The sequence below is a fragment of the Physella acuta genome, unplaced genomic scaffold (assembly GCF_028476545.2).
Source record: "Physella acuta isolate Inbredline_101_S28 unplaced genomic scaffold, ASM2847654v3 ptg000091l, whole genome shotgun sequence".
Lineage (NCBI taxonomy): Eukaryota > Metazoa > Mollusca > Gastropoda > Physidae > Physella > Physella acuta.
The window spans coordinates 454118-526206 of record NW_026731611.1 but is presented as its reverse complement, the minus strand read 5'-3'; the positions used below and the strand labels follow the sequence as shown (position 1 = coordinate 526206).

Genomic DNA, 72089 nt, shown 5'->3' with positions numbered 1-72089 from the left:
TGGACCCCGGGTGACCATGTTGATCCCTGACTTTACGGCATCAAATTGTGACTTTTTCGTGTGAATGTTGAGATATCCACGTCATAAAATTGTAAATTATAAATGTGAAGTTTCAGAGATCCACTCCATAAACCTGTGACTTATAAATGTGAAGTTTCAGAGATCCACGTCATAAAACTGTGAATTGTTGTTGTGAAGTTTGAGAGATCCACTGCATAAAAACTGTGAATTGTAAATGTGAAGTTTGAGCGACCCATGTCACATATGTTGGACTGTTAAAGAATGTTTATGCAATACAGGATGAGGCATCTGTTGGTTTGCACACTGCATATCAAGGGGGGGGGGGGGGGGGGGGAATTAGCATTAGAAAAATGTAGGCGGGTAATCTTCGTGCATGTGAGGGAGTAATCTTTTTAATAGTTCAGCTTAATCTTTGTACGGTATGTGACGGACTAGTCTAGTTTAATCTTTGCCCAGTATGAGAATAGTTTAGTTTAATCTTTGCCCAGTATGAGAATAGTTTAATCTGTGTGGTCTTTGTCCAGTATATGGATAGTTCAGTTTAATCTTTGTCCATAAAATCTTACAATGTCAAAAATTGATTAGAAAGACAAAACAAAACAAAAAACGTAGCTCACATGGGTAAAGTATACAGTACCCATAAGACCCAAAGTATTTGAGCTTAGTTATTAAAAATTTATAGTTTAACAGCAAAAATATAATGAGCGCAACATTTAAAACAGCACTAAATAACTTCTAAATTGTATATTTAAAAATATAATATTTTCAAAGTTTCCTGAATCTCCACCTCACCCCCCCCCACCACCACCCCGGGGCAGAAATCCTCCCGAAAGACATCTAGGAAAAAAACTTACCTGACATATTGCAACCAAACTCTAACTAGCCCTAACAGCAACCTCCCTGCAACCTGTTGTTCAATCCATTTATCGTACAGCCGGCTCGAGTTTTTTATACCCTCTTGTAAGTCCGCGAGTTTAGTACTAGTACAGGTACACTTGCGAGTGACGCGATGTTTATGACTTTGTTTACTAGCGAAGTACTTTAGTAGAGTTAGAGGATATTAACCAGTGACGTCAGAGAGGGGGTGGGGTAGAGGCGTGTCGGTTAGATAATAGACAATTTAGTTCTTATCCCCCCACGCCCCCCCCCCCCTCCCCACGCATATTGAATGAATTTTAACAATATTCTGCAAGATAGATTTTTTAAACCTGGGAAGTTACCTAAAAGTGTTTAATCATACTACAGAAAAAAAAACCTTTCATATATTATGTTTCATTCTCCTTCTCTCTTCTTTTGTTGACTTCCTGAAGAGCAAAGGACATTGACCCCACTCTATCATCGAGCCTGGCTGGGTACCTGGGCCATACCACAAAATGTGATACGTCGATGTGACAAAGTGTAATAGTGCAATGTGACGCAGTGTGATAGGACGATGTGACACAATGTGATAGATGTGACACAGTGTGATAGGACGATGTGACAAGTGTGATAAGGCAGTGTGACGCAGAGCTGTCAAAACTTCGGAGATGAGCACAGCGACAAGATGTTTAACAAGATGTGCTGCAGAACGTACGGCAAGATGTACCACATGACGTACGGCATAACTAGAGCAACAAGTCACAGCTGGGTATTCTGGGAGGTGAGGGGGTGGTAAGGCGATTGAGCGCTTCGAGGTTCAGTCGACACCCACCGACAATAGATCCATCATCAGATATCTCAAGAGAAACTTGAGACACACCCACAGCTTAAGTTTCTCTGATTAACGGCTGTTAGACATCGATACTGATGGGTCAATGGTCATAACAATAACAAATTTTACAAACATAAAAAAGCAAGCACTCATTTTATATATATATATATATATATATATATATATATATATATATATATATATATATATATATATATATATATATATATATATATATATAAGGATTCAGCTCACACGATAAGATCATAAAAGGAATATTGAATTGTCAATTTTCCTGGAAAATGACCATTCAATATTTGTATTATAAAAATAACATACGGAAAAGAATTACATTTGATTTAGCTCAGTGTGTACTTGAATACAACGAAACACGTGTTACCTGATCTATATATAGGCTTGGTGTGTAACAAAGTGATGACAACCATACCTAATGTTTACAACTGAATGTTTTCTGTTCTATAAATAAACTGGAAGACCTGATTGAATTGGAGGCGGAGTTGGAAACAATCGGTCTACACCTGGGTAGTTTTATCTCGAGTCAAACGGAATGATTTATTTCTTGAGACAATGTAAGCCATGCATTTGAATTGTAACGGATCAGAGGCGTAGCGACCCCTCCCGGTGCCCGGGGACAAACTTTCGATTTGCACCACCCTCAAACTTTTGATTTGCATTTGCACCCCCCCCCCCTTCAAACTTTTGATTTGCACCCCCTCCCTCAAACTTTCGATTACTTTTTCCAACCCATTTTGGCGCCCCCTAAGGTCCCCCCTGCCCCCCCCCCCCCATCGCTACGCCTCTGTAACGGATGTTTTATTAAAAGCTAATTAAGCACTATCTGTTTTAGGACAATATAGTTTTCGTAACATACGAGTTGTCTAGCAGATCTTTAGCTGAATCTGTAACAGATAGATCTTGCATGTCCTACGAAAGTAGTTAAATTTTTAGGCTCCAGTTCTAGGGTATAACTCTAAAATTATTATTAAGTGTAATCTCTACAAATTATAAAAAAAAATTTCAAAAAGCTTGACAACAGACTAAAAAGGTTTGGTTTAATATCGCCAAATTTAAAACTTCTATCTAAACTATATTGTAAATACGATCTGGCCTTTAGGTCAAAACATTTTGTGTCATGTAACTCATATCACAAGGTTTACATCGCTGATAATCCAAGTCCAACTGACGGTGATATTGACATTGTGATATTTATTACTTTGTGGAATCAGCCACTACAAGCATGAAACATATATGTTGGAATAGGAATAGGCTTGAAGAGATTGTTAATTTTTCTACAGCTAGGTTATATGGTTTAAAATCAACGCATGCGAACACAGCAACACTTTGTATAATCTCGAGGTAGGGCTAACTTGACATGTCAAGTTGACGTATGCCACTTTTTTCCCCAAGGGAAAATCTCACTATTCTTGCATTTGAAATAAAATTAAGCTTTTATTATCTCAGGGTTTAAACATTCATTTACATTGTAAAAATAAAATAAAAATCGGTAAAAAGTCACATTTATTATAATTAAAAAAATTTGGGGTCCCTAAAATTCAATAATGCGGGATTTATCCTTCATGGTCATATCAGTTTTAAGATCAAGTACCGTAATAATTACGATATTTAAAATTTAAGCTTTCATGTGTGTGATTTGATTTGTATGAGTTTTTAAATAGACGATCAAACCACTTGTAAGTCAAACAATTAATAAATCATTTAAGTTTATGGCAGGGATTTCCGTTTTAAGTGAAAATGTCAGAGCGGTGACACCTGATGTCACTACTGGGGGCTGGGTGCTTTAGTGAAAATATTTAATGAGGAGATTTTTTTGTTTGGTAATTTGTTTGGTAATCGTGTTATTTGGTTATCCGACGACCATTTGACTAGCAAAAATAAAATCCAATATAAAATACAATTTTAGTCACTATCGTTTGTAAAAGATAATTTAGGAATGGGCTTTGAAATTGGGGGCCTTGTGTTATTGCTCTGGCAGCCCTCACCTTAATCCGCCACTGAGTTTAAATACTAGATTTGCACCGAGTTGTATCGTGGTAGTGTGTAAGTGTACGACACTGTATAGTGACTAGAGTCCTAACAACGGAGTCAAAAAGACAAGTCATAGAACATTGGTGGCCGGGTAAATGTGCAAATTTTCTCTCTTTTCTAGCCATTATCTGTGATCGATTCTTTCCCAGACATCTACGTCATTAGCATCCAGCCAAAAGCTGGACGTTCTTAGACTTTTTCTTCTGACATTGTTTTCTCATATATATTTTTTTTGAGGAGGGGGGAAGGGGTGGATGTTAAGAGAAAACCGAGTGGCGAGCCATTCTTGATCTTCGAGGATGGAGTGGAGGGAGGGGGGTCGTTCTTTGACACTCGATTCGTCTCTCTGGTTATCACTTAATTGGTCATTTCTAGACGTCCTCCCTGGCAGCCACATGCCTCCTGGTCAGCTTCAGTCCTCTCTATCCCCTGTCCTCCCTATCCCGTTCAGTCCTCCCTATCCCCTGTCCTCCCTATCCCGTTCAGTCCTCCCTATCCCCTGTCCTCCCTATCCCGTTCAGTCCTCCCTATCCCCTGTCCTCCCTATCCCGTTCAGTCCTCCCTATTCCCTGTCCTCCCTATCCCGTTCAGTCCTCCCTATCCCCTGTCCTCCCTATCCCGTTCAGTCCTCCCTATCCCCTGTCCTCCCTATCCCGTTCAGTCCTCCCTATCCCCTGTCCTCCCTATCCCGTTCAGTCCTCCCTATCCCCTGTCCTCCCTATCCCGTTCAGTCCTCCCTATTCCCTGTCCTCCCTATCCCGTTCAGTCCTCCCTATCCCCTGTCCTCCCTATCCCGTTCAGTCCTCCCTATCCCCTGTCCTCCCTATCCCGTTCAGTCCTCCCTATCCCCTGTCCTCCCTATCCCGTTCAGTCCTCCCTATTCCCTGTCCTCCCTATCCCGTTCAGTCCTCCCTATCCCTTCATCCCCTCAGTCCTCCCTATCCCCTCAGTCCTCCCTATCCCCTCACTCCTCCCTATCCCCTCAGTCCTCCCTATCCCCTCAGTCCTCCCTATCCCCTCACTCCTCCCTATCCCCTCAGTCCTCCCTATCCCCTCACTCCTCCCTATCCCCTCAGTCCTATCCCGTTCAGTCCTCCATAAACCAGCACTCCACCCTATCCCCCCCCCCCCCCCCCCCCATCCACTGGTGTTCTTATGTTTATGTGACCTATGGGTCTACTTAAATTGAGTTCTACAGGCGACCTGTCTAACCATTCAGCTAAAATATTTCTACAACGTGAAGTTCTTCTTCCAGACTTTTTTCTCCGGGGGGTGGGGGAGGGGGGGGGGCTTTTGAAATTTTCGGGGGGGGGGGGGGGGGCGGACACTAGTAAAAGTGTATGTTTACTATATAAAATCCATCTCGTTCGGGGGGGGCGGTAGACTTTCTTAATTATATTGTAAACACGGTCTGGCCTTTAGGTCAAAACATTTTGTGTTATGTAAGTCATATCACAAGGTTAAAATCGCTGCTTATCCGAGTCCAATTGACGAGATGCCTGGAAGAAACTCTGACAACGTGGCTGCTACAGGCTCAGAATGTGAAGGGAAAACACATTATAACCTAGCTAGCCAGATGTTAAAGTATTTTCAACACGAAAAGTAAGTTGTATTGTAAAGTAAATGATCTAATGTAATGGAGGTGATCTACGATGGTAAAAGTATCATTTCCCTTACATCAACTCATTACATTAGTTAGATCATCTCCCTTAGATCATCTTTATTGCATTAGAATTAGATCATCTCACATTAGATCACCTCCATTACATTTGATCATCCCCCTTACATCACCTCCATTACATTACTTCACCCCCTTACACTACAACCTACTTTTGCGCCGTAAATGAATGGAGAAGTATGGGTGTCGTGAGAAACCGACATGAACAGATAACTTGCTGTCAGCCTTACTAAGTGACAAATGGTGATCTCCCCTGCATGCTGACATTGACGTGTTTGCTTCAGGCCACGCCCAGTGGTGAGTTCTGTTCCAGCAAAACTTCCCGGGTCTTACAGCAAGCATGCAGATAATATGAGTGGGTTGTTTTTTGTTCGTTTGTTGTTTTTTTTTTTTTTTTGGGGTTTTTTTTTTTTTTTTTTTGGTCCAGTCTCTTTTTCTAAAATTAGAACTTCATAAGTATAAGCCTTTAATTAGTTCACAATGGATTTTTTGGTTTGTTTGTGAGTTTGTGACATCTTGTAATTCAGTTTTCACTGCATGTCAAATCATATTCTTTTACAGGAATTTTTACAAATATTTTTTGTAAGTTTACAAGCTCACTTTAAATTATCCATTTTTGTTGTCCATCATTTTGTGTGGGTTTATTGTTAAATTATTTTATTCATTGTCGACCTGTTGGCAGTTTCTTATTAAGCGATTTCTTTCTTTTAAATTTTGCCTAAAAGCGCATTTTAATCAAATTTATATTCCATTAGCCATTAATACACGAATATCTATTTTTAATCTAAATTTATGAAAAATATTTTGTAAATACCCAGTAAAGTACAACAACAAAAGGGAAATAACTAGGTTGTATCGACCTAGGTGAGTTGGTGTTCACTAACTTTGTTTACAAAATGTCGAGATGGACACTAGTATGTGGCACATGTTCAGAGTTCAATACATCGCTAGCTACTGACCGAGTTTACAGCAAATATTTTAGGATGGCGTTGACTTAATTCGGTCGTCGTATTGACTTACTATTACATGATTATAATTACTGCATACTAAAAAGTAGAAAACACAACAAGTAATTAAATAACTTAAGAATGACCTTTATAAGTTCTTTTGATTACAATGGTTTTAAAGAAATTGTAAAGACTTCTGGGGAAAAGCTTTTACTTTTATTGCTAAGTTAACTAAGCTAAAAATGTTTATTTTCAAATAATTTAAGTTAAGTGCATTTTAAAGCTTGCTATTATAAGGGTTTCTGTTTATTCCTTGTGGATTTTTTGAACGATTAGAAGAATAGAAGACAGGACTGTCCATTATTTTTATATCTTTTATCTTTATGTGATCTATCTGCGTTACCGTGTGATGAAAATAGATAGCATGCCATATAGGCCTATTTAATATCGTAAATTTATGGCACACAGTGAACTATTTAAACTGACAACGCTGTTTTAACTATTAAAAAATAAAACAAACGTCTTTGTCAACTACTGGTAACGTTTAATGTTAATAATATTGTATACAACAAATAACACAGAGGTGCAATTTAGTCGGTGGTAAGTAATTTAAAGGTGGTGTCAAGTGAAATTAACGCTAATAAGATTCACCGCGGGTGTCCAGTTAATTTTGTGATGTCAAAAAAATTAGGGGTGTCATGGTAGCTGTTGTTAATTTCTTTTTTACTTATAAAATTGATGGAGTTTGTTTCATAACTAAAAGCTTTCAAGTACCCATCATATTTGTAGAGCTAAAGGCAGAAACATCATAAACAGGATGTCACATAAAACAGCGTCACAAAACTTGACGAAACAAGACGAAACCAAACAATTCTACAGCACAGCACAGCACGTCACCAGAAGCTGTCCCAAATATTGGACGGCCTTCGGGTGGGGGACGGGACAGAAGAGGGTGGGATATTTTAGGAAACACGTCTAAAAGTGCCTGGATGAGAGCCAAAAAAGTGTCAAGCAATATGCTAGCGGGAATAGCAGCAAGACGGATCCCATCGGCCAGTTAATTTGCTCATTGTCGTGGCTTCATTATCCGACAAGGATTTTTATTACATTCTTGCCTGAGTTTCCTGCCTGGTCTATTGTCAATGGCGGGCCACATAGAGATGGCCTTGACATTGTTCCATTCCTGGTCTATTGTCAATGGCGGGCCACATAGAGATGGCCTTGACATTGGTCCATTCAACAGTAACTGAGTAAGTTGAGTTACACGGTTTTATAGAAAGACTCCCAGAGTTACAAACTAGAAGAACAGTGAAGGTGTCCGTACACATATTTTTAAAAATCTCAAGTGCAAGGTGCGCTGTGTAGTGCGCTGTGTAGCTTACTGTGGTTACATTAATAGGACATTTGTCCAAAAATATGATACATTAATAGGACATTTGTCCAGGAATATGATTCTATGAATAAAAAGATGTCCTAAGCTGTGGTGACTACAATTCTTGTGATGATCTGAGATCCCCTAATCTCCCTTGGTGACCTCAGAGATCCCTGAATCTCCCCTGGTGACCAGAGATCCCTGAATCTCCCCTGGTGACCAGAGATCCCTGAATCTCCCCTGGTGACCAGAGATCCCTGAATCTCCCCTGGTGACCAGAGATCCCCTAATCTCCCTTGGTGACCTCAGAGATCCCTGAATCTCCCCTGGTGACCTCAGAGATCCCTGAATCTCCCCTGGTGACCAGAGATCCCTGAATCTCCCCTGGTGACCAGAGATCCCTGAATCTCCACTGGTGACCTCAGAGATCCCCTAATCTCCCCTGGTGACCTCAGAGATCCCTGAATCTCCCCTGGTGACCAGAGATCCCTGAATCTCCCCTGGTGACCAGAGATCCCTGAATCTCCACTGGTGACCTCAGAGATCCCCTAATCTCCCTTGGTGACCTCAGAGATCCCTGAATCTCCCCTGGTGACCAGAGATCCCTGAATCTCCCCTGGTGACCAGAGATCCCTGAATCTCCCCTGGTGACCTCAGAGATCCCTGAATCTCCCCTGGTGACCTCAGAGACCCCTGAATCTCCCCTGGTGATCAGAGATCCCTAAGCCTCCTCTCAGTAGTGCGAGTGGTGACCGCTATAGGACGGAACGTATACGGGTAGAGCCTGCGCTGGTAGAGCCGTCTGGCCAGGTGCCGTATGGGCGGCTCGTAGTCCAGAGGCGTGGCCACGTAGTCTAGGTAATCCGACTCCTCGGTCAAAGACTCGTCGTCAGCAGTCAGCTCATCCTCCTCGGTCTCCTCGCCGCGGTTGTTGCCGGCGTTGTTGTCGTCCTCGTTGGTCTTCGCGGCGTCGTCGGCAGCCTGAGCTTTCTTGCTCTTGGAGCGAGTGATGTAGCGCTCCAGGATCCGCTCCGCCTTGTCGGCCGCCTCCAGCCGGGCGGCCTCCATCTCGGCAAGTCGTCTGTTGTACATCAGGCGGGTTTCTACGCTGGGGAGAGCGCGACGTGACGCGATGTAGTCGTTACGTCCACCAGTCGTCAGGTAGTAGCCCCTGGGGGGTAGCAGTGGTAGATCTAGATCAGGGTCAAGGATATCAAGCGAATCCTGATAAGAAATGGACGCTCTTCTGGCGAGAGAGTTCAGGTAAAGTCTCCTCGCGAGAATCCGGGTTCTGGCCAAGTCGGCCAGGCCCAACTTTTTGGAGATTTCGCCGGCCGTTTCCTTCTTATCGGGTGCCATGATCAAAGACACAAAATCAGCAAGCGGGTGTATGCACAGTGAAACGGAGCGGAAACTTAATATTTTCAGTCAGCCAATGAAAGAGAAATCTCGAGGTTGGTAGAAAGTCCTAAACTAAACCAACACACAAAAACCACCAAAGAAATCGGAAGACTCCAGCAGCCGATGCAGCGTAGAATGGCGTGCAGGAACTAACCTGTGGCTTATAAAGCTATGTCTGCCTAATTCATTACCGGCCGCTACTTTTAGCCGACTCTAAAACTAATTTAGAAGATGTCTGTTAGGGCTTTCAGCTAATCATCTACAAAGCAGCGGGAAAGTTATTTTGCACGCGGCATTGGTCAGGTGGGGCAACAGAACAATGAATATTTATTCGGGTCACTGGTCTCGTCACACTACTGCGTGCAACAGGGACTTGGGTAGTTTTAATTACAGCAAGAGCTGAGGTAAAAATATACGGCCCGGAGAGTAGTTTTATGGCACAAGTTTTCATCAAGAAATGGAACCCCTTAATTCAAAGGACATTGTTCGGTCTTGTTATCTGAAGGTGGTTGGTGGGTGTTTGAAGTTTAAGGTACACGAAATAACACTGTTGATACGGATCACATAAAAAATAAATAAAACAATATGTGTGCTAGATTCCAAGTGGCTTGTTCCACATGGAGCAGTTTTAGGTCGTGGTTTGTTCCACATGGGGCAGTTTTAGGTCGTGGTTTGTTCCACATGGGGCAGTTTTAGTTCGTGGTTTGTTCCACATGGGGCAGTTTTAGGTCGCGCTTTGTTCCACATGGGGCAGTTTTAGTTCGTGGTTTGTTCCACATGGGGCAGTTTTAGGTCGTGGTTTGTTCCACATGGGGCAGTTTTAGGTCGCGCTTTGTTCCACATGGGGCAGTTTTAGGTCGTGGTTTGTTCCACATGGGGCAGTTTTAGGTCGTGGTTTGTTCCACAGGGGGCAGTTTTAGGTCGCGCTTTGTTCCACATGGGGCAGTTTTAGGTCGTGGTTTGTTCCACATGGGGCAGTTTTAGGTCGTGGTTTGTTCCACATGGGGTAGTTTTAGGTCGTGGTTTGTTCCACATGGGGCAGTTTTAGGTCGTGGTTTGTTCCACATGGGGCAGTTTTAGGTCGTGGTTTGTTCCACATGGGGCAGTTTTAGGTCGTGGTTTTCCCCACACAAAAGCTTTTATACATTGTTTTATGAACAGATTGCACGCCGCTATGAAATCCACCCATTGTGGCAGCGTAGGCTCTAGAAAACGTCAAGACCATTTTTTCCAGACTTTTGAGAATCTCGGAGCTAAGGTCAATAGCGTTTTTTCCTTCAAAGTGAAAAATAAAAAAACTTCTTTTTCTTCAGTTTTACCGCTGTACATTCTAAAATATCTGACAGACATGTGGTGGATGGAGATGTAACCCACAACCAGTATATTATCAACTGAAAAATACCTAACTTATTAGTAATGGTTAAATAATTAGAGTTCGTTATTGCCAATTAGGTGTTTCGCTTCTTCAACTCATATCAAATCACATTTCCTTAACATGAATTGTTGTTGAATTTAGTTTTTTACTAACTTAAATAAGCATCGTAAAAAATAATTAGTTCGTCTTAGTGTGTGTGTGCCCCCCCCTCCCCAATGTTGTCAATATACGCCTCATCACGTATTACGCTTTGATCAGGCTGTTATGCCTACTCAAATAAGCATTGCTGTCTCTGTAAAATTAACTTTTTGTCTCTTGGTGTCACCCCCCCCCCTTTCGAATATCGATTTAATAGTTTAACGATTGATTTTCTTCAGCATTTTTTCGTCTTTGTCTCACCCCCCCCCCCCCCCCCCCCTCTTGCGCCGCCCCTAATTACGACTGCTAGATCGAAAGTCTCGAGTTTGGATCCACGGCTCGAATCTGTCCACTCAGCTCTGATAAGTACCTGACTTACGTTAGTGAAACTTAGGCGGCTGGGCATAGTGCTGACCACACTATCCCCGGTATGCTGAGGTCACTGAGATAGATATAACTCTACTTCATCTGTCCCGTGTGTCTTGGACAGCAACTTTATTTTCCACATCTTTTACTTTGGGAATCAATGGGGGATGGTGCAATTGATCGCCCCCCCCCCCCAACACAGCCGACGTCACTGTGAAGTGTTGTTCTGATTGAGGCTGTAGCTTTAAGTTAACTCGCGCACGTTGACATACATACAAGCAGAGTTCACAGCTCGTTCCCAGACTAACGGGAAAGATAACTCGTTCCGTTACGCTGCCTCTAATTAGTGCTCGTCTCTGGTACAACGTCTGGTGCCTGTGTTACTTCTCCCAGTGTTTAGGTGCCAGAGTTTTGGGGCTTCCAGCTTTAGGGGAGCTAACTATTGCCGGAATCTTTTCAAAGTTAAGGGGAATAGCAAGCACGGAACAAGCCTGGGAACCACACAGTTACGGGCGCCAAGCTCTACTCTGGTTCTATGCCCTACCCTATAATCAATATGACAAAAAATATTGGCAACACACCCACAGCAAGACGAATAAAATAAAAACACAAGGCGGACGAGCTTGAACACGCAGTTTTAATGAATAATTACATCAGTTTCAAGCCCAGCACAATACCAGGGGGAAAGACGACAAGACTCAGCTAGTTCTATGGAACAATAACACAAAGTTCTGGGGGGGCCGACATGAGGGAATATTACATGCGCCATTTCATTATGCCGTTAGTTTGATGAGCTCGCGTTCTTAGTGGGCTCTCACTGACAGTGGGAGATCAGTGACCACCAATGTCAAGGTCACAAGGTGTCAGTGACCACCAATGCCAAGGTCACAAAATGTCAGTTGTTACCAATGTCAAGGTCACAAGGTTCAGTGACCACCAATGCCAAGGTCACAAGGTGTCAGTGAAATGTCAAGGTTCCCTAAAGAGCAACAGCGCTCACTGTCAGTAGTAAGACCTAGACCTCCGAAGTAACTTGGTGTCAGTGACCTCTACTGTCAGAGTCCCGGATTACCCACTGTTAATGTTACTGTCATACACCCCCCAATATCAATGTTACTGTCATACACCCCCCACTATCAATGTTACTGTCATACACCCCCCAATATCAATGTTACTGTCATACACCACCCACTATCAATGTCATACACCCCCCACTATCAATGTTACTGTCATACACCCCCCAATATCAATGTTACTGTCATACACCCCCCAATATCAATGTTACTGTCATACACCCCCCACTATTAATGTTACTGTCATACACCACCCACTATCAATGTTACTGTCATACACCACCCACTATCAATGTCATACACCCCCCACTATCAATGTCATACACCCCCCACTATCAATGTCATACACCCCCCACTATCAATGTCATACACCCCCCACTATCAATGTCATACACCACCCACTATCAATGTTACTGTCATACACCACCCACTATCAATGTTACTGTCATACACCCCCCACTATTAATGTTACTGTCATACACCCCCCACTATCAATGTTACTGTCATACACCACCCACTATCAATGTCATACACCCCCCACTATCAATGTCATACACCCCCCACTATCAATGTCATACACCCCCCACTATCAATGTCATACACCACCCACTATCAATGTTACTGTCATACACCACCCACTATCAATGTTACTGTCATACACCCCCCACTATTAATGTTACTGTCATACACCCCCCACTATCAATGTTACTGTCATACACCACCCACTATCAATGTCATACACCACCCACTATCAATGTTACTGTCATACACCCCCCACTATCAATGTTACTGTCATACACCCCCCACTATCAATGTCATACACCACCCACTATCAATGTTACTGTCATACACCCCCCACTATCAATGTTATTGTCATACACCACCCACTATCAATGTCATACACCACCCACTATCAATGTTACTGTCATACACCACCCACTATCAATGTTAATGTCATACACCACCCACTATCAATGTTACTGTCATACACCACCCACTATCAATGTCATACACCACCCACTATCAATGTTACTGTCATACACCCCCCACTATCAATGTTAATGTCATACACCACCCACTATCAATGTCATACACCACCCACTATCAATGTTACTGTCATACACCCCCCACTATCAATGTCATACACCCCCCACTATCAATGTTAATGTCATACACCACCCACTATCAATGTCATACACCACCCACTATCAATGTCATACACCCCCCACTATCAATGTCATACACCACCCACTATCAATGTTACTGTCATACACCACCCACTATCAATGTTACTGTCATACACCACCCACTATCAATGTCATACACCACCCACTATCAATGTTACTGTCATACACCCCCCACTATCAATGTTACTGTCATACACCACCCACTATCAATGTCATACACCACCCACTATCAATGTTACTGTCATACACCCCCCACTATCAATGTTATTGTCATACACCACCCACTATCAATGTCATACACCACCCACTATCAATGTTACTGTCATACACCACCCACTATCAATGTTAATGTCATACACCACCCACTATCAATGTTACTGTCATACAGTACACCACCCACTATCAATGTCATACACCACCCACTATCAATGTTACTGTCATACACCACCCACTATCAATGTTAATGTCATACACCACCCACTATCAATGTTACTGTCATACACCACCCACTATCAATGTCATACACCACCCACTATCAATGTTACTGTCATACACCCCCCACTATCAATGTTACTGTCATACACCCCCCAATATCAATGTTACTGTCATACACCCCCCAATATCAATGTTACTGTCATACACCCCCCACTATTAATGTTACTGTCATACACCCCCCACTATCAATGTTACTGTCATAGTCATACACCCCCCCCCAATATCAATGTTACTGTCATACACCACCCACTATCAATGTTACTGTCATACACCCCCCACTATTAATGTTACTGTCATACACCCCCCACTATCAATGTTACTGTCATACACCCCCCACTATCAATGTTACTGTCATACACCCCCCACTATCAATGTCATACACCACCCACTATCAATGTTACTGTCATACACCCCCCACTATCAATGTTAATGTCATACACCACCCACTATCAATGTTACTGTCATACACCACCCACTATCAATGTTACTGTCATACACCCCCCACTATCAATGTTATTGTCATACACCACCCACTATCAATGTTACTGTCATACACCCCCCACTATCAATGTCATACACCACCCACTATCAATGTTACTGTCATACACCACCCACTATCAATGTCATACACCACCCACTATCAATGTCATACACCACCCACTATCAATGTCATACACCACCCACTATCAATGTCATACACCACCCACTATCAATGTCATACACCACCCACTATCAATGTTACTGTCATACACCACCCACTATCAATGTCATACACCCCCCACTATCAATGTCATACACCCCCCACTATCAATGTCATACACCCCCCACTATCAATGTCATACACCCCCCACTATCAATGTCATACACCACCCACTATCAATGTTACTGTCATACACCCCCCACTATCAATGTTACTGTCATACACCCCCCACTATCAATGTTATTGTCATACACCACCCACTATCAATGTTACTGTCATACACCCCCCACTATCAATGTCATACACCACCCACTATCAATGTTACTGTCATACACCCCCCACTATCAATGTTAATGTCATACACCACCCACTATCAATGTTACTGTCATACACCACCCACTATCAATGTTACTGTCATACACCACCCACTATCAATGTTATTGTCATACACCACCCACTATCAATGTTACTGTCATACACCCCCCACTATCAATGTCATACACCACCCACTATCAATGTTACTGTCATACACCCCCCACTATCAATGTTAATGTCATACACCACCCACTATCAATGTTACTGTCATACACCACCCACTATCAATGTTATTGTCATACACCACCCACTATCAATGTTACTGTCATACACCCCCCACTATCAATGTCATACACCACCCACTATCAATGTTACTGTCATACACCCCCCACTATCAATGTTAATGTCATACACCACCCACTATCAATGTTACTGTCATACACCACCCACTATCAATGTCATACACCACCCACTATCAATGTTACTGTCATACACCCCCCACTATCAATGTTAATGTCATACACCACCCACTATCAATGTTACTGTCATACACCACCCACTATCAATGTTACTGTCATACACCACCCACTATCAATGTTACTGTCATACACCCCCCACTATCAATGTTAATGTCATACACCACCCACTATCAATGTTACTGTCATACACCACCCACTATCAATGTCATACACCACCCACTATCAATGTTACTGTCATACACCCCCCACTATCAATGTTAATGTCATACACCACCCACTATCAATGTTACTGTCATACACCCCCTACTATCAAAGTTACTGTCACACACCCCCACTGATACTGTCATACACCACCCACTATCAATGTCACCGTGTCAGTGACCACCCACTGCCAGTAAGCGCCAATGTATTGACTAAATGATGGGCACTAAACAATGATTTACTGATATGATGCACTGTATTAATGATGGGACATTCAGCACACGAGCTATATCTATCCCCCCTTCCTATAAAGTATGCTTATTTTTCTTACTTTTAGTACCCTCTAGTCAATGGCCAATAATTCTTTGTTAAACATAATTTTTGTACAGCTAATAGTAATATGTACATTGTATATAGCCTCTAAACTATCGACTGAGAAACCACAGAAAAATAAACAGCAGCCCAAAAGAAAAGGTAACTCACATTTACAAAACTTGTCTACCTTAATTTAAGATAAACACAAGTCACAATTATTTCCCTTAGTATTGTGCAGAAATTTTTCACTTGTTAAATAATAAAGTTACTAAAAACAAAACTTTATGGATACATTTTTTACAAACAAAATACATGTGATACAAGCTTGTCCAATAACACAATAAAAAGAATGGCTCTCCACACTATTTCAACACAGTGATGAATCATTTATTTTTGTTAAAATGTTAAAAGCTAATAAAAACGTGTTAAAGCTAACTAAAATGATTTTTTGCTGAGAACAGATGGAACATTGTTACTAATCTAAGCATTGCTCTTTATTTATAACTAAACTGGTGAAGCACTATCCAAGCAATGACCACACCAAAAAATCATAAAATGTTTTTGTAACTCTCAGCTGCACTACACTGATCTACCTCATGTCACTAGCACCCAACAAACAGATGACATTTACTGTGGCATTCAGTACCTGTCACTTGACATGTCATTCACACATTCATGTCACCAGCATTGACCACACAGCTGTAATGTCATTTGACATTCACACAGTATTCTTAACGCCCCTGCATACAACAGCTATCATGTCATCAGATGCCCAAGTTGGAAACTGACTAAAACAAAAAAATAACAAACATAATGATTTAAGTCTATTGTGACACATAACCCAGTTTCCATCTACTATGTCACTGTGACCCAGCCACACCAAGCCAGAAAGGATATAAAATACATTGTCTAAATATCACACAACAACTAGAGTCCTCTTAAGAAGCAAAAAAAAAATCCCTTCACCACAAAAACAAATTGTCTAAATAGATTCCATGAACAAAGTGTATCAACATGGGGCTGCTTGTGAGAGAAACCCACCTGATTGGTGGGACAGGACCTGACTCATATCAACAGGGGGGAATACAAACTATCAAATTACATGGACAAAAATTATTGAGAGCAGGCAGGAACAATGTGTAAGCTGATACTGGTACTTAAGTTAAACCTAGGCTAACTTAGGATGACATGTTAAAAAAAACTAGGCTAACTTAGGCCAAAATGTTAAAACTAGGCTAACTTAGGCCAACAGGTTAAAACTAGGCTAACTTAGGCCAAAATGTTAAAACTAGGCTAACGTAGGCCAACATCTTATATATATACATATATATATATTATATATATATATATGTATATATATATATATGTATATATATATATATGTATATATATATATATGTATATATATATATATATATATATATATGTATATATATATATATATGTATATATATATATATATGTATATATATATATATATATATATATATATATATATATATATATATATATATATATATATATATATATATATATATATATATATATATATATATATATATATGTGTGTGTGTGTGTATATATATATACAGATACCTTACATATATGTGTGTGTGAGTTTGTGTAAGACATTGTACAGTGTTGATGAAGTTTGTAGGTGTAAGACAATTCAACAAATCACAGTTCCACACAATCTATGACTCTTTTCTCTCCACTTGAGAAATTTTATTCTGGAAAGCTGATCACAATTGTCTCAGATTTTTTAAAATTCAAGGGTGTGGGTAAATACCTCTTATGCCAGGAAAGGAGAGGGGGTGTTAGTTACGAAGCATTCAATAAATAATGAACTAGCCAACATGATGGTTTGTAAACAGTTAATTACTGTAAAGCCTATCACCTTTTAACTGACAATAGATCAATAAAGTGTTAGATTGTATAAATTGTTGGGACAAAATAAAAAAAGCAAACTGCAGAGACAATCTTCACACAGAAGAATAGCTGCTGACAACACTTCACTAACAAACAAAACTAGCCATTAAACACCACAATCTTCACACAGAAGACTAGCTGCTGACAACACTTCACTAACAAACAAAACTAGCCATTAAACACCACCAACAGGCAACAACAGTTGTAAAAAAAAAATTAGAATCATACATTAGCTTTGAAGAAAACCACATCAGCCACAAATAAAACAACAGCATAATTCACAAAGCAAACATCCACAAACCAGCACATTTAAACCAACATAGAAAGATCCAACAGGTAGTGATTAATTTGAAAATAATGTTGCATTAATTATGTAGCAAAACACTGCAATCAAATATCTTCCCATTTAATGTCTAATTTGGTTCTGTACTTAATTCACAATGAGTAATCCACAGGGACTAGCATTGATTTCTATAGGCCAATATCCACTGTGTATGGCCTACACCCACTCAATTTGGCCAACACCCACTTGATCTGGCCAACATCCACTAGATTTGGCTGACATCAACTGTATCTGGCCAACACTTATTTATCTGGCAAATACAAACTGCCTCTTGCAGCTTTGCTATTAACTACTATGGAACGTAGCCAACATTTATAACCACAGACAAATTATTGAGAGCAGTAGCAGAAAAGTTTCAATGATGTTTATGATGAACAAACAAAGAATTTGAAAATGAAGAATAAAGAAATACTGTAGCCACTTTTAGTGATAGAAATGGATTGTAGGATGCATTATAAAAATGTCACACTAGTGAATATAGTCATGTGGTGTAACATGTTATATGTAGTGAGCTACAGCTCAAAGTGAATACAAAAGCTCATAAGTGATATGTACAAGGCAGGTTACTGAACACAAACATTCCACAGGATCATTCACACCTCCACCAACACAAACATTCAACAGGATCATTCACACATCCACAAACACAAACATTCCACAGGATCATTCACACATCCACAAACACAAACATTCCACAGGATCATTCACACATCCACAAACACAAACATTCAACAGGATCATTCACACATCCACAAACACAAACATTCCACAGGATCATTCACACATCTACAAACACAAACATTCAACAGGATCATTCACACATCCACAAACACAAACATTCCACAGGATCATTCACACATCCACAAACACAAACATTCCACAGGATCATTCACACATCCACAAACACAAACACTCAACAGGATCATTCACACATCCACAAACACAAACATTCAACAGGATCATTCACACATCCACAAACACAAACATTCAACAGGATCATTCACATGTCCACCAACGCCAGCATTGGGGAAATTATACACAAGTTAAGTTGTTCATATTAGAAGAAAAAAAATTCAAGAAATTATTTGAAGTTCATATTATAATGAAAAAACTCAACAAACTATGACTTTCATGTTATATGAAAAACAACTCACTGAGTTTCGAATCAAAATACACAAAGGACACCAGTGAACAAGTTTAATGTTGTGTGTGTTTGTGTGTTTGAATAAATTATGTATTACATCAACAAAAGTCGTCAACATTGTCATAGCTCTTTGTGGTCCAGTTAGTCAGATGAATATTACTATTAGAGATCACCTCAACATCTTTATGCAACAGAGACCACTTGAAAGACTTCCTAATATATCTACTTTTTCTGACAGGACCCTTCCAAACATATCCACCTTTTTACAAAACCCTTTGAATAATATAATATATATCTGACAAAACCCTTTGAAAAAGAACTATTTTTCTTTAAAAGACCTTTCCAAAAATACCTACTTTCTGGCAAGAACCTTCAACCAAATGTATAACATGCACAAATTCACAGAAATAAAATCAATAAATGTTGTGTAATATAGAGCACACTATAAGCCTGATGACTTGTTTCTCCTTGCCAAGATATTGTTGTCACTCAATGAGAGCTTAAAAATGTGTACTTGTATCAAGTGTCAGTTTTTAATATAATATAAAAGTGATTGATATATAGCCTGTATACCAGTCTAGTCTATTTGGTTTTCATGTAAATTAAATGTGTTAAATTAAATTATCTACAATATGATTTTAAATTAGGAAAACATCTTAGGCTATTAACAAATAACTAGAGGTAGTTACTAGAATTGATAGTTTAACATGTTTAAGTCAGATGAGACAAGGGTGGTTGAATGTTTGGATCAGCTAACAATATCATGGAGTCTAAGTTTAATCTAAGCTTGTGACTTTTACTTCTCTTAAGAAGAAAAATATTTGTTTAAACTTTTAGAAAATTGTAGAATACAATATTTAAAAGATTACACTAAATCATTGGGCTCAGCTATAGCCATATCACAAAGTTCATTTTAAAACTATAACAAAATAAATAAGATACCAGTCTCAGATATGCAATTTATGGAAGACGTAAAATTACTCCAATGTTTCTACTTTTTGTTATGTTAATAAATACATTTTTTTAAAATATCTGATATAGCACAGGTAGGGGTTTCAAACACATTGGTCTAGCTTTCATTTATTACATGTCTAATCAAAATTGTACAGGTCTTAAAACTTTTGCTTGTCTCCTAAGGCAAAAGCAACAGGTTTTTTGTTCTACCTTCAAACAGACAGAAATAATTCAATGCAAGTGGTCAGGTGTGCAACATAATGGAGAACTATTGGACACAAGCAACTATTGATCAGCAATATTTATTCTCTAAACCAATCAACCAATATGACATGTATAACAAGAGATAGAGAGGTCAGATGATGTACCACACCACAACTGATTAAAAACATGACACACTCATTAATCACAGCTATGCCTATAGATTAATCAACAAGGTTTACAAGTTTTTTGTTTTCTTTACAGATTCAAAGGCCAGGGGACTGGGGTGAGGGGGTTGGTAATAGAATGTTTTATAGTTTGGACAAAGGGATGTGGACAAAATAATACACCATACTCAATACAAGAATATTTACAATGGATAGAAAGTTTATAATACAACATACTCCACAGTGACATTAGAATCATAACATTTAAAATGTATGCAGGAAACTTGCTCTGAATAAATATGAATTGAAAATGTCCAAATTTTAAAATTTGATCTCAGCTATTTGATCACCATTTGTTTGAATCAAAGACTGCATACAGAAGAAAAAAAACAATATTCAATTCATTCATTGTGTTAAAAATTCACATTCTGCAAAAACAAACATAAAATTTAAACCCCCATTGTACACAAGGTAAAATGTGAGAGAAATGCACAACTGTTCAGCATTGAAGTGAGACATGCACCTGTAGTATTTGACACTTGTCTTGTACATCAAATAAAATAACTTGCAATCTTACCTCCAATAAAATAAAATATATCAATAATATACATAATTATCCAACCAAACATTGTAAAGGATTAAAAATTGTAGTGCCTTTCTCATACTGACTCAAGAATTGCACTCAAAAAGAAAAGTACCAAAGCCTACAACACTAAATAATTACAACATATAACACATGTCTGATGGAAAATAAAATCAATATGATAAGCAGCATGTTATGAAATATATGCAGTTATGATATTTTGTCTTCTTACATGCATCAACTTAGAATAATTCTCCCTGTCTACATCTTCAACAATGAATGTCATTCATATAGAGGTGGTATTACGATGGTATTATGTGATTAGTGGTAACCGTAAACTACACAAAGCTAATTAATACTTGTTTATATTTGAGCAAAAGATGTTTTAGTTGATTATTATTTTAAGCAAAAACAATTTTTTACTCTAAAGGGAAATTCAGATAAATGTATTTACAACCTGATAAAAAGTTACATTAAAATATCTTGTGCCTAAAAAATCATGATGAATTTTTTCCTTTCCACAATGAAGAAATGACAAGTTTTTTTGTATGCTTGTATCATATTCAGTATGGTACTTTATGTTTTTATTTTTAAAATGTTATGAACATTATATAAAGCATATCAAGAGTAAAAAAATAAGAGCATAAACCAGTTATGGCTGAACTAATGACATCAAAATGCAGCTACTGTGATCAGCAATGAATTTTATTTACACTTAGAATAAATCAAATTGAATGGTTATAAATAGGTGAATTTTTAAAAAAATTCTTATAACAAAATAGTATCTATAAAATGTATATAATACAAGATAGATCAATCGTAAAACAAATTAAGAAAGATCATTATTGCTTATATTATATCTGAGCACAGCAAGTCAACTGTTATAAACATTGTTAAGCACTGGACAAGCTGTATTCTTATCCCCTACCATAGTGAAAGCTTCAAACTATTTAACTTATGCTGTCGAATAGAGGTAAAATCTGCATTGCCTAACTAAAATGTAGAATTCACTAGCTTGTGTGGCAAGTTACCTGAAATAAATCAAAGCTGCTAACCTAATTGACCAACAGTATTTGGAAGTTTTTTGACAACTTGAATTAAGGGCTTGAGACAAGAGATAAGTTGTAAACAATTGTTAAAGAGTAAACTTACTGATCAAACACAGATGCTTTACACCTTTAGCTCACACACAACAAGGACAAAGAAAAGCTCTGTATTTCAATGAAACCATCCTGACAAGAGCTCCCTACAGTCATACAACAGAACAACACTTTGATTCTACCTGTACCACTTGAGCTCCGGAGCCTACTTTACAAAAGGTTGATGTTAATCCATTTTGGCTAGCTGGGGGCTTCCTAGCCTGAAGGCTGGAACCCTTAGAAACACCAAAGTCACCGGCACACATGGAAGCTTTTGCTGAATCTTCCATCAGTCTGTCACAGTAATCAGAAATCTGAGAGAATTCAATAGACTGGGCTATGGAATCTGACTGATTAGAACAGTGTCCAATGTACTGGACTTTGTGTGGAGATGGCGCTGGCGATACAACCACTGTTGTCAGGCAGCTGCTCAGCTGCTGTTTTCTGCTGCTGCTGATGCTGCCAGTCACACTACCAGAACCACTGGACACAGATGATGAGCTAATAGAAGACAGCTTCCTTGAGAGAGCAATCAGGTCAAAATCCCCCTCCAACATTTCCAGAGCTCCAAGCTTGCCATGAACATGTTTCTGTCGCATCAGCTGATTTCTCTTGTTGTTTGTGTTGACAGAATTTTTCAGCTGATTATTTTTATTTGTGCCATCATGAGACTTGAGGTGCTCTTTGCTAACATGTTGCTGTGGTATATTCTCATTATTTTCTTTTGGCCAATCAGGTGGGTCCTCGCTGCTGGACTTGCTGTCACTGCTAGAGAAACACTGCTGTTTGGAATGGCTTTTGCCACCTTTGTCGCTGTTCCCACCTTTACTGCCACCTCCACCACCACCACCACCACCATTTCCTCCACCTCCATCTCTTCTACTCCTATGAGAAGCTTTGGCACCACCGCCACCATTACCTATATGTCCACCACCACCTATATTGTTTCCACCATTCGGTCCATCTGTGTCACTCGAATGGTCGCTGCTGTCTCGTCTGTGCATAAATTTGGGTTTGAGTTTTTCTTTCCTGGACCTCCCATCTGTATCATCCGTGTCACTGGCGTCTGAGCTGCTACAACTTGTACCTCTTTGCCCCGCACCCTTTCTTCTCCTTCTCTGCTCATATTTTCTTAAAATTTCTGGTGACGCCATCCCACTATGGTTAAATCTTCCATGCGGGGCTGACAGTTTTAAAGGAACAAAATCATCTTCATCTTCAGACTCATTCTCCTCGTGTATCTGGTTAAGTAGCTGAGGAGAGCTGCAGACAGATTTGAGAGGACGCCTAGGATTGACAGAATCATGGCTAGAGGATGCGGGTACCGCTGGGGATATACCCAACTCTAGACTGGATGATGCGGATAGATCAGAGGATCTTTCATCAAGAAACTCCAGACTTTTTGAAGGTTTCAGCTCATTGGAATCCATTTCAAAGTCTTCCAGGTCATCATCGTCATCATCTTGGGATTCCTCATGGATGAGGCTACATTTCCTGACAGCAGCAAACATGACTTCTGGAGACAGATGTGACATCTTGGGGGAGGCTGACACTGGAGATGGGTGTGTCCCAGGGGGAGAAACCAGAGACTGTACCAGATTGGAAGAATCGGAGTGCTCTGATCCTACTGACTGTGTCCTGTCATCAAAATAAAAAAATATCGATAAGAATACATTCAATTTGAATTATATATTCAATTCTAGATTTTTAAAAATTAAGTTTACTATATTTTTGTACTTTCCTAGATAACATTCTTTGATTTAAAAAAAGAATTTCACTTTAAATTTAGTGCTTGGCAATTTAACTAAAATTTACATAAATGTTTTTTTAAATTCAATTATTTTAATGTATCAAAAAAAAAATTAAAAACAAAATAGTGTGCAAACTCTCAAAGTGTGAAATATCTCAAAGGAACCATCAAAAAGACAACAGAATAATAAACTTGGCCTAATGAATTCAACAGCAAACTCCAGCAACATAAAATTGTGCATTGGCTTGGGTGAATATCTTCAAACATGAAACAGCTCATCATTCAACATGCTGCAACTATGCTGATCCTGAGATTCACCTCAACACTTGCATATAGAACTAGCTTCTACTCAAGATATCCACTTCAAATCTAAATCAAACGCCTCTAATTACATACTATGATAGCCAAATTTAAAAAATAAATTTTTAAAAGAAATACTACTCAATAATTATGTACATGAACAGCAACTAATTAAATTATTTTTTTGAGGACATGAGTGATGCCCCTTGTCAATTTACATAATTATTTAAAACCTTAGCTTTTATGTGTATTTGTGTTTATATTTAATATACTACAAGTACCAACATTATACTCGCTGGGGGTTTATTAGAATGAAAATCCATTTTTAAAAAAGATCATTTTTAAATTTGATTACTAGCTCCACAAGAGTAGCTTTCTAATAACAAAAATTAAGCCCATTCTTGTCAGTTAATAAGCCTAAAAACTAAGGATAATTAAATTTTTCTTCAATCTTTTCTGCTGAAAGTTAGCATGCATAATGAAGAAGAATCATATTACATATTAAATATTTATCACACAGCCCAGAAACAAAGTTGAATATTCTCTGTGGGGTTTTTAATTTAACATTGACATAGAAAGATAATCTTGTAGACCTCTATAGCCCTTGCAAATGTACTTCATGTTGCCAAATTTAACTTAATATCTCTGTTTTTCATCCCCATTTGAGCATATGATCAAGGTTTGTCCACATCTTGATGTAGAACAATAACAAACTATTAGTTTATAATATATAAATATTCTTTCACTACACTTTATGTTAACAATAAACTGAGCAGTATTAGAAAAAAATGTTTTAAAATTCAAACAGAAAATATTTAAACAAAACTTTTTTTTTAAATAACTAAACAGAATGGTGAAACAAATGAATTGTATAGGCCATAAGCAGTACATGCACCTCCAATCATGAGCAGTTTGAGTGGACTAAAGCCAAAATAACACTAGGGACAATAACACAGATGTATACCTCTCTCAGGTGCTACTGGCAGTTTTGTTACATAGTGAGAAAAATTAAATTATTATCAACTACAAGACCAATTAAATACCAACTTGAAGCGTAATCAATACAAAAGTTAATCATTGCATTTTAATTTCATAAACATTATATCAACATGTCCTTAACAACTACACAGCCGTTTACTACTTAAGGTTTCCTCAAGGCTTTCCTAAGTAAGCTCCTGAACCTAAAGAAGGAATAACTTACCCAAGATTTAAATATATGGGCTTCTAACAAAAACAACAAAATAAAAAAAGTTAAAAACAGTTAAAGAAGCTCATCAGTTGTCAGATAGAATTAAATAGAATCTGTGGTGATGACATATTTCAGCAATACTCTTAATTTTACATGGCAGAATTTTGACATATGTAAACTTGTCATTTAAAATGGTCTTTTGTGTTCTTTTTGTGTTTATTAATCTTAAAAAATAAAAATCCAACTCAAAATGATTGCAACAGTTGCAACTAGCTGAATAAAATTAGACGAAAGGGCTATTAAAAACCATGAAAGCTACAAATGAAAAAAAAATTAGCATTTAAAAAGAGCAAAGATGGCACTTTGATTATATTTTGAAAGTCGAAATAATTTTTTTACAATATGTTATTGCTATGTTTTAATAGCATTGTTTCTGTGTTAGATTATGAGTTTGGAATAGGCAAATCTAATTATTTTTTTAGTTATAGAAGCAGAAGAGCATTTAATTTTATATTAAACAACATCTAATCCTGATGACCATTGTTTACTCTAGAAGGTTCTAAAAATCAATAACGTTGAATGTGAGGAACTAAGTGAATATATTTTACCTTTACACCAAAGGTCCATTTGTTTCTAGCACTAGCATGGTCATTAGCAACCACAATAAGGGAAAGAAATGATAAGGATTTTTTAATAAACAAAGACAGTAACATACAAACTAGAAGGTATTTCCCTTGAAATGTGTTAAGTTAGGCTTGGTTGAGTCCTAGATGATAATCACATAACAATAAATTTATATGCATGATGATGTCCTAGTTATAATACTTTAATAGCTGTCACACGTAGGTAACTGAGGTTTGTTTTATATTGAAAAATGAACATTTTTCTGTTATCTGCCAAACTTTCAGATTTATGATTCTATACTAGTTTAGATTAGATGTCATTTTTTGAAGTTGGTCTATCATATTTTAACAAGCTTTTGATACACCAAGCCTATGAATGTAACAAAAGACAACATACAGCATGGTATACAACAAAGCATTTAGCCTTTTCCACACAACACAGAGTAAACAAAATGTAATGCTTGGAGTTGGTTGGCATGCCTCAACAGGAATATTGTGATACCATCATCTTACCTTTTTTATTTCTTATTTCATTTGAAACATACATAGCTATGATTAAAGATGGTTTCTTTATCTTAAACATTAATTCTAAATTCAAACAAAACTGATATGATTCTGACAGTATCACTGCTATTCCTTATAAAGAAAATAAAAGCAGCAATGTGCTATGATTTTAAAGTTACCGCTGAAATGGTGGGTAATCATATTCCGAGTAATCTAGTGTTGTTGGTGAATTTGGACTGAGAGCAATACGCTGCTTTGATCTGAGAAGTGAGAAAGACATACTCAAATCATGCACAACAATTTTCTGTTGCCATTTCAGAAAACAATCTGCATTAGCTAGGGTAAACCAATCACATTTAAAGCTCAAAACAATTCGGGGTTAGAACAAATTAGAACACAAAATAGCATATACCTTGACATAACAATTTCTATGACTGTCAATGCATGATGCTACATAATATTTCACTTTAAATATGTAAAAATAAATTCAACTCAGGACACTTAACATTGAACTTTGTTTAAACAAAACAAAATGAAAACGCAACTTAAAACTAATAATGTTACTGATGCTGTTTTTGATAAGTTTATTTCATAATCTAAAATACCCGTGTCTAATTTATCAGATGATCAAAAGACAGTAAAGAGTTTTCAAGACTTCAAGACGGCTTCCAATGATTGTTTTCTTGTGTCCCAAAATAGATGCATCTATTAATTACATAGCAGATAATCCATTTATTTCAAGCTTTGTGTTTCCTGTGGGAATTGGTGAATGGCGTCAGGCAGGTTTTTTTTTAGTTATGTAATCAAATATTTCTAAGAGGATGATTAGTGATTACTATGTTTATGTTTAGTTTTCTTTTTACAAATTGGAGATGATGGTGAAGGAGTTGTGTGTTGAGAACTTTTCTTAGAACTATTTTGTTTATCTCTTTCAGGAGATACGGAATGTAAAGATTGTTTAGCTTTGGAAAAAGCAGCCGAGCTTTTAGTTGTAAATTCTTCTGCTGATCTGGAAGTGCTGCTGTATGGTAAAGGATCCTCACCACCTTTTACCTTCAGATTCCGTTTGTAGATATCTACTATTTCATGTAATGATTCACGAACTTTAGACACCAGTACAGAGTCTTTCCTAGAGATACTAGGAATTTCAGATGATTTACTTGATAACGACATACAACTTGTAGATTCTTCAACATGACTATCATTTTTATATTTTCTTGGTTCAGACAAAAATTTATTTTTTGTGAAACTTCCTATATCAGGACTGTTTGTTTTATTTGAATCAACGAGAGCCAGAGCAGAGTTTGTGCTTTTGTTTGATTCTGTTGGGGAGCTGTTGGAACATAACTTAAAATGTTACTCTGAAAATCATGTCTTCTCTAATGAACAACAAATTCTTTTTAATTTTAATAATAGCAAATAATTAATTAATGAAGAATTTATTACATCTATTTGAAAATCAGAATATAATACTATAATACAAATCACACTTAGTGTGAAGTTAGAATTAGCTGACATTCGTTTAGAGACAAAAGAAATAATTCTTTTGTGTTTACAGATTTAGAAAATCGCCATGTCTTGTAGTCTATGTGAAAGCCTCATTGCTATAACTATGTGATTTATCTGAATTACTAACGATAACAGAGCTAATATTTTAAACAAAAATATTTTGCCAGTGAAAGTTCTGATTTAAATAAGCAGATCTTAATCATTAAGATTTCTCATAATTATTGTAAAAAAAAAAAAATTTGTGCTTACAATAGTAAAATAAACTCTTAACATTTGTTGCCGCTGCTTAGTCTATGGTTTAAACCAGGGGTCTCATAACTACGGCCCGCGGGCCGGATGCGGCCCGCGATGTCCTCTCATCCGGCCCTCGGAAATCCCTTTGTCCACAGAAAAAACGTTTGTTGGTGATGGCTGAGGAACTTTGCCCAGAAAAATCAAAGACACGGCTGGAACTAACTGGCCCCCGAACTGAAATTTGATAGTTAATGCGGCCCTCGGACAGAAAAGTTTGGAGACCCCTGGTTTAAACAAATTACTATCTTTGTCAGAAGTAATTATTGTTAAACAAATAAATTGTATTAAATTAAAACACAACAATCGGCACAGCTGGAAAATGACAATGACTAAAAATCAATGGCACACACACATAGTAATAGTATGGAGATTAAGAAACTGAAACTGCATATTCACAGACTGCTTTAAACTTATGACACTGCATCCAACAAAATATCAACCCAAGATATCAACAGCAAATAATGTGAGGATGAGAGACAATACTGCATGCAGGGAGAGATTGAAACAAGGCAAAGATGCCTACTTTCTGTCCTTTCCACCACTCCAAGGAAACAACCTTTGGTGTGGCTGTGTAGGAGGAATCAGACCAGCTTCCTGTGCTGCTTTCCTTTCAAAGAATGAACTCAGTATTGCTATTTTGGAGAAAGAAGGACCAGAAGATTTTTTCTTTCCACCAGCAATTTTAGCACCATCTGTTGAAGTAAGTGGGGCTGATTTGACTTTTTGCTGAGTTCTTTTGGCATCTGGTATGAGAATAATTGGAGAGACACCAGGCACAGCACCAACACTCTTTGGACCAGACAAGCCCAAAGTTGGCTCTTGTTTTTTTTTCTGGCTGCGGCGATCTAAAGTCATACTGACGGTCAAACTCTTGACAAATTCTGGACCACCTGGACTCACTGGCAGGCGCATGGCCTGAGAAGCAGACTCCCCAATGATGGGAGGGGTAATAACAAGGGTTGGGGGAGCTACTAGGGACTGGTGGATAGGGGCAGTTTTGGTCTTCTTCATTTCCTTTTGCTTGCTAGAAGAACGAAACACAACAATTGAAAAAAATACCATTAAAACTTTTAAAAACATTAGATAAAAGTGGTCTTCAAAACACTACAATTTCCCCCCCAATCAATGATTAAAATTATATATAAAGTGTGGAATCTACAAAATCTACAAACTAAAAATGTAGTGTGCATAAAGCTACAGTGACATCTCATAAAGCTGCAGCAAAATATTAACTTTTATTCTTTTCTTTTATACTTTATTTATTGTAACATTTATATTTTCTAACCTCTGAAAATAGTTTATCCAAATGAATGCATTTAGACAAAAAAACATGTTGTTAAATTAATCATACTTAATAATATTAACATTTTGGACCATTTTCTCCAGTCTTTATATACCATTGGTTCTTTAACAGTAAATTCGTTGATATCTTTAACAGTTAAATGTGATGGATTATGATTTTTTTTCAAGAATGAAAAAGGATCACTGTATCAAATATAAAGTTTTTCATGTTTCTTTCACTTAACATTTTCTTTGTAAAATGTACTGAAATTAGAATTATTTGAAGTGTAAAATAAATATAACAGATATTATAAATATATGAATATATGCATTGCTGCAATTAATATTTCAAGTCTTATTCACCAAAGTACTTATGTTAATGTAATATTTTTTTAAAGAACTCATCTCTACTGAAATAATGGATGTCAATATGAATGTAAAAGTAAAAGCTTTACAGATTTATTTACATTTAAATTATTCTTACTGCTACTAAATTTTACTTCTATTTAAACATTTTAATAAATGAAATTAAATAGATACATGTAAATAATGTTCAAGGTAAAGGAAAAAAAACAGTACTTGAATGTAAAAATTTGAGAGCTTTTGTAAACAGACAGACAGCATGCAAATAAAATAAAGTTTACAGACTACATTTGTGTATGTTTTTATGCAATTTTAAAGTGTAGAGTACAAATGTTTTCTTTTTTAGAGAAGTTGGATAGGAACATCAGAACTGTTCAAGAAATTAAATAATAGGATTTCTTGACAATGGTCATGAAAAATATTCTATATTCTATGCCTAAAAATGGAGAGGGGGGGAAAGGAAGTTGTTTTCTTTTTTTTAAAGGTTTGAAACCGTAGTAATATTTTTGTTGCTAGCTTTAAATTATTTAAAGTTTTAAAAATCAAACAATCCGATCTAAACAAACAGTAGATGTATTGCTGTAATATATGCACAGAATAAAATTAAAAATAAGTGCAACCAAAGAAGATAAGAAAATTTCAAGAACACGGAAATAAAATGATTATACACAGTGGATAAGAAACATCACAAAGGTAATTATATTAAAATTGTGTGATGTTTTTATGAATGCAATTTTTAGAGAAGATACAAGAAATTACCAACCGTGGGGATAGCATGAGAGGCTCCAAGTGAGGTTTGCCACTTGTGATATTACTCGATGGTGCAGACTGTTTTCGTAAGTTATTAGTCTGGGCGGCTGTTGCCTCTTGCTGTTGCAACTTTCTCAGTCGCCGCTCCACCAGCAAATAATATGTGGCGGCAATGTGATCATAAGCATCTCTTTCCAAGGACCTGTAGGTAGAGTTTTTTCATAAGTTCACACATCTAAACAACAATAATTAATTTATAAAACATTATTAAAAATCATTTTTTCATAATGAAATCTGTCCCAAAGAAAATCACTTACTGAAATATCTCTTCTCTTGTGCATATCTTGCCTTCAACCATTTTCTGTACAACATAATTGTGATCCTCTTCAGAGACATGCTCTCTTGACAAAAGAGGCAAATTGATTCGTACATTAGTTGATGAGCTTTCACTGGCCAACCATGGATCTTGCTCTATATCCTCCAAGTTGATACGCTGTGATGGCTCTCTGACAAGCATTTTTGTAATTAATCTGAAATTCATTTTAAAATAACAGGTTTTAATGCTGTAAGTTATTGTAAATTGCTTAAATATTTAAATGTAATATCACTGTTTCCTCCTTCAAAACATCATGCCGTACAACCATGTCCCCTGCCTCCCACAGTGAATTTGCCAATGATGATCCAGTACGGTCTCTGATGTCATCCAGCCATCTTTTCTTTTACCTCCTTCACCTTTTCCTTCTGACACTCTGCCTTGCATGACTGTCTTTGAAAAGCAGTGGGCTCAAGTCAAATGTCCTACCCATCTGAGCTTTAGCGCCCAGACAATGCTAAGCAATCAGCAAATATTCAAAAGGACTGCATATTTATAATGCTTGTGATCCTATATGAAATCCCTAAAGTCTGCCCAAACATCTCATTTCTAGGTCCTAATCCATCTCTGGAGGTCTGCATTGAGTGTCCATGCTTAGCAACTGCATAAGTTTAACTTGGTCATAAGAGATGTCTTTCTGTTATGCCCCATGTTTTTTTAGCTTATCAAGGGCTGCAGTCATCTGAGTAATCCTTGTGAGAATTCCTTTTTTACATCCCGTCAATAAGATGGCGTAAAGCTACTTGAAGTAGGGGACTTTCTCTAGTATGTTCTTTTACCAGTATATCTATCTTTGAATTATATCTTAAAATAAGATGTACATCTATTGAAAATCTAAATACATACTTGCGGCAAAGATCTGAAACATGGATTGGTATCTGATATTTGCAATCCATAATCATGGTCAGAGTTTCGCTGTCATTTGCTTCTTGAAATGGTGCTCGACCAGCAACAAGCATGAAGAGTATTACACCTAAGCTCCAAACATCTGAATAAATAAAGAGATAGCAAGACCGATGATTATACTTGAAAAGTTAAAAGCTCCAAAGAAAAGAAGTTGAATAAGGCAAAGAAACTGATTTGCATTGCATATGCTCCCAATAGCACCCTCTACTAGTACTAGTTACTTTCTTTTACCCACGGTACAACAAAGTACCTTTCATTTTTTTTTAAACTGTGATTATCTTTGTTTTCACAAATCCAAGCATAACAATCTTTAACCCTTTATTTACGGAATTAGGTTCTGAATGAAATTTTTACTTAAATAATGTGTTATCATATTGCTTTTGGCACATTTAAAGCATATGTCAAAGGAAATTTCGTTTCGGAAATTTTTAGGGGCCCAAACATATATTGGTACTTATAAGTACCGTCAGTAATCTAGGACATTTTTTCCCAAAAAAAATTATTTACAAAACAGGAACAAACGATACAACTTATTAACTAATAACATGGCAATCATTATAACAATGATTTTTTGTAATTTTCACACATAAATACAGCACAAAAGTATATTTTGAGTACGATTTTTACTGGATTTTCTATCGGAACACATCTTAGACCTATAACACAGCAAAAGTTGTCGACATATCATGCTCCCTCATTCTCGTCTGTGGTATTTCTGGTGTAGCTACGGTTGCCGGACTGAACATGCTTTTTATGGAAGCTTCTAATAGCTATTACATTAATTACAATGAGCCGCATAAACAAACAAAAGCCTAGTCATTCAGTACACAACTACTAGTAATACTAGTATAATTGTAGCCTACTAGAATGTTATGACAAGTCTTCACTACAGTGCAAAGTTCATAAATAGAAGTGAGATCAATGTGTTTAGGATAGCCATAGTGGCCTGTTTTCTGTTAACCGATTAAAATTTACCTTATAGATCTATACTATATGCAGAAGTATGGACTATTACTAGTCTACAGATATACATTACGTAAATGCTAGTTATTGTAGGCAAGACAGTTTATTGCAGTAAATATAACTAACAAATTAAATCTTACAACTAGCACTAGGCTATGGTATACAAATGAAGTATACTAAAGCTTGTAAACGAGCCTGCAACTGCTATATTTATTCTTGTTATTTTTTTACTACTAGAAATTAACATGTAATTACAATATTTCTTAAGTAAACCATATGCAAATCTTCTTATAAATGTGTTAATATCACTTTTTGAGTACATTTCGATAATTAATTATCAAGACAATATTTATGTAACTCCACATAAAAAATCTGCCATTTCCTAAAAATCCTAAAAAAATGACCTGACGGTACTTATAAGTCCACTTGTAAACATTGATCTAATACATAGACAATTTGATTAAAATTGTATAACTAGAAGTTAAACGTGTTTGCCTGAGTATTGAAGGTGCCAATAAAAAATATTTCGGGTTGAAAACTTGAAAAATCAGGTAAAACAAAGGGAAATCAAGAACGTGTGTGAGAACTGTACAGAAAATTTGTGAACTACCAATATAGCAAGACATTGAAAATGGCGCCACACAAGTAATTTTCAAAAAACATCGATCCCTTCAACTACCGGCAACTCAGGGGAGATAATACTATACTATTAGTTACTTCAATAATTTTTAAAATTCGTATTAAATTAAAAATAATACAGGCGCTTAATTAAAGTGGTACTTATAAGTACCGTCAGTAGATAAAGGGTTAACATATAATTGTGCTTTTTAATGAGGTATGTCTTACAAGTGTACTATAATATACAATTTGATGTGTTAAATTTGAAATGTAGAAATCCACACTGACAACCCCCCCCCCTCACAGTTTACTGGTGATAATAAAAGCAATTTTTTACCCCTCCACCTTTCAATCATGTAGACATGGAACAGCTGATCATAATCAAGTTTGACAAATATCAAACATGTAGTCAAAATCATTTTATATTTTCACAAATATTTACATTGAATTAATTCTATACTTGCTAAAACAGGCTTAGTTTTGTACATTTTAGATGATTAGTTTGGATTTAGCATTTTTATTTCATTTTCCCGAATAAAATACAATAGACTAAAAAAATCCATGTGAAATCTTAATAAAATAATCTAAAGGTTAAAAAAAATCAACTTAACTTAAGTCCTATTTCTAAAGGAAAAACTTTAAATGTTTTTGCTTTAAAAAAACTTCATTAAAAAACGTTTTAATAATAAGCTTTTATGTAATAATGCACTAATTACCTTTACTAATATTTAGGAAGAGACCTACGCTTTTCTTTATAGTTATTTAAATAGTAGTGTATAATTTTTCTCTGTTTTAGTGCATTATTACATAAAAGATTGTTATTAAAACGTTTTTTTATGAAATTTTTTTTTTACTTTACATGTTTTTATTTACAATAGATTTACATGACTAAAAACCATTGTGCGCCTATTGAACGTGATGAATCGTGTGGAGTAGTTGGATAGAACTGCCTACTAATTTGGTCAAAATTTTAATTAATTCATACAAAATTAATTAGGCATCCAATTAAGTAAAATTAAATGTCATTTTGCATTGTCTTCATGTCTTGACCTACGATCCAACTACGAACCGTATCTGTCAGTTACAAGTGCCAGTAATTTCGCTCGGACGACAGGCAGAGGAAGTGAGTTAAATTAAAGCTTGTAAAAATGACATAATGGTGGAAAAACAGCTAGTACCGTTTAATCATAGATCAATTTGTAATGCCATTGATGAATTAAATAACATAACCTTTTTCCATTTACTAGTTTAGTTTATTAATACTCAGCAGAAAACAATTCTTTCTTTATAGCTTTTTAAGCATTTCCACTTTAAAAAATTGGTGGGAAAATCTTGGTAACTATGACAATGGCGGCCATCTTGAAAAATTAACCCCTTCCTAGGTTTTCCACCATTCATAAAATATTATATTTTTAAGCCCAATAAACAATGAATTCATAATATGCTTCCATATTTTGGGGTACTCAGCTAAAAAATTTAAGTGCATATCTTCAAAATAATTTATTATAAATTTTCAAAATTTGTGTCCCTTTAAAACAATTCTTCTTCATTCTTAATTAAGTATATGATAAAGGATTTAAACAACAAGCCCAACTTTGTGTATGAACTGGACTGTGGTCTTCAGTTTTTAATGGACCCACAATTTGATAATTCAGAAAAAATTAGTTTCAATTTAGATAACGACTATAATACACCCAGCTTGTCCGCAAACCGAAAGATAGAAGTAAACATAGAGGACATTTAGGAGGGGCTTCTTAACCATTACTAATTAAAATATAATAATCAGTAAACAGTACATTCAGTGTATAAAATAAATAAAAGGCTGTATTTAAAATATACCGCATTGCACTTTTATGCTAATTATATAATTATTTTTTTTCCATATCAAAACAAACTAATAAAAAGTATTTTTTTCCCTGATGTGATGTTTTTTAAGGGAAGTAATATTTTGTGTGATCTATCAAGGAAAGTAATTGGCACTAAAGGAACAAAACAAAAAATTTCAGACACAATTCCAATTTTTGTGAAGGGTGATACATTTTCTTTGATTTTGTTGATTCCACATAACGTTATTTAAAATGATAAGTTTGGAAAATGAAACTTGTTTTAAGAAACCATTACCCTAATATTTAAAAATTTTAATCATTAATTTAGATAATAAACGTTTTAAGAATATTACCCTATGGCAATCAAGTCGAGTTTTTTACTATATGCATGTGTACCACAGGTCTGTCTGCTGTCACAGAGCCACGGAGTCCCTTTCAACTTTATATATTTGACTCAAGCAACATAACAAGTTAAGAGAGCACTTACTTATATGATTGGCACTAAGACATTTTACTGTATAAAAATCAAGGTATAAATAATAGGCTATTAAAAATAGAATCTAGCCTAAGGCTGGGGAGGGCAAAATAATAGTAACGCTCAGGTCTTGCGCAGCACAAAAAGATTATGAAACGCTACTACAATATATTATGAGATTGTTTTAAAAGGCTTACCCCAAAAGGCCAGACCTTCCCCTAAAAAATGATGCACCACTTGCATAATACTACTAGAGTACCACCACTCAAATTTGCTATGTTTGTTTTATAACACTGGTTTTCTTTAATTTTCTGAGTTTAGACAATATTGATTGTGGGTTTTTCTTTAGGCCTATTATTTTTTTTTAATTTACATTTTTTAACATCATAGAATAACAGCTAAAATTCAGTTTATAGGCATTATAGCATTTATTTTAAAAAGCTTTATAATTTAACGAGCCGGCCCGCGGCATAATATACGCTGCTATTTAGTTGTTGTTTTTTCTACTTTTCAGTAATTCATAATTTGTGAATTCGACAGTACCAACACTGACACTGAAAATATTTCTTTAAAACACTATAAGTAGCTCGTTAAGGACCATAACTTCCCCTTCCTTCCCCCCCCCCCTCCTTAAAACAACAAAAGAAATTACTTTCTTGTTAAAATTGTAGATCTAGAATCTATGTAGTGTAGCAGCTAGATTTACTTACCAACAGCCGGAGGATCATAAGAATCTCCAAGTAGAATTTCAGGTGCAGAATATGCTAATGATCCACACGAAGTTTCCAATTTTTTACCAGGTGCAAAAACATTACTAAAACCGAAGTCTGTCAATTTGACAAGACCTAATTTATTAAAAAATACTACATTTTCTGGTTTTAAATCTCTGTGGACAACATGAAGTCGATGACAGTACAATATAGCTTCTACTATCTGACGAAAATACTTCTTTGCTAATTTCTCATCTAACCCAGCATCATGTTTCATAATGTAATCATACATGTCCCCGTCTCCCAGTTCTAGTATCAAGTATAACTTGGTTTGTGTATCGATAACTTCATACAGTCGAACTACATTTGGATGTTGTACCAACTTCATGCATCTTACTTCTTGAAATAAATGGGATCGTGAGATGTCATCAAGTTTTTGCTTATCGATGACTTTAACTGCCACTTTTTCTCCCGTAAAAACATGCCTAGCAAGTTTAACAACAGCGAAATGACCCTGTCCGATTGTCTCTTCAAGATCGTACAGCCCGGCAATTTTGCCGTCGTAACCACTTTTCTTTTTCCCCGCCATTCCATGTGGCGGTGGAGGCTTTAAACTAAAATTTACTTAGCTAAAACATCATGGTGTTTAATAATTACTCCAGGGAAAAATTCAAAACAGTGGTATCCATCGTAGTTAACTATGCTGGCTGCCATTATTAACTGTGCGCACCGAAGTTACGCATGACGTATTAGTCATGTGATCATAATTTCCTGAATGAACTACTAGTAGTCTAGGCTTGCTTAACGCAGCGTTTGCTGAATATTATTTTTAAAAATCATCCGTTTTAAATGTATTACTTTAGCTTACAAATCTTAACTTATCAAATTTATTGGCTTAATTCGTTTTTCACCCATTATATTTTAAAATGCTCTTGGCTCTTGTTACACCTTTTTCATGGCAAAAAGTGGTGCTTCAGTGCAGGCTAAAATATATTAAGGCTTCTAGATCTACTATATCTTATTCTGCTTTTTAAATTACTAGACCAGTCAACTACTCTATATTGGGCTACAAGAATCCCTGTATTAACTGAGGTAGTGATTTTTCTTAGGTGTATTAAGTAAAGTTAAACAGCACAAAACAAAAAAGTAGACAGATTGAAAATTTTATTTACAGAGACATTGTATAAATGAAATGACAATTTTATTTTAAAATCAGCAATAAATACATAATACACAAAATATCTGTACAGTAAACATTACTGGTATCCTACAAAACAAGTGTTAAATACTTTCAACAAATTATCACTTTTCACATTAAAAAAAGTGTTACTAGAAACAATTTTGCTCTTAAGCTGAATAAATCACAAAATAAAGATTTCTTAAAAAGTTGTAATGATTGTGTTTATAATATTGTTACATTATAACAACACTGGACCACTTAGCTTAAAAAATAGACAATATAACAATTAAAAGTACACATGGTAAAAAACTTAAAAGGCATATCTTGTTCTTATGTCTTCCAATTTTTTGGAAACCTGGGGAAAAGAATTTATTACATAAGACAATATTCATTTTAACCAAAGGTTTAATCAATTATTTTTTTAAATATAAGATTTAAACTGACAAACTAATGCAGCAAAAAAAAAAAAAAAAAAAAATTATAAACAAATGTACCTTTTTATTAACATTTAACATTTTATTAACATTGAGTTATCATACTTAGTTTATAAAAATGACATTATATTAAATTGGTACCATGAGTAAATATCTAGTTTCCCAAATTACCTCATTAGCACTGCGATCTTCTAATTCTTCAGCTATGGATTTTTGTTTACTAGGTTCCATTGAATTAAAAACTTCACACAAATCGCCATCAATGACATTCTAGAAAAATAAGTTGAATATAAAGAAATAAAATAATTTTGCTTGTCAACCGTAAGTAGACTGGTACATTAAGAATTTGAAGCAAAAAAGATTAACATACCTGCCAATGCTACTTTTGTTAAGCCAAAATAAATAAAAACCCTTACAATGCACTTAATATACACATCAAATATGAGCCTAGATCTAGTTTAGTTATACGTATCTAACCTACTACAACATAATTTCAGCTTACAAATAATGATAAAACTATCTTTAGCTGTTACATTAACAGAGGTTAATGTTACGATGATTTTGAAAGCTTTTGAATTGATTTAGTTTTCCATATTTTAATGAATGAACAATTTACGATAAATTCTAAAAAAGCAATTTACTATAAATTCTAAAAGAATGATTATGTATTCCCTTCACTGTTTTATAAATTACACAAAATACTTTTAATTAATATGCCGAGTTAATTGCAAAGACTTCCCTCATTTTGACAGCTGACATTTTGCAAATGATAAACAAATGTTATAAGGAAACAGGAGCGAATGGCAAAAGTAAATAGGATTTTCTCAGCCCTGTCAAACTGATTACATTTTTCAATCAGCATAACAACCTTCAACATAGGTTGAATAGCGGAAAGAGAAATTTTTTTTGTAAATTAGCAAAATTATTATTATGCTATACAGAAAGGCACTTAGATAAAAAATACATCAACAATTAGCTTACAGAAAAATTGCTTACCTTGACAGGAAAATAGTAAGATCTAAATGCCAGATGGTCTCTTCCACAAAGTGAAGGATACTCTTGTCTCATGTACATTTCCAAATGTTGAAAAAAATCTTGATCCTACAAGAATATTGGCAATTTTAAAAATAGTTTCCCTTTCTTAAAATATTTTTATTTTTAACCAACGTATTCATTATGAGACAAAAATAACTTGCTATTATTTATCAATATAAACTTAAGTACCTCATGAGATGTAAATGGCACTAACATGCCAACACTGCCTGATAATGTTGTATAAACTAAAGATTCTGAACCTCCTGGAATTAGTGTTGCTTTCTGCAAAGATGTTACAACTTCTCCCACATGAAAATTTGCTATGATGTCTGCCTATTAAAAAATTACAGAATATCATAGGTCTTTGAGAAAAATTCATCACAAGAAACTAAAATGGTTGATCTTACGAGATTAACTTATGATTTTATTAAAACAATTTGGTAACAAACTAATCAAAAACAATTTGGTAACAAACTAATCACCAATTTATTGTAAAAGGTTACCTTCTGAGAAGCACCATTTAATAATCCTCTATCCCATAGGGCTTTATTTCCAGTAGGATCTTCATCAACATCATCACTCACTTCAGACGGTAATCTGATCTATAAAATTTTTAAAAATTTTGACAATTTATTTTGTTACTTTTGATTGGCAGTAATCAAGTCACACAAAAATCAGGTTGACACTTACTACAGTTATATTACCAAACTTGTCAGCACCAGCAACAGTGTTATAATCAAGCATAAAGGAACAAGTAATCCAACGGGGGTTAGTGTCATCACAAAAGACAATGAGCTGGTTTTCAGGTCTTCGATATCGTACAAAATGGAAACTTTCTTGAACATCACCAACTATTACTCTGTTGCCCATTGCATGAATGCTAACAACAAAGTTAGGAATATGCTGAGGAAATAAATTATGTGAGTATTAAATTATCAAACATGTTATTTTTAACATAAAAAAATGTTTTCTGACTTTACTATGAAAGCAGTAAATTGAATGTTGTTAATTACTGTGGATCAGTCAATATATATCTGATAATCACAATCTTAATTCAGGTGAAACACGGTAAAACATCATTTCCACAGTAAGGTTTGCATACTCTTGATTAATATAATAGTACCTTGTTTTCACATTTTCGTAACAATTTCTTTTTTCCAAGATCATATATCCTTAAAAACTTTCCAACACCAATGAGAACACGTCCTTGAAAGGGGGTTATAGCGCCGGGAATGTCTTCAACAGGTGTCTTGTGAAGTAGTTCAAGTTTTGTTCCATTTTCAGTTACCTGCAAGTTTAGTCAAATATGTTATGAAAACACTACCAACTATTCAAATTACTGAAACTATATTGTAATAGTTCCTGTGTTAAATGCTGTATTATATTTACAGTACAAATTAAAAAGTGGTCTTAATGTAAAGTAAGTTAATTAATATCTTAAATAATGTAATGCTTTTGTGTGGATCAGACAAGGTATAACTTAATCATTTGAATTCAGGTGAAACACGGAAAGGCATCAAGTCCACAATTAAAATAATAAAACGGGAAACAATTAAAATTGACTATAACCACCTGGTATGTAAGAAGCTCTCCCCCAGTTACAGACCGTGGATTGAGAACCAAATCCTTAGCAATTCCAACAATCAGTATTGTGTCATCTGGTCTGCAGGAAAATTTGACTAAAGCAACACTGAAATAGGATAAAATACTTTAAGTTAAAAAGATATTTATTGACATTCTTAGAAAACTTAAATATCCAATCTAGCAACAATCATAAAATAAGGTGTTATAAATCACTTAAATCCATAATCTGTAGTACTTACCTATGAGCAGCCTCGTTCTGATCTAAAGAGATTTTCTCAAGATTTTCACCAGTAATAGGATTTATAATGCGAACAACAGATGCCCACATTCCCAAACCAGCTTTAGGAGCTCCAAAAATAGTTTCTGGACGATCTTCATTTAAAAACTGAGCAGCCATTTCTGCAGCCAATTCACGTTCATCTTCATCTGCTGCCTCAATTAATTCCTTTATTACCACAAAAACCATGTTAAGTTAAATTTGTATAAAACCATGAAGCCTTTAAGTAAAAACATAACAGGTAACAATATGTAATCAAATCAGAAAATTGTACCAGAGATTGTCTTCATTGAGACATTCAGATGAGAGAAAGTTGTTCATCATGTTTGATTACACACATTTTTTTTTAAATACTTCAAAGAGGCACTTACTTCTGCCATGTGTTGTTTTCTTAGTTGCTTTGTTTCCTCTGTATAAGCATTATGGTCTGTTTCAATTATTATCAGATTATTTGATTCAGGGTGAATGACGAATTTACGAGGAGTGTATTGCAACGGCCAAGCAACTTGGTTAAATACGGCCCCTAATTTTTCCAATGCCAAAATCCTGAAAAATGACAATTTAATTGTCTTGTATGACTTTGATAACATTAAAACTCAAAATGATCCAGGTGCAACAGACTTAATTGTGCAGTGTAGCAAATGTTTTATTTTAGGGTTGCTAGGCCACATATACATCAAAACTTCTTGCAACCATGTAAAATGCAGGGTTCGTAAGACTTTTTGAAAATGAAATTCCCTACTATTTGGGAAAAATTCCAAACTTTATACAGATGTTTTAGCGACTAATTTATAAAATGATGCAACATTTGTACTCTAAATTACATACAGTATAATGACATTTATTTTAGGCAATAAAGGTAATATTTATATTGGACTTTCTATAGCCTAGTTGACAAACAATAACTTTACTAAGGCTGCCTACCCCACTCCCCTCTAAAAAAATTTAAAATGATTAAAATGATTGGACATTTAACTTATGTGATCTGTTCATTATCTAATTGCTTTGTGTTTTGAATTAATTACTTAAGAATTATAATAAAGTAATTTACTAACTGAGGTCTGCTCGTTGAGTATCTAGAGACTTATTTACCCTAGGTCCCAGATTTAATAAATAGTGTTTTGAAAATTGGATAATTGAACAGAAAAACTGGAAGAAATCTTCAGGCTGTGTAACATTCATTATTTATGCTATAGCTGAGGAAATTCAATCTGCAATAAAAAAATTGCCAGTATTCCTTCCCCCCCCCCCCCCCACACAAAAACATGGAGTGAAGGGGTCACTGAGGTCATAGTAGTCTAGAATTGAGTATGCCTGTTACATCAGTGTGAACTGTGTTGTGATTTTTTCCCCAAGCCCCACCCCTAGCCAAGCAGTAACAAATACCTACTTTTGGGCACACTGTGAATTCACACAAGTGATAGTAGTTACATGGAAAAGCGGGTTAGTCAAGCCCTAATTGTCAGCATTTGCCTAAGCTTTCAAATACTGTTTAACGGAAGGTGGATTAAAAGTACAGATTGATAAATTATACCTTAACTACCTCCCCCATAATTTTCTGCTATGACTGCCGGCCTGCAAAGTCAGACAAACTTAATGAAAAATAGCAGGTAAAATCAAGAGCTTAATAATTGGGTTTATTCTGTGATACAGCGAAAATGTCATAACACAAATTGGAGTAAATCCACGAAAGAATAGCCTTTTTGTTAGTCGGAAGCTATGGAATTTGTGGACAAGTTGTTTCTAAAACTAGACAATTTTCAGAATAAATCCTGGACTTTCTAGACTGCTTACAAACCCTGTATACATTAATTTGTGGATCAGTTAGATTATGTTGTAATCTTTTTTAAACTCAGGTGAAACACGGTAAACATCATATCCACCAATCAGTATGTAACCAAATTTTTTCAAAATTATTACTTCTTAATATACAGTACCTTAAAGTATTTGTAGAAATAGCAACAATGCCCTCCGGACATTGTTCGGATGCAAAACCAGAAGCATATTCTAGTGTCTCATAGGATAACGGCGTCAAGTGAAATCTACTTTGGTATGTATAACTCAGCCATGTACGACTGGACATAGCAAGAACCTAAAAAGTAAAATTAGTTAATTAAAGAATATACTAGGCCTAAAAGTTATTTACAAAAGAAACTATTTTGATACGATTTTAACAACTCAGTTACGGAAGACGCATGGAAACAAGAAGTTAAGCTGGTGACTATATTTCAATTTTTATAGATGGCTAAAGCGTAAACAGGATGCAAAAATAAAAAAAAACTACAGGCTAACTTATACAATTACACTACTCTACAATATATGTTTATACTTACAGCTTCAGAGCCTTGCATTGATATTCTAAACAGCTTAACAGGTCTTGATCCTAGATAACGTGTTCTAGTATCAGACAGATCCCCTGTAACTGTGTCTAGTACAGTTCGAAGTAATACACCATTCTAATAAAAAATGTTACAGAAAAATTATGAAAAGCCAATACAAATAAAAATAATTAAAAAATCATTTGTTTTTTTTTTAAATTTATACCATTAATAGCATTTTTAAATAGCATTTTCGTACCTGAAGGCCTATGTTAAGATAGATTCCACCAGCAGTAGCAGTCTCTCCAGTTTCTTCTTTTGCTTCAGTTCCTCCCATTTCTATAATGCAAAGTGATTCAGGTGGTGCAGGAAGGGCTTGCATACTCAGAGGTGATAAACAATCCTTTGATATAAAAAAGTCAAGAAAAAAATAATTAACTACAATATTTCTAAAATATAAGTACAAATGTATATCAACTCATCAACTCCTTTGCTACATGATGAAACTGCCATTACTGCCTTATGACCTGTCAAGATTCTATCACATTATCATGCAAAAACTGCATCTATATTATTTATGCTTGATAAATATAGCACAAGAATGAGCAAGATTTTTACCTTAAAAAAAAAGTGTTTCACACTGATCAAGAAAGAAAATTAAGCTATTATAATTAGCTCAGAATCCGCTGTAGAGTTAATGTTTAAAATTATTACTAAGGCACTCTGAGACAGCTTTAGACCACATTATACTTTAGGCTCATCTTGCCTAAGTAATAAATAATTCTAGAAAAACTAAATTTTCTTTGTATTTGAACCAGAGGTACCGCTTCATCTTAAATCTCCATGCCCTGAGATACCGATAAAGCTGTATTTAACACCTTACCCCAGATTGGCAGTCTGTATATAAAATTGCACTATTTAAAAAAGTGCGTAACTGGTATTGTTAGACTTGTGTGTTCCTGTCATGGCTGCGCCCATAACCAAATTTTTTGTTGTTTATTATTTACAACTTTTACAATGGAAAGACGATTTGAAAATTCTGAAACCGGCATTCTACCTAAGTCTACATCTACCTATGTCTAAAAGAAGGGTCTACCCACAAAGATGACCGGATTATCAAGTCAAAATATTAGATATTTAATGTATAAGTGTTAATTAAAATAATTAAAATAATGGTGTTATATTCAGTTTTATTTTATTATTGTGAGTCTGTTGTGTGTACATTTAACTCAGGAGCATGGGAATTTTAGGTTCAGGAGCTAAGGGGTTAATCAAGAAATGTTTACAATATTTTCAAACAAAAGTGGTTATTGGTTGTCATTCTTAGTTTAGGATCTGGGGAAGCTTTCTTAAATAGGATTTAGTAGACTCATTAGGATAATGAAGGAGATAAAAAAAAAATTTCAGATAAAATTTGTACAATTTTAAATAAACTAAAGATTTTCTAAATAAAAATGTGTAGCAACTTACATTTGGATCCAGGGAAATAATTCTAACAGTGTTATCAGAAAGGCCAACAGCAAGAAACCTAGATCTCAGCTCTCCAGCTGGAACTCTTCCAAGAGCCATGCATACAACGTTGCTAGACATCTCTTTTCTTTCTGTATATTCATTCAGTTGCCCTGTCTACAATAAAGAATAAATCATTGAAATGAACAGCTTTATCTTTTAGAGTATGAATTAACTAAAGGTGAAAATGTACTAACATTGCATTATTTAGTTCATTGATGTGTAAATTACTAAAAACCTATCAGTTGCCACAGAAAGGACAACACAGGAAAATTCATTATTATAAATATGTAGATCTATATATATATATATATACATACCGGATCCATCTCAAAATACACCAGCTCTCCACCAGTCAATGCAATCACAACTTGTCTCTGGTTTACAGCACACTTAACAATATTCTTTTTACCAGGGGTTTTCCATTCATTTACACGCTTATCTGAACGGATATGGCGAATACCCTCAGGATAAATCTGTGAAATACAAAGAAAAAATTCAGAATCTTGAATTAGTGAAAGATTAAGAAGCAGTATAAAATTTTCAGGAGAATGCAATTCCTAATCGTGGCCTTTACCTGCACAAGAGCATCATCTCCAAGTTGAGAACTTGAAATGGTAGGAGTGGTTCCAAGAAATCCAGAATCTGTAACTTCTTCTACTGTTTCACCAATGGACAATACTAGCGTAGCATTCATGAAGGATACAATAATGTATGCATCATAGTCATCTGCAAAACAGTAAAGAAGACCTCATACAATGTTGAATAGTTCTTTGTTAATAACTATTTTTAATATTTTTCTTAATAATTCTTAAATATTTTTCTTAACTTAAGCAGTTTTAATTAGCTATCAACCATATTAGATATATTTTGGTGCAATGGTCATGGTAGAGACTAACACCAATGAATATTTAAACTTTTTATTTTATGTCTGGTCACTTTTAAGTTTATAATATGTATTGTAGATAAATAACAGATACTTTCTACAATATTTAAATGAATTGCCTTCTATAAATAAGAAATCTTACACCTTATGATCAAAACATAGGTGCTTATCTAGTATTTCTCTCCTCCATTGACGGCAATGACCGACTGTCTTTTTTTTTTTTAAAAACTATATAGTGTTCATTAACTCTTTAAGACCGTAACGACGCTCTCAGCGGTTGGTCCGCCGGCCTGCCATACCGTAACGACGCTCCCAGCGTCCGATAAAATTTTCTCTGTTTAATTCATTGTTTTTCAGAATCCAAGTTTTTAATCGTAGATCTAGGTCATGATAACGCTAGAGCGGCCATTTTTCGTTGTATTTACTTCTTGTAGTTTTCTCGTTAGATCGATTTTGTATTTTATATAATTTTTTTGTAAAACAACTCGAAAAACGGCATTTTTTAACACTGCGGAATGCCGTTCAGCGGCCGCGCCTAAATGTTTATGTCACCGCATTATAAAATTAACGAAAATTAAAGTATTTATACTAAGACTAATCCGATCCATGATTTTTTGTAGATAAATGGACGTACCTTCGTTTTCTATGAATAAGAACTCATGAAAAGTTATTCTTATTATTAATTTTCCCGACAGACGCGTAATTTTTGCACCAAAAAATCAACTCTTTATTGTTTCTTCTTTAAATCTAATTAATTATCAATTCTTCAATAAATAAATAATTCCTTAAAGTTTATATCAGTGTGTAGGGTATTCAATTACGATTAATTTTTATCAATAATGTGTGGGGTTTAAATTAAAGGGTAAAAAGATATGGGTCATTTAGCCGCAGGGGTGCTGAAAAAAATGAGGGAAAAAATAATTCCGGTAAAATGTGAAAATAATTACGGGCTTAAAGAGTTAATTATCTTATATAAAATTATTTGTGTTCTCCAAAGAAAAAAGATGAGTGCTGGTAAAAAAAAAACACCTTTATTTATACTTAAAAAGGTTATTTGAACTAATATTAGTAACTGTTACACAAAGTTTTTAATGACAAAATTACAGAAAGATCTAATTTCAATCTGCTGCCAGTAACTTTTTATACATTAGAGGGGGGAAGTCTGGCCACTAACAATTGTTTGAGAGATTCTCTTGAAAATTAAAGACTTCAGGGTCTGTTTTCAATTGTATTTTTGAATGTATGAGCAGGAGTTCCAGAGTGATGTAATTGCTTTTGTGATGATCAACTTACCTTCAGACTTCTTCACTTAGGAACTTCACCTGAAAAAAGAAAGTAGGCTTGGCGTTGGATTGTGTTCAATCCGGCCAGCCACTTATTAAATCGGCTTGGAAAATTGTGTACATAGTTTAAACTTTAATACAATAACATCAGATCTGGTCATCCCCCTCTTTAAAACTCAGTGCAATAATAAAAATTCAATGAGCACAATTTTTTTACACTGAGTAGATGCCAGTTTTGTTTAAACCTGGCAGATACAAATAGATGAATCTTTGCTTTCGTTTATTAAAAATGTACTAATTCTACCAGCACAAAAATCAAGAACACTATGCCTATTATATTCACACAACCTTACCATCAGTGTGTCGCTTCACTGTCCAGACAGCATTAGGATTACCAGGAAGTTCAGAAACTGCCATTTCTGAAACCTAATAATTTAATTGAAATATAAAAATAAAAGTATGCAGGGTAAAATTTTAACATCAAGTGTATGTAATATTTATTTATCAGAGAGACTTGGATGTTTATTTGTGCAGATGAAAGAAACTTACTTCCAAACCATGTCTAAGAACACGAAGAGTAGATCTAGGTCCTCTGCCACATAGTGTGTACAGCTGTGGCGTATCTTCATTAGCCAAATCAGCTATCTATAAGAAAAGAAATATCTTAGCTATATTACTGGTGCTAATCCCTGCTTAGGACTAAGTTCATTTTTGTCTCACATTTGTGGCTATATTTTTGTCGAAGTTCATGGTACCTGTGTAGTTATGATTGGAGACAGACTATCCATCTCATCAACCATCACTAGATTTTTAAGCTCTCTAGGTGAAAAATGAAATGTATCTCCCTCTTCAAGTGGATTTGCACTACTGAACATTCTTTCACCATCATCATCACCTAAATGTGCTATCTGGTATAAATGACTGAAGGAAAAAAGAGAAAAATATTATTTAATACTTTCATAGTAAGGTACATTTAAAAAGGGCTGTACAAAATCAACAATAACCTAGCTTAAAAAATTAAAGCAAAAATTAAAACTGAAAAAACTTACTGATTTCCAAATTCCGCTGCAACAAACAAAAAACCCGACTTGAGCACGCACATGCTTGTGGCTATTGGAACAGTATCAAAGTATTTCAGACGAATTTCTGTTACCTATAGAAAAATGCATATTGACAATTATAAATTTTGGAAACTGTAGAATTGACTTTAATAATCAAGAATTAATGAAAATATAAACTTGTGTAACAAATTTTTTGCTAATATACTAACCATATCTTCATCAGTCTCGAGCGTGATTTTAAAAATATCTCCTTGTTCAGTTTGAGCCAGAAAGAAAAACATGGACTGCAAAAATAAAAGAAATGTACATCATAGTTACTCATGCAGTAAACAAGCAGTAATTTTTTAATTTGTTGAATACTGACAGGTTCACTTGAGTTAGTTGTTTAAAATGTTTTAGTTATCAGTGTAAAATAAAATCTCTAACCAACATTAAATGTAATGACAAAAGCATCTGAACCACTTGACTGTTTTTACTATTAAGTGCTTTAACAAAATTAAAGCAGTTTAGGTGGAGATTTAGAACATCAGTTTATATTAGCAAAGGATCTGACACTTTAGGTAGTAGAAACATTACTACATCCTATCTATACTTTTCATGATTGTGTATTGTCCATAATGCTTTGTTTTATGCAAGTAAACTATTTTAAAACTTATTGCTCTCACTTTAGTCTTATGTGTTGCACTACAAACAAATATCATTCCCCGCTCAGGATCATCAAGGTCACACTGAAAGTAAAAAGTATAAATAAGTTTAGACACAAAGCAGTAATTTAGGATCAAATCTTCAAATATCGTAGAGGATAAATGTTTCTGAATCCACTAAACATTAACTAACCCGTCTCCTGGGTATTGGACATCTAATATCTGGTTGGTCACCCAAGTTTTTGTAAGTTATGTAGTTTTCTGAACAAATAAGAACTCCACTAGGACCATCATGACCACCAGGAACTGAAAAATATTACACATTTAAAAAACAATTCGTACTATTATTATTGATATCTGTTATGCAATTTACAAAGGTAAAAAAGGTTTGCTGTACCTGATATTAAAAAATTTGCATGCTCTTCAAGTTGTTCAGAGTATTTGCGCACTACATGATTTAAACCAAGATCTAATTCATAGTACGTTAATAGTTGTTGTGTCTTTAAAGCTGCTTCTCCTGTAGGGTCTGTATCAGCTTCCTATGTGAAAAAAAAAACAGCAAACAATTTCTAGTAATGAAACAGAAAACTTGTTAAAAATATTACTAAATAGATCAAATGTGCATCAAAGAAAAACTTTTCATACTAAACTAAATAGAAACCAGCTTTTTTTTTTCCCCCCGGTTATGCTGATTCTTAAAATGTGTAAAAAACATACATTTGCATAAAACAAAAAATTCATGTGGGGAAAAAAATAATTAAAAACAGTCTTTATACCTCATAGTCAATTTCCAAACATGCAAATGTTGGGTTTTCAAATCCAACATCAACACCAACCATGTGATAAACAAGAGTGTTTGATTTATGAGCTTCTAAAGGGGAAGATATTGTCAAACGAGCTTGAGCATCTCTGTTCAAAATGTAGACCAATTTTTGCTTTTCTACAGCACCTAGAAATTAAATTTATTCAATTTTGACCATGAGCTCTAGAAAGGTAACAATTACTATGCATGATTCAATAAGTTTTACTAATTATTGAAATTCTATAATACTCATTGACAACCACAAACTTGCTAGGCCAAAATGCATAAGAACCATTAGAATAAGTGGAAGCACAAGGGAGAGAGATTAGAAGAGAAGGGTATTGATGCTCAAAATCTTTGAATACAACTTTATTTGTTTTCAAATTAATGTATGAACAAATAAAGTAGCTTTGAAATGCAAATATTTAGTATCGGAAAAAATAGATTTCCTAATGTGATATTCACATTACATTTTTACTTTTCTTGTATCCAAATAAACATCTTTTTCATTATTATGTAAATGTAAACTCGTTAAAATTAGACCTATGATACTTTCAGGATATCAGTACATTCTTCTAACCTACCAATCATTACTGCACGTCCTTTTGGATCAACCGCAAGGTACTGTCCAGGCACAATTCTTCTGCAACCACTTTTTCCAAATGTTTCTTGGTGCACCTATACAATTGGAATAAATGAGGAAAAAATGTTATTGTTACAAATTCTTGAGAAAAAATAAAGGAATAAAGAAATTTTAAGCCAAGTTCAAACACTAATCCTGTTCTTGAGCAATCATTAAGTTTTTAAAATAACTAAAATTACTTTTCAGGAGTTGGCTGCCAACATTCTAGAGGCAGGTATAAATAATAAATATTGAAAAAGAGCTTTGGTAGAACTACCCACTAACAGTATTTGTATTGCTTAAGTGAAAATTCACTATTTTGTTCTGGATAATATTGGAAAATTCCAGACTTTATACATTTAATGTTTTAGTAACTATTTATAAAACAATGCAAAATTAGTTTTTAATTACAGTCAGTATTTATATTAGGTTTTTTTTAATTTAATATTGTTTTAAGTTAATATTTATATTGATCTTTCACTTGCCAATTAACTTTTTGAGGGCTCCCTACTTTCAAGAACAAATTTTCAGTATTTAAGGTTTGAATTTTCATAATAACCACCTTTTAACATTATAAGGATTTTAAAAGACCATTGCAACAATTGGTTTAATAAGTTAAATGGATGCATAGTAGATCTTGCTTTTAAAAAAAAATTAAAGTAACAGGCCACATTATAAGTAAAAAATTAAACCATTAATATTGAAACATTTCCACAGATTAAATGTTACTTACCCTTTCAAACATGTTCTTAGATGGAATATACTCCAAAATGACAATTCTTCCAGAGTCTGAACCAGCAACAACATAATCTAAAAATGTGACAATTTTTAAAATTTCAAAAGTTATTCCATACCAAAAAAAAGGTGAGTCCAGTGTTTTAAGAAATAGCTGCTTTGAAAGAAGTAACAAAGAAAAAAGATTTCAGAGATTTAGCTTAATCTATGTTGTCCTTTTTATTAGTGCTAATATATAGTGTAAACTTGCTGGAATTTTCTTATTCAGTTTCAGCAGTTGTTTATGCAAGCAGAATCTTTGAAAATTTACCTTTAGTGCCTCCAGTTAGCCGAAAAGGCATTAATGAACGAACAATTCCAAAAACCTCAGTTGAGAGAACTGGGAAGATCTTCCCAGTATTGGGATCATGGCGAAAAAGTTCTAAAACTTTGCCCCTAGACACAACAATTTCCTGCAGTTTTGATCCAGAAAAATTGCCATGAATAGCAGTTACAATGCCCTGTGATCTCTGAAGAGTCAGGTTGTACAGGTACATGTTTTTGATTTAATGTATCATCTGAAATGAAAAAGTACTAAATTATTACATAATTAAGGCCTACACTTTTATAAGCTTTTATACAGTTTACTTAGTCCTGTCTGTCCTTTTTGGCAAATCTTGTGTAGTTAAACTTAAATATCTGTACTAAGCAAATCAACAAAAAAAAAAAAAAAAAAGCAGGGACTATTATAAAGAAAGAAAAAAAAAGCAGCGTGATAAAACAAACACAGGAAACCATAACATTAAGCTTCTGTTGGTTGTGGCAAACCAGATTTATATTTTACGAGCCGACCCGCGGTGTATCATACGCCGCTATTTAGTTGTTTTTTCTACTTTTCAGTAATTCATAATTTGTGAATTCGACAGTACCTAAGTAATTCATAATTTGTGAATTCGACAGTAACTATGCTGCCACTGAAAATATTTGCTTTAAAACACTACCCACCCCCAGTGAAATCAGCCTCCTCTTAGTTACCTCCTCTAAGTTTAAAATCGTTTCAAACTAAATTATCTGCCCCTAAGAACCGTCACTAAACCCGGCTTACATTTAGCATGAACCACAGCTCACCAGACCATGTGAGGGGGGGTGGTAGCGATAGAGAGGAAGAGAGGGTACTGCAAGGCGCGCTTGCAGCTTGTTTTCTAACGTCTCCCAGAAGAGAATTAGATATATAGATAGACTTTGGATGACTGAAGATATTGATGTCCAATAATAGACTTCCATTTGGTGTGTGTGTGTTCTCAACTACTTTTATAATTACAAATTAGGGTTAGGCATATGGTAGAACTAGAGTTGGGGATAGCATTCAGAATTCAACATTTTTTTGCAAATATAGGCCTATTGTATAAAACTTCTATTTTTTGTTTCCCACTACCTTTATTTTTTACAGAGCTTACTAAGACCAGTACATTTTATATATATATTTTTATAACAGTTTGCCGACCACTGACCTAACCATATTAATTACACAGTAGAATCTACATGATTTTAAAAATATTAAATGGGCCTTTCGAATACCTTTGATTTTGAGACTTCCTGATTTCCACTTGGGCCCATGCCATTTGGCTATTGACACAAATTAGAATTAAACGAAGTGACTTCTCGGAAAAAGATTTTTTTCCCAACGTCTCCACTTAGTCGGCAAAAGATAGTTTTGCGGATGCGCAGTGACCTATGGCTAGGGTTAGGGCTCTGCGGTTGTAAACACGCATGCGCAGTACCATCGAAAACATCGATGGCAAGTCGTAGTTTCTCTCCATTGCGAATACGTATATTTTTCCGGCCAGCATAGGCCTTTTAACCTTTTTATTTTGTTTTTATAAATAGCATAGATAGATAGGGCATATTTTTCTACTTCCTCATTAATGATAGTCTTTAATCAAGGCAATGTTAGTTGTCAAGATATAGACAATAATAGATCTAGATAGTAGATTCTAGATACGATGGATGTCCCAGATCTAGAGTGAAGTTCCACAGCCGATCACACATAGCAGAAAACCACATAGCAGAAAATTCCTAACTCCCGACTCTCATTTGTAACAGCTTCACACAGAAACTAACCGAATGTACTATATTAATCCTCTGCCATTCTACTCTAATATGTATCAATCATTTTATATTCCTTCGCATAGAATTTGAGATTTTGTGTTTTAGTGACGTGCTACTTGCGATATTTTTTCCTTTTTTTCCTGCGTCCACCTGAACCGGCTAGCGTAATGATCGTATTTTATAAGTTTTAAGCCAATTTTAATAACTAAAATATATTATTATATATTTTACACTTTTAAACGTGTTGTTGATTGTATTATTAATTAATAGATTGCAAAACCAAATAAAAAACGTTAAATTTATTAACTAGGCCTACACATTACGGATGACCCAGTGATCACTCAAGGGACGCAACTATAATAATCATAACAAAGGGACGTAACAATCACTAACAAGACATAACATTTGCTTAGATATGCTTGTATGTAGAGACAAACTAGATTTAGAAGAAGTAGATGATCGAAATAATTTAAAACAGAAAAAAATTAGAAATTATATAGATTCTACACTTAGCTTGAAATGTAGAGCATCTAGAACTAGATCTAGGCTAGTCTAGCTCAAGTCGGTTCCGCAGCGAGGTGAAACCACCCTAATCGTTACCCAAGCTGCGGTCATCCCTAATCACCTCTCAGGTTGCTTTATTAGCCTTATCTAATATCTAGTTTTTCTTACTATATGTGAAATCTACTCAATTCTCAGTTTAAACATGACAACTGAATAAAAAACGTCCATACTTTATCCTCTAGGCACTAATTTGGGGGTTGTAGCGAGTTTAGACTAAATTATTGAATTTTAAAATGTTTTGTCACTCACAGCTATGATATGACGGATCATCCATGACAACCTGGTTAAAAGTTGAAAGGTTTAACTTTTTAAGTGACCGTGAAATAGATCTAATTTTTTTTCACAAGAGAGTTCCTAAAAGTAGAATTGGCCCGTCTATCGTCGGGATATATTTATAGAGGAAAAAAAATTAAGAGAATGTCATCAGAAATAAATTTTAAAAAAGACAAGACAGAAGTGATGTTTGAATTCTTTTATTTCTTTAATTTTATAACAATTTTTATTGTACAAAAGAGCAAAATAAAAAACCATGCCTGGTAAACGTATCCATTCAAATAGCGGTCACGTGGTCAAAAAAAATAAAAAAAATTGGTTGTCATTTTTTGGACACATCATATAAAAAAAAGTGTTGAAGATATTTGATTTATTTTTTCATAGAATGATAAAACTAATAATGCTTTACTTTGGAAATCAATTTTGTGATAGGGAGATCTATATTTAAAAAGTTATATTATTTTGAATGACACCGACTTTAAATTTAGCCTACATTCCCCAAAGCAATTTTTGAAAATGCTTTTCTGGCATATTTAGCCTTGCGACCTATAGCATGTTTTTATAACGTGAAAACCCGCCATTTTACTCGTGATAAACATTTTTAAAAGTAATTCTAAGAAGGTCTCTGGAACTAAGTCGAAAAACTCGCCGGAAGTCATGGTCCAATCCTTACGCCATGTTCTGGTTAGCAACCAAGGACGCTTTTAAGTTAGTGAGCCTCCCTACTAATATCTATCGTATGTACAGTGTCCCGCACATATTGTTGTAGAAGCTACTTACTTATACTTAAGTTATAGTTAACTTAGTTATAAAAAGCTTTGATTGGTTGGTTTTATTCATTTCATCCGGGACATAGATATCTAGTGCTTTTCATAGGGGGAACTAGAATCGCCTACGACGTCATACCTCGAAACTTAAAAACTCGTCGGGAAAATGTTTACACCGGTGTCCAATAATAGAATCTTCTTTAAAAAAGGGGTGTTCGGTTACTGGTAGTTAACTAATTTCTAAATAATACACACATGGCTGGCTAATGCTAATGTCAATGCGGTAATCTATCGTTTTGGGTACGTAAAATCGCCCGCGGCTATTAATGTACGAAAACGTTACCTCATTGTCAAGGCTGTAATTGAAGTATATTGTGATATGTTTGTGTCAAATATTATAGATAAATGAATAATAAACCTAAATCAATGGCTAAATATATCAATATAGGCCAGAAATTAACTTTAAACAGCTGTGTCTGCAAGCAAGATTTGCTATATAAACAGCAGCCATTTGTAAAATAGAGTGACTTCCGCCTGAATCTCGCGCTATATTATGTCTATAAAAATAAAACTAACAAGATGGCTGCTATAGTAAATGAGCGTGGTTGCATCTGTTGGAAACATCGCTGGTGTTCATTTATTACTGAAAAGTTTTGATTCAATTGTTTAAAAACAGGTACATAAATGAAACAAGGAAACATTTTTGTATTTTTCAAAACATAAATCCTCCTCAAAATGTGAAATAATTATTAAAATGTAAGGAGTCACCTGTTTTTCACATTACTAGTCGCGGCCGATTTTACGTACCTAAAACGATAGATTACCGTCAATGCTAACCCTGTCCCTAACCCCCGTCCCACCACCATACGCCTAACCCTAATTTCTAACCATAAAATTAGTCGAGATTACAATACTACTAACAACACAACACCCCTTTTTTTAAAGAAGCTTACATTATCGGGCACTGATATTCATCCAAAAGGGGAAAGTAGGTCAGTGTGTGCGTGAGTTGAGATGGTGATGCGCAGTGATGGGTTACAGTTTCAAGTAGTAAATAGATCTAGACTAGTAAAAACGTCGCACAAGAAAGTCTTAATTTCTAGACTAGACTTTTGGGGTTTTGGACTTTAAGACTTGAATAATTGTATCTTACAAAGAACGTAGTGGAACTCTGTAGACGTAGCCTAGAATTAGATCTAGATTCTAGATCTAGATCTATTCTAGATCGAGAATTTTTCCAGTATACAGCAACGACAGTTATGAATTTGAAATAAAAGGATTTTGTAACGATTGGATTAAGCCTTAATTTAGAACTCTGAAAATTAAGAATGCATTCCCAAATGAATGTATGTGATACACACCTAAATTGGATGTTGCAGGATTACAAAAATAATCTAAATATTTTTACAACAGCAAACAAAATTGCGGCTTCCGGTATCGACATAACCGCTTCCCGTCCCACAATCCTAATTTGTAAAAAGTAAAATTTATAAAAAATATAACCTTGCCGGTAGGCTACTACAGTACTAGTCATTAGATTTTTACCGAAACAGTTTAGGCCTACCAGGATATTTATATCACCCTAAAATGAAATAAGCTATTATTGGTTATTTTAATAATAATATTATTATTATAAATAAATTTTATGTAGAATTCCAGAGAGGCATTTTGGTCATAGAAATGTATGAGCCGAGTCCTAATTCAAGGTCATTCTACTAGATTATAGGGATTTAACACATTAGTAAAATTAAAATGATCTGATTCACAGAAAAACAAGTTAATAAAAAGTCTAGTGACAATTTAAGCGCTATTTCCTTAATTAATTTTTTAGAATTCACAGACCTACGTAAAAATCATTTCGAACCTCCGCTCATTCGCTATGGTAAAATCCTTTCGAACCTCAGCGCTTTGCGCTAAAAATCTACACGATGCTCAGTTTAAATTTTTAAAAATCCTTTCGAACCTCCGCTCATTCGCTATGGTAAAATCCTTTCGAAACTCAGCTTTGCGCTTAAAACCTACACGATGCTCAGTTTAAATGTTCTTAACTAATTTTTTGTGACCGAACGAAAGGATATTTTTGAAAACTTTCTTCGGCAATATAGGTCTAAATTATGGTTGGAAACGATTGGTACATGTTTCAAGTCGCTAAGTGGTCTGGTTGCCGAGATATGGAGCAAAAACTGCATTTGTTCGATGTTTTTTGGCTTTTCCGGGAAATCCAGGAAGGAATTCCGGGATTTTTTTTTGGCCCACAATCATCCTTGGAACTTGCTTAACATATTTGCTTTTGGAACTAGTCCTCGATATTGCTTCGTTGAGGAGGAGATACGACTTAAAGGCTGCGGACACACATCCATACATCCATACATCCATCCAGAAATGACGCATTATTAAACGCAATTTGCCAGTATGGAAATTGCGCTAAAAAATGGATAACTGTGCACAAAAAAAAGGGAATATATGACCAAGCAAAAACGTTGTATAATGAGGTTGCATTTACAAAAAGATTATCAGTCCAGAGGCGTAGCGGGGGGGGGCATATGTCCCCGGGCGCCGACCTTATGGGGCGCCAAAATGGGTTGGAAAAATAAATTGAAAGCTTGAGGGGGGTGCAAATCGAAATCTTGACGGGGTGGATGCAAATCGAAAGTTTGAGGGGGGTGCAAATCGAAATATTGAGGGGGGTGCAAATCGAAAGTTTGTCCCCGGGCGCCGGGAAGGGTCGCTACGCCTCTGTATCAGTCTCAATAGTCCTTTTCCAAGGCCCTGAACCAAAGCTTTGTCAAGGTATCTAAGACTATATTGGATACCTTTACTAATATTGGGTAGAGACCCACGCTTTTCTTTATAGACATTATAGTTATTTAAATAGGAGTGTATATATTTAAGGAAAATCATTAATTTTCTCCTTTTTATTGCATTATTACATACAACTAAAAGCTTGTTATTAAAACGTTAATGCATTTTTTTTTCAGTACTTTAAAATTTTTAATACAATAGAGTTGCATGACTAAAAACTATTGCGCACCAAATGAACTTAATAATGCGCGTATAATAGTTCGGGATAGTAATTTATAAAAAAAAAAAATAATCAAATCGCAAAAAATTAATTAGACATCCAAGTAAGTAAAATTTGATGTCAGATTAAATTGTCTTCAATTCTTGACCCAAGTGCCAACTTTAAACGAATTGGTCAGTTAGACGTGCTTGAAATTTCGCTAGCCCGTTTCTATGACGACACGACGTGGAAGCAATTAGTTAAATAAAAGCTTCTAAAAATGGCAAAAAAAAGTGTTTAGCCTTATTAGTAACTTTGAGAGAGGATTAGAGCAGTTTATAAAATTGATATTTTGCTAATAATAAAAATTAAATTAATAAACAACGTATCATTATCATTATAAACCCCAGATTCGTTTGCCGTCTAAACAGACATTCTATCAGACATAATGTTTACTTCGAATAGAAAAATAGCACATGAATGATATCACCAATCATGCATAACAAATCAATATAGAAACTAATGTTGCAGTATCGACATAAGAAGGGATTTACAATCATTGTTTTACTGGTGTGTGTGTGTGTGTGTGTCCCCCTTACAGACACATTTTCATACTAAAACTTGGAGGTAGTTTAGTAATAATACTCTTCATGAAGTATTTAACATTTAATAAGCTTATGTTAAATTGGAGTTTTTAAGCGTGGTAATTGTAAAGGGATGCCCATACTTTCAATACCACGAGAAGAACATTTGATTATTCAGAATTGTTATAAAACACTGGGGGAAATATGCACACGTCAGTGTACGACAAACCCCTATTCTTTTCAATGCACAGTGAATGAGTGATTATGATCCCTACACGGCAATGGCGTAGCTACCGTAAACTAAAGTAAGCAAGGTATAGGGACCCAATGGGGTCATTCATAAATGACGTTCCACTTTTTTGACGATTTTTACCTCCCCCCTCCCCTCCGTCACACTTTGTCACAAAATAAACCGGGAGTGATCTCCCCTAAACTTTCTCGAATATTCTTATATAAAATAACAGGGGATGGGAACTCGGGCTATAGACTTCTAGACATGATTTTTAATCCATTTTAAATACTTAAAGTTTTAAAAATAGAATAAAATCTCGTAGACAAATTAATTGCACACCAAGTGAACGCGAATAAAAAAAGCGCATAATAGTGCGCAATATTATTAGTACTTTAAAAATTTACATTAGTTTTTTGAGAAATCGGAAGTAGCGTAAATTACTACTTCCGGTCAACGGAAATTACTCAAAATTTAACAGAAGGTAGAGAATTAGATCTTTTACTTACATGTGAAATTTAATTTATCTATCTGAAATAGTACTCAAGTTATAGGCTTTTGAAAAATTCAAAGTAGAAAAAGTACCACTTCCGGTTGTCGGAAATCGCTCAAAAGTTGATACGGATCTACGATTTTGATAAAATACTTATATATGAAATTTCATCAACCTAGCTGTAACGGTACTCAAGTTATCGTGTTTACACACGGACACACACACACACAGACACACACACAGACACACAGACATACGGACAAGATTGCAAAATTATGTTTTTCCGTATCAGTGAGATGCAAAACGTCGAGATTTGCAAAAATCTCGATTTTTTTTTTTTGCACGATTACAAGACTTTCTCTATACTTCGTATATACGAGAAAGTAAAAGCCAGACCCCCCCCTAAAATGACGTCACACCTCAGCCTACAACCCCCCCCCCCCCCCCCCCCCACAAAATTGCAGTTGAATTTTTTTTTTTAAACATCGATATTTTTTCAAAATCTTGTCTGAACTGTGTCAAAATAGAGTATTTTAATCAATTCCTATTACAACTTATTAAATAGTTTTCTAAAACGCGAAATAACGTCTAAAATTCGTTTTCTAACATTGCTTTTTTTAAATGCAAAAGTGTGACGTCGCACCATCTGACCCCCCCCCCCCCCCCCCCCTCATCACACACCGTCACAAAATTACCGACCCCCCTCCCCCCTACGAGTGTGACGTCATTTATGGACGATCCCCCAAGACATATAGGGTCTCCCCCATGAGTACTACGGCGCCTATATTCGTTTTAATTAGCGCCATACACTAGGGATATGGAGGGCTACTAATCGATTACTAAATCAAATAAGAGATTTAGCAGCAGCAGAAATAACGTTTGGGCGCCCGATTTACCCAGCGGCTACCTGACTGCAAAGGACCCATTGATTTCTTGTCCTGCAGAGTCAGGGGTAGGCCCTACTACTCGATTCAAGTCAAACTGCCCCCGGCATACTGATACAACCAATCACAAGAGTATCTTACACAAGGGAGACTGTGGGTCTCTACGTTCAATGATTAAACCAAACCAAGGGTGCATCTGGCTACCTACAGTAGTGTAACCAGTCACTCCCGTTTAAGGTGGGCTGCCATTGAAACCCTATGCAAATATATTGAGGAGAATATCTGAATAAACGTTCAGAAAATAACTTACCCACACATCTTCAAGAACTTTAATATGGATAACTACAGTTTTCAGCATCACTATGCCATATTGTAGGCGTGTTAAAATACTTGGTTATGACGCAATATTAAACTATAGCTTTTGAAACAGTTGACACTCTCTAAAATATATTTTTGAAATTACAAGTAATGAAAAGCGATGCGAGAACATTACAGTGATCTAGCTCATATTGTAAAATCAAAATCTTTAAGATAGCTACATTTAAACATATAAAAAATTAATTTTGTGCAGAGAGTTAACATTTCGAAAATATCCACACTTAGCACAGTGTTCAAAATTTAGTTGTGATGAAACAAAGTAGTACTAGATCTAGTAGATCATTATAACAACGTAGTTTACTTAAACTTTTGCGTCATGGCATAAGTCTATATAGAAATTGAGGGATAGTGTGGGTGTGCGTCGAGTTAGTTTTTTTAGTATAAAAGAAGCTACTACCTTGGTTAATTTTTCTGATTATTAAAATAAAACGTATTACATGGCCCTCGGCGGCCCATGTAAGCCTTTGGGGGGCAGAAACAGAAATTTTTATTTGCAGCAAAATCGCACCCTACCAGGGCGCCTGAGGACATGCCTGATTTAATATAGTGAGCGTTTGTAACGCCCCATCCTATCACACTGTGTAGACCGAACTTGGTCGTCATAGCGCTCACGGGAAAGACCAGGGCGCCTAATCGCATCCTGTCGGGGGGCCGAAAATGCAAAATTAAATCCTCCCTCCCTCCCTCCCCCCACCCACCCCCACCCCAGAAACCGGATAAACTGCGTCAAACCGCAATCGTCTTTTATTTTTATATACCGTATATAGAGAAAAATCGCACCCTCCCGTGGCGCCGCCCTTACGAAATTAAAAATGATTTTTTTTACAGAACCCGTCCCCAGAGTGTCCTAATCAACTTTCCAAAGTTTGATGGCGATCGAATGAACGCTGTAAAACCGCTATCGACGTTTATTTTTATATACCCTTTCGTGGCGCCGCCCTTGCGAAATTAAAAAAAAAAGATTAGTTTGTAGAACCCTTCCCTGGAGTGTTGTAATCAACACCCCAAAGTTTGATGGCGATCGGATGAATGGTGAGAAACCGCAATCGACTTAAATTTTTTATACCGTACATAGAGAAAAAAACAAATCGCGCCCTACGGGGGCGCCACCACTACGAATTTGAACATGTTTTTTGCGCAAAAACCTCCCCAGGAGTATTCTCAACATCTTCCCAAAGTGTCATGGCGATCGTGTGAACGGTGTCACTGCAATTCACTTTTATTTTTTTTTAAATTAATTTTATTATTTTTATATACCGTATATAGAGAAAAATCGCAACCTCCCGTGGTGCCGCCCTTGCCAAATTAAAAATTATTTTTTACAGAACCATTCCCTAGAGTGTTATAATGAACTCCTCAAAGTTTTATGCCTATCGGATTGCGGTGTCAAATCAAAATTGACTTTTATTTTTATATACCGTATATAGAGAAAAAACAAATCGCGCCCTGCCAGGGCGCCACCCCTGCGAATTTAATTTTTTTTTTCGCAGAAACCTCCCCATATTCTTAACAACTTCCCAAAGTTTCACGGCGATGTGATAAGAGGTATGGTAATGCATAAAAGACACACACACACATATATATTGCTTTATATATATATATATATATATATATATATATATATATATATATATATATATATATATATATATATATATATATATATATATGCCTAAATATATTGTTGCAATTGTGTCACCCCCTCCCCATGTTTTCTAATAGCTTGAATTTGTGCACACATTATATTAAGCCGCCTATCAATTCAAGTTGAATCAAGCATCATTTTCATAGTAAATTATTAGATATGGTGTCACCCCACCTCGGTGATTGACTTATTAGTTATTGAAAATTCTCTAGTCGGTTACTAATACAGCTGTATATAACAGTGTTTTCTCTATAATTAGCAAGTTTACGTCCATGTGTCACCCCTCCCCGTTGTCGGAATCTTCGATTTGCACTTAAGACTTTTTAACAGCAATTAATCATTAATAAACTGGCAAAAACCATTTTCTTCTATACATTTTCAATTTTTGTCTTGGTGCCAACCCCTTAAATGGTGTCACCCTCCGCAATGTTGAGGTAGAACAAACCTCGTTCTATCAATGAAATATTGAAATATCAATGAAAATTTAATTTAAGTCAGGGTGGAGGTTGGAGGAAGGGAAAGGAGGGCGCTTTTTTGTTTGTTTCACCTGGGCCGCTTTGACACAGCTAATAAACTTCTGTATAAACTACATTACGCTCATTTTAGTATTTTTAGTTAATGTACGGGGAGGTATTTTTGTGAAGGCTGTGAATGCATCGATTTTCTGGGAGGCTCAGTGCAAAAAAGTTGAGACGTCGTTGTCCTAAAGAAGGGCTGTGTTCTTAGGTTTACAAAATATAAAATTTGCAGCGAAAAACGAAACAACCTAAATGTCAAGGCAGAGCACTCTGTTTTATTATGCAAAATGGCTTCCGAAGAGAAATTACCACTGCTTACAAATGACGATGAGTCTCATGAATTCTCTCGATATACACCAAAAAGTCTCATACCTCCTTCATTAAGACCGATTTCAGATGGGCAACCTGAAAGATTAACAATCAGTGGAAGTAGTAGTGTCTTGACTCTAGCTGAACATGACTCAATTGTAGCCTTATTTGTCGTGGCATTTGACACTCGTTCAGGTACCTAGCCTAAACCAAAAATTATCATTCTAGATCAGTGGTTCCCAACCTTTTTCGAGTGGCGACCCCCTTTTATAAAAAGTAAGTGACCCGCGACCCCCATAGAATTAAAAAGCCGAAATTAGTATGGAAATTAATAAGCACTATAATAAGATTTTCTAGTAGACTTTCAATATGAACTAATCTTGATAACTGTTTTAATAGCATGAGTAAAATTGCATACTATTCACTAAACCTTCGTGGTTAAGTTTTTAATTTTTAAATTTTTTTTGTTAACGCCAACCTATGTCATTATAATTATCTTAATTTTGTTTTTAATCGAAGAATACTTTTGAAAATATATTCTCGAAAAGTCAATCAATTTTACGTTTGGGTATGAATGATGAATACTACACCAAAATTGTGTCTGCAGTTTTTTATCTTACCCGGAATCATTCTGCAAATCAAAGAATTCATCTTGTAATTCATCGGGAATGCTGGCAACATCAAGGGAAGAAGAGAATGGGTAATGCGTCAATGCAGATTCTTCTATATTCAGCTCAGAGAAATAGCGATGCAGTTCGTTTTCAAGAGATTCAAGATGCCCAGAAATCGTTTATTTCAAAATTTTAATTATCTCACCATCAGATTCATCTACCACACCGCAGAGTTTCACAAATTTACAATATTTCCAAGATTTATTTTCTTTACCGATTTTGCAGCTTTGATAAAAATGCCCCGAGATTATCATGGAAAGTTATAATATTAGTTCATTTTCCCTGAAGCTTCTGGTTAAGCTTATCTCGATGTTGTATGATACTCTCTCCAACCACTCTATGTACTTTTAAGTATACCAAAAAGTCTTGTTTCCTTTGCACTTCCAAGAACAATTTGATTTCAGATTTCAATTCAAAAACACAATTTACAATATTTCGTTTGATAGCCAGCGTACTGTAGTGTAGAAGAGCAGAACCTCGTGATCTATATTAATGTCTTTGCTTCGTTCTTTGAAGGCTCCAGATTTTATATAATTTACGACTTATACTAGAATGGACTCTTGTTAGGGCAGTGGTTAGGGAGCTAAATCTTTTCTGTTTTCTGAAAGCCCGATTTTGACCTAAACATAGATGGCGCACCATCCGTATAAACCACCACAGCAGTTTTAACCCATTTTAATCATCCAGTTTCAAAAAACGTATTTATTTTCTACATGCTATCTTCACAAAAGAGCAACTCTTCTTTGCTATAATTATCATCCGCATGAATATAGACATAGACCAGCAACTGCGAACACGAACTCACGTCTGTTGATTTATCAACTTGAAAAGCAAACAATGGTGAAAGCTTAGTTTCAATAAACATGTGTTATTTAACATTTACGTGCATGCAGCGTTTAATGAGATTTTCTCCTATTGTTTTTTTTTTTTTAAATGGCATTTTCTATCGCGACTTCATTTGATGCTTGCACTAATGCTGGTGAAAACTTCCTGTTCGATCAAGTCTCTGGCGTTTGCAAATAGCTTCTTACCGACGAAAGAACTCCATATATTTTTTGCTGTGTTCCGAATGACTCGTCTCAAATGACGTTTTAGTTTAGAAGATTTCATAGATTCGTGACTGAGAACAACTTTGTACTGTGTACAGTGCGCTTTGTTTCTTCTCTATTACATTTCCAATGATGTTAATGAAGCCGAATTTCAAAAATTCTTCTAAATATTTATGTTTTGTTTCAAATTACTAAGGTTTAGTATACCAGTTGGCGACCCCCCAGAAAGACCTTCGCGACCCCCAGGGGGGTCGCGACCCCCAGGTTGGGAACCCGTGTTCTAGATAATCTAGTATCTAGGCCAAGTAGTTTTTTAAAATAAATTTTCAAAGTTATGTGTTTAAATGACGTATAGGCCTGTATATTGTTTAATTGTAAACTTTATTTGAGAGTTGTGATTGGCTTTAAACTTGCATATTGTGTATTTGACAGTACCACTGCCGTCACTGAAAATATTTGCTTTAAAACACTACCAGTAAGTGGTTAAAGAATAAAGACGATAACCCCCCTCCTTTCCCCCAACCCCTAACACCCCCCCCCCCCGTGAAAGCAGTCCCCTAAGTTTAAAATAGTTTCAAACTAAATTATCTGCCCCTAATAGCCGTCACTAAACCCGGCTCTACGATTGTAAACATTTAGCGTGAACCACAGCTCACCAGACTTCCTAGAGAGGTAGAGAGGAGACTGCAAGGCGCGCTTACAGCTTGTTTTCTTCTCTCCAAGAAGAGAATTATATATATAGATTATAGAATTCTTCAAATAGAATAAAAATTAAAAAAAGATAACTAGAATTAATGAAGTGAAATTATTCAAATTAAGGACTTTAAGGTGTGTAGCACTGTTCTATATTGACTGCCCTTGGATGATTTCAAGACTGCACAAATACAGTACAGTGATTCTAGATACTTAATGATTTGCCATAAATTTGCATTTGTGTCAGTGTATGACATAAGAATGTTATTATTAATTTAGAACATGTTGGTTCATGTTATATGTTTCTGAAGCTAAGTGTTGAGATGTGCTAAAACTCAACGATCGACTCAAATGTTTACTGAAGTTGACATATCCTTTGATAGATTCTTAAAATCAGATTAACTAAAGTGTTCATGTTTCTGGGTTGAAATTTTCTTTTCATTATAGTTGCCTTTAAATAAAACTGTATGAACTGTAGCTTATGGGCATTATAATTTTTAATTTAGGCCCCTTATAAATCTATATAGGTGTCAGTATTTACATTTAGGCCTTATAGGTTTTTTATATTACACATCTCTAGACACAATATTATTAGTGTTTTTATTTCCATCTAGATTCTATTTTTAAAAAAAATTGTTTGCGATAAATATATATCTACTTGAAAATGCCTTTATAATCTATTTATCTGCCTAGAAATCCTATTTATAATTCATTCAAATCTTTAATTCTAGTTATCTAGATCTAGTTGATCTGCTATTAAAAAGGTTAATAACAATCTGGCTAATTTAAATTTTTATAATTTACTCCTTTCTTTCAATTTTTATTTTAATAATATAGATCTACAGTATATTTATTTTAAGCCCATTTTACTGTAACAGTCTATTTAAAACAAAAAGTTAATAAAAAACAAAAAATAATAAGAAGAATTAACCATAAACCCTGGTCCTAACATCAGTTTGTTTTATTAACATTTTTCATGAAATTAATGTTGTTTAGGAAACATAATAGAATGGTGCGTTCCAGAAGATACAGATTTGGATGGAGTTGAGTTTAAAGCAATGACAAGTGGATCTCATACACTAAGTAGTGATTTTGTGTAAGTTCAGATACTCTTCAAATATGCTTTAGCTGGACTGTTATTTATCTGTTTTTCTCTACATCAACTACTCTATAAAAAAACATTTATTTTAATTATTTATTACGAGCTGACCCGCAGCGTATCATACGCCGCTATTTAGTTGTTTTATTTTCTACTTTTCAGTAATTCATAATTTGTAAATTCGACAGTACCAATGCTGCCACTGAAAATATTTGCTTTAAAACACTAACCCCCCCCCCCCCCCCCCCACTTTCCCCATACCCCGACCCTACACCCCCCCCCCCCCCCCCCCCCCCCCGTGAAAGCAGCCTCCTCTTAGTTATTTCTTAGTTACCTCCTGTAAGTTTAAAATCGAACTAAATTATCTTCCCCTAATAGAAACCCGGCTGTACGGCTCTTCGATTTGTAAACATTTAGCTTTGTAAAAATTTAGAGTGAACACCGCTCACCAGACAATGTTGGGGTGGGGTGGGGGGGTGATAGTGATAGAGAGAAAGAGAGGGGACTGCAAGGAGGCGCTTGCAGCTTGTTTTCTAACTGATCCCAGAAGAGAATTATATATATATATAGATTTGGACTTTTATCATTATCAAGTGTCTTCGAAATCATTTAAACTTTGTTCCAGTCTAAAAAGACAACTTCAATAGCTATACTATAGGATGCTACAAGAAACTTCATTTTTTTAAAAGAAGACTTAAACAGTTATATTAAACAAATTTTCTTTTTCTTTTTTAAAGTTTATTTTTATATTGATGGAAATAAATACAAAGGGACATTTGGCTATCTGTGATATGTGATATGTAATTTTAGTTGAATTGCATTTCTACCACTTGAGAATCTGCATTTTTTAAATGTTTATATTTAAATATTTTTTATTAGAAAATACTTTAAGAATGTACTATTTCTTTATTAAAGGAAATTATTTTTAAAAATTATTTCTTTAGGCCTAATTCTAAATTATTCTTTATTTTTACTCCTATTTCAGTTATTTTCGTAAAGAAAATTATTTTGGTCTGGCATGTTTTGAAAATATGCGTGTTGAAAGTGAAATAGAAAGAGGAGCTCGTATGAAGTCAGTTGGAATATTGTCTTTATCTTATACAACACTGTACCGCCATATGCAGTTTTTAGAAAAACAAGTGAGGTAATAAATTCAATTTACATTTTTCAAATAGTATTAGTGTATATTAATTAATTTCCTTGTACTATTCATCCTTTGATATATTTAAGTTTTTGAGAAAAATTTTCTGGCAGGCACCAGCTGGAAACTCCTGGTAACTACTCACAACTCTTAGCATTTTACAATGATCGTAAAGGAATCTTGTCTTCAGAATCAACTTCAGAAACTTTAAGAGCTTCTTCTCCAAGATCAACTCCATCTACACCTAACAAGGATGTTCTTCCAGAAATGAAAGTATGTTTTTGTTTTTGAAAAATTGAAATTCCTATACTAAAAAGTTTTTTGTTTAAATATGGCATCATCATGGGTTGATGTCAAACCACCCAATAATTGCTTTCAGATCACACATCCAGCAGGCTGTTTTAGCCAGTTTATAAGATTCTTTGAAGAGCAACTATTTGTCCTTTGGAAATTTGCTTTATTGCAAAGAAGGATTATTTTTTTCTCACCACCACCTATTGGAGTTGTTTGTTACAGAGGTAATATTTTCAAAATATTAAGTTTCTTTTATAGAAGTACAATTCAAATGGACATAACTATTTTTACTTAAAGCACATCTTTGTGTACAGTTCATTTTAAAGTTTAAATTCTGTTATTTTAAACTTACCCATTCATTCAAATGTTTTTTTTCAGTGTATTGTGCTTGCTGTCTTGCTAATCACTCTATTCAAGGATTAAACAGCATAGAATTGCGGCCACATTTCTATGTAAATGTAGCTGATATCGAGGTTTTAGAGAATGAAGTTGCTTATGTTGCTTGTAAGTGAATTTGAAAATAACACATTGTTTGCAATTCTTTATCAGAATTAACATTTTTCATTAAAAAATTTAATCTGAATATTGATGTGCCCTATGTGTGTATATGTATATCCTTAATTTTTTAAAATACTAGGTACGACAGAAAAAATCTTTGAATCAAAAACTCACCTGTATGATATTTATGTGGACAACCAAAATGTAAAAGCCTCATCTATTGCAATGAAAGACCTACTCAAAGTTAGTGATGGTGATAGAGAGAAAATTGTAAAGCTGAACAACCTTAGGTAACTCTATAATCTTTACTTCTTTAGTTCTGTTTATTAATGTCAAATCATGCAAATAAAATGAAATTTGACATGTTTTAAACAGCAATGTCTAACAACTCAGGTGTGTACATTTCAGGACGGCACATAAATTTTCTACCCAAGATCTAGGCGAGGAATCATGCACTAATGAAGAAGAAATAATTACAAGGTAACATAAGCTGTTGAAAATTTCTATAAAAGATTGATAATTGGATACTTCTCAAATACGGACTATATTGTTTTTATAATCGCTATTGCTGTGATAAATATTCATATAATTCATTTTGAAACTAATAAAACCTAACTACCAGCTATTATTGACTTGCTGTTTTAAATTGACATATATATTTTGTAAAAATATTTGTGTACCCTTATATATACATAAGCACTTAAAAATTATACAATGATCACATATATTTCAATGTAATTAAGATAATGAATCATTGTACAGGATTTTTTAAAAACTCTAATTAGCCTGATACACATAACACATTGTAAACATATGCATCTGAACTTTCACCACCTTTTTTTAATTAGTTTTTTTACAGAAATGAATGAAAGGCTTTTCCAAACTCTTCTGGATATCTCCCAGTCACAAGACCGCCAACTGACATCTGACCACATGAAAAGCATTGGTTTGGATCCCATAGGAGACAGAGCCTTCCTGATGGAACTGGTTGAACATTATGGCATTGATGTAGTCCTAATGGTGGATAACCCTTGTTGTCCTAAATAAAAGCTCTAGCTTTGCTCTGGTGTTTCATATTCTGTATGTTTCAGTACCAAAACACAACCAGCTAAACTCTACTGACATTGTTTCTGGAATATTGTACCGAATTTTAAAGAAGTCAATGTAAAGTCATATGCAATAATGTCTGAAACCGATCATCAATCTAAAAAATATACAGTAGTGCTTACTGTAAAACTATGTTTGGTAAAAGAATTCTTAATATTTGAATACTCTACTTTATTTACCTTATTTATTAAATGTGATTAAAAAACTGATTTGCTTTTGTTTTATTAAGGAGATCTGTTTTTAAGTAACATGCTGAATAAGTTGAAAATGCTTTTAATGGAACATGATACTACTGCTACATAATTTATTTGTTACATATAATATGCTCTCAAGTTACATGTACTTTATGTTTAAGCAGTTACACACTTTTGTTTTATTACATCTTTATTTGGCATTACATAACAAGTTTTTAAAAGTTTAAGATAGATATAGTCTTAAAATCCAACAACTTCATCATTTTTTTTTTCATTTTTTTTTTTTTGCACTGATGGAGATGGCAAATCAGATAAAGAAACTAATTATATATTTTTTTATATAACACTAGCGTAAAATTCATTTTGCTTATACTTTGCTTTACTTTAAACTATTTTAATGTTTTAAACTCAGCTAAGTTCAGCTTAGTTAAGACTTCAGCAGTGATTTAAAAAGCATTTCCCTGTAATTCATGATTTTAGATAGTATACAGAAATATCACTGATATTATATTCAGAAAAGTATATTTATCACTACATATTTTGAAATACATCTTGCAATATTAACAAAATAAACTTTTTAATGAGCATTCCATATTATAATTTATTCCATAAAATTTTAATTCCGATGAAGAAATGTGTTAAGTATATTTGTAAATAAAAATGTGCATTTAATTACTAAATTAGTGTTTAAATAACTACTCTTGGTTTTTTTTTCAGAATTTAGTTCTCAATTTCATATTATTGTTGACTTAATTGTTCTACACATGAATGTTATTGTCTTTATCTGTGATTATTTATCATATTTGCAAGTATTTGTTGGGTAATGTGCAATAAAATCAAGTCTACTTAACTCTTTTATTTAACTTGCATTTCAATTAGAAATTGCAAGCTAATCATTTAAAAAGTTATGGGTGTTTAAAACATTTTCTTTGCAAAGTTTGCAATTCTTATAAAAAGAAAAACAACAGAAAAATAACATTAGTATAAAAGCTGCATGTTCATACATGATGCTAGTGGTCTTGTTTTTTCTAGTGTTTAAATTTGAAATAAGCTTTGTTTCTAACCAGTACAATAATGGTGTTAAGCTCAATCAGATTGCTAACCAAATAAAGTTGATTTTATATGGCAATATGGCCTTGTAAGTTTTTGATCAATATATCTTTATATGTTTTATATATTTAGATTGTTTTTATTATGCGTGATAGATTTTTAAAAAAGTGAGAATTAATGCTTATAGTTCAGTGTTTTACTCATCTTAGATTCTTTCAGCATAAATAGACAATGATATTATTCTATTGTATTTTCTATGATGCTATAGTATCATACTTAACTCATAAATACTTATGATATATTTTCAGTGTTGTGACTACTGTATTATTATGGATGGCACCAGTTTGTGGTGTGTTGAATCTACCCATAAAACTCTTTTTATTGGGTTTATTTAAGCTTTCCAGCCCACCAAGAATTAAAAAACAGGTTATGTTATGTAAACTACACAGTATATAATCATTTATTTTTGCCAATTTGCTTATATAGCAGACCCTCTGGATTTTAAAACCTGAGACATTCATACAACTATTTTGGCTGTCACCTGATTATACAAGACCAATCATTTCATTTCTCTTTGTTGTAAATATATTAAGTGTCTGCTTCAAGGCATTTAAAAAAAACCTTTAACTATTCAAAAGCTGGCCTAACATCTCCTACCCACTTTTGTCCAGATTTTAATTTCCTAAATAGGGCCGCTTATGAATGAGTATATATGGTGTATGTATATGTACATATGTATGCTAATCCTCCCAGGTTACCAACAATATGTTTATATCATTGTGTTTTACATTTTATGTGCTGAAATAACTAACAATATCAGCTGTTCAGAGTATAATTGTAATGTTTTGTTTAGTATTTTTTTTAAATGCTACTTTCTTTTGCATTATATAATTAATTTGAATTGTATTGTAGCGCTGAATTAAATCTTGCAATTAAAATGTTTTGTAGCAATGCTTATTTAAATTTTAGAGAAAATGTGCTTTAAGTGTAATTTTGATTTCTTTTATAAATTACAAAATATAACAATTTTTTGATCATAGTATTGAATAGCTTACATTATTTAATAATTACTTTCTTTTGCAAATTGTGGCAACATTTTGTGCAGCTAAATAAAAAAAAGTCAGGATACTTTTGTAGTATTTTTGTTAAAAATTATCTTTCTCATTACAGCCATTAATCATTTTCAATAAAATATTGGTAAGTTGACTAAAGTTTTTCACACAGCTTGCCTATACAAAATATTAAAATTCTTTAGTTAAAATTAAATACTAAAATACTCTCATTTTAGTTCATATCCTTATGGGTGTGTCAGCTGTTTGATGCTAGCAGGTCATGAATAATTAGTGATATTACAAGAAATAGTAAATCACTAAAAACACATAACATTTTATAGTTGAAAATATATTACATAATCAATTTAAAAAATTCACAGCAGCTTACTAGCTATTGACAAAAAAAAGTGAATAACAACTACTT

At 34.8% G+C, this 72089-nt stretch overlaps 4 protein-coding genes across 6 annotated transcripts in view; 1 reads left to right on the top strand and 3 right to left on the bottom strand.

Annotated features, from left to right (window-relative positions):
- LOC131928848 (uncharacterized) overlaps nt 1-127 on the bottom strand; it is a 10335-nt gene extending 10208 nt beyond the window's left edge. The window contains exon 1 of the mRNA XM_059284997.1: nt 1-127. This exon is cut by the window's left edge and continues 231 nt beyond it. Within this exon, the coding sequence (XP_059140980.1) occupies nt 1-18 (18 nt within the window). The 5' untranslated portion in view covers nt 19-127.
- A 17247-nt stretch (nt 128-17374) lies between these two features.
- On the bottom strand, nt 17375-37447 carry LOC131928806 (SNF-related serine/threonine-protein kinase). Of its 3 annotated transcripts, none has more exons than XM_059284941.1 (6): nt 36715-37447; nt 32063-32204; nt 31161-31373; nt 30857-31045; nt 28973-29473; nt 17375-23918 (listed from the first exon to the last, which is right to left on the bottom strand). In XM_059284941.1, the coding sequence occupies exons 1-6, from the start codon at nt 37301-37303 to the stop codon at nt 22394-22396; spliced, it is 3159 nt and encodes a 1052-aa protein (XP_059140924.1). In that variant the 5' UTR covers nt 37304-37447; the 3' UTR covers nt 17375-22393. The 3 variants fall into 3 exon arrangements, with proteins under 3 accessions (XP_059140924.1, XP_059140928.1, XP_059140935.1); XM_059284945.1 differs by lacking the exon at nt 28973-29473 and adding an exon at nt 26826-26906; XM_059284952.1 differs by lacking the exon at nt 28973-29473.
- Nucleotides 37448-37868: 421 nt separating this feature from the next.
- LOC131928798 (splicing factor 3B subunit 3) lies at nt 37869-56236 on the bottom strand. Its single transcript, XM_059284929.1, has 29 exons — nt 56138-56236; nt 51395-51641; nt 51083-51159; nt 50312-50405; nt 49702-49874; nt 49323-49464; nt 49119-49231; nt 48947-49009; nt 48491-48565; nt 48270-48373; nt 47976-48141; nt 47770-47865; nt 47574-47646; nt 45629-45780; nt 45372-45527; nt 45013-45168; nt 43802-43945; nt 43558-43680; nt 43162-43316; nt 41596-41770; nt 41187-41392; nt 40936-41053; nt 40487-40651; nt 40054-40266; nt 39867-39965; nt 39553-39696; nt 39325-39429; nt 38500-38598; nt 37869-38249 (listed from the first exon to the last, which is right to left on the bottom strand). Exons 2-29 carry the CDS (start codon nt 51618-51620, stop codon nt 38205-38207), a joined length of 3657 nt encoding a protein of 1218 aa, XP_059140912.1. The 5' UTR covers nt 51621-51641; nt 56138-56236; the 3' UTR covers nt 37869-38204.
- A 6550-nt stretch (nt 56237-62786) lies between these two features.
- On the top strand, nt 62787-69843 carry LOC131928910 (DENN domain-containing protein 11). Its single transcript, XM_059285080.1, has 9 exons — nt 62787-63012; nt 66227-66326; nt 67315-67473; nt 67584-67743; nt 67850-67988; nt 68143-68268; nt 68402-68552; nt 68671-68742; nt 69111-69843. The coding sequence occupies exons 1-9, from the start codon at nt 62796-62798 to the stop codon at nt 69307-69309; spliced, it is 1323 nt and encodes a 440-aa protein (XP_059141063.1). The 5' UTR covers nt 62787-62795; the 3' UTR covers nt 69310-69843.
- Nucleotides 69844-72089: the final 2246 nt, after the last annotated feature.

What these genes read in the sequence shown, in the direction of transcription:
- LOC131928798 (XM_059284929.1), bottom strand. Translation starts at nt 51,620, where the DNA reads ATGTACCTGTACAACCTGACTCTTCAGAGATCACAGGGCATTGTAACT. An exon ending in AGGACGTGCAGTAATGATTG is followed by an intron (nt 49,875 to 50,311) that starts GTAGGTTAGAAG and finishes TTTAATTTCTAG; the next exon opens with GTGCTGTAGAAAAGCAAAAA. An exon ending in GAGAGCTTCTTACATACCAG is followed by an intron (nt 40,652 to 40,935) that starts GTGGTTATAGTC and finishes CTAAACTTGCAG; the next exon opens with GTAACTGAAAATGGAACAAA.
- LOC131928806 (XM_059284941.1), bottom strand. Translation starts at nt 37,303, where the DNA reads ATGGCGGGGAAAAAGAAAAGTGGTTACGACGGCAAAATTGCCGGGCTG. An exon ending in TTATGATCCTCCGGCTGTTG is followed by an intron (nt 32,205 to 36,714) that starts GTAAGTAAATCT and finishes TTATTTATTCAG; the next exon opens with ATGTTTGGAGCTTAGGTGTA. An exon ending in CCTCTCATGCTATCCCCACG is followed by an intron (nt 29,474 to 30,856) that starts GTTGGTAATTTC and finishes TCGTTCTTCTAG; the next exon opens with CAAGCAAAAGGAAATGAAGA.
- LOC131928910 (XM_059285080.1), top strand. Translation starts at nt 62,796, where the DNA reads ATGGCTTCCGAAGAGAAATTACCACTGCTTACAAATGACGATGAGTCT. An exon ending in ACACTAAGTAGTGATTTTGT is followed by an intron (nt 66,327 to 67,314) that starts GTAAGTTCAGAT and finishes CTCCTATTTCAG; the next exon opens with TTATTTTCGTAAAGAAAATT. An exon ending in TTTTTAGAAAAACAAGTGAG is followed by an intron (nt 67,474 to 67,583) that starts GTAATAAATTCA and finishes ATTTTCTGGCAG; the next exon opens with GCACCAGCTGGAAACTCCTG.